This window comes from Neoarius graeffei, chromosome 20 (genome assembly GCF_027579695.1).
Source record: "Neoarius graeffei isolate fNeoGra1 chromosome 20, fNeoGra1.pri, whole genome shotgun sequence".
NCBI lineage: Eukaryota > Metazoa > Chordata > Actinopteri > Siluriformes > Ariidae > Neoarius > Neoarius graeffei.
In genome coordinates, this window is record NC_083588.1 from 28,951,904 (window position 1) to 29,023,992 (window position 72,089).

At 44.6% G+C, this 72,089-nt stretch overlaps 3 protein-coding genes across 3 annotated transcripts; 2 read left to right on the forward strand and 1 right to left on the reverse strand.

Annotated features, from left to right (window-relative positions):
• Nucleotides 1–11,941: 11,941 nt before the first annotated feature.
• LOC132869227 (uncharacterized) lies at nt 11,942–14,266 on the forward strand. Its single transcript, XM_060902568.1, has 4 exons — nt 11,942–12,091; nt 12,631–12,799; nt 12,961–13,011; nt 13,239–14,266. The coding sequence occupies exons 1-4, from the start codon at nt 11,962–11,964 to the stop codon at nt 14,170–14,172; spliced, it is 1,284 nt and encodes a 427-aa protein (XP_060758551.1). The 5' UTR covers nt 11,942–11,961; the 3' UTR covers nt 14,173–14,266.
• Nucleotides 14,267–38,055: 23,789 nt separating this feature from the next.
• Nucleotides 38,056–40,001, reverse strand: LOC132869032 (galectin-3-binding protein B-like). The gene is made up of 3 exons (XM_060902390.1): nt 39,995–40,001; nt 39,174–39,441; nt 38,056–39,097 (listed from the first exon to the last, which is right to left on the reverse strand). The coding sequence occupies exons 1-3, from the start codon at nt 39,999–40,001 to the stop codon at nt 38,056–38,058; spliced, it is 1,317 nt and encodes a 438-aa protein (XP_060758373.1).
• A 538-nt stretch (nt 40,002–40,539) lies between these two features.
• Nucleotides 40,540–52,861, forward strand: LOC132869033 (galectin-3-binding protein B-like). The gene is made up of 5 exons (XM_060902391.1): nt 40,540–40,588; nt 43,540–43,692; nt 45,996–46,257; nt 46,334–47,083; nt 52,528–52,861. The coding sequence occupies exons 1-5, from the start codon at nt 40,540–40,542 to the stop codon at nt 52,859–52,861; spliced, it is 1,548 nt and encodes a 515-aa protein (XP_060758374.1).
• Nucleotides 52,862–72,089: the final 19,228 nt, after the last annotated feature.

Sequence of the window (72,089 nt, forward strand, 5' to 3'; positions counted from 1 at the left end):
TGTATTTGTGTGTCTTCCCCAGTGACCGCGCCCTATTTAAGGAGAGAGAGCGAGAGCAGAGGGAGCTCTCTCCCCAACCAGACGACTGGAGTGTGTGCGTGCGTGTGTGGCTGAGAGAGTGAAAGTACGCTGAAAAGTGAAAATAAAAGAGTTTTGTGAACTCAGTTCTGGCCTGCCGTCCTTCTGTGCTCCACCCACCCATCCGAACTGCTACACTGTTCTTCCGTGTCGGGACTCTTTGGAAAAAAGAACGTATATTCCAACATGTAGCTACTGCTAACGCTAGGCCACAAATCTGCACCATCTGTTAGAGCCTGAATGTCTTGAACTCTGGCCACCCACTTGACAGTTGTAGTACTGCGGGTGTGTTGACTGTGTGTTTGTTTTGATGTCCCATGTGCCCTTTGTTTTGGTCTCCTGCCACGCCCCCCTCGTGCCTCACCTTTGTCACCTGACTCAATCACCATTGGAATCAGTGTCAGCTGTGTCCCGTTTAATTCTGAGTGCTGGACTGCTACTTAAGCTCTGCCATTTCTCTACTCTGTCTCTGATCGCCTGACATTGACTCTGATGTTTGTCAATCTGTTTTTGCCTGTGAAGATTACCCTGTTTGTCCTACTACTCCTAACCTCTGTGCTTTGCTGGATTTTTTGTTGGATTTTTGTGAACTGACTGAGTTACTTTGAACATGAAGCCCAGTGATCTTCTGTGCCTTTTTGTTTTTGGGTGTATTGAGGACTGCATTGAAACATAATCTTTTCACCTGCCCTGACCTTGGTGACTGTGTTTAAAGAATAAACCTGCCACACTGATCAGCATTTGGGTCTCTGTCTCTGCAACCTCACACCATCACTCCAGTTGTTTTGAGGAATTTTGTACAGCTCATAACCGCTAATAAACTCTAATTTCCATGTACATCTATCCTTCGCTTCTTTCTGACTAAGATTATCGAACACTACGTTCACACTGCAGGCTGAAGTGACTCAAATCCGATTTTTTCGCCCATATGTGACCTGTATCCAATCTTTTATTGACTATATGAACGACACAGATCCGATTTTTTCAAATCCGACACAGGCCGTTTGGCAGATCCGATCTTTTCATATGCGACTTCAGTCTGAACCGCCAGGTCGCATTCATCCGACTTACACGTCATCAACAAGCCACAAACGTCACTATTCTGTGCTGAAGTAGGCGGCGGGTCTCTCAAAAAAAGTTACAACAACATGGCTTTGATGTTCCTTTGAACGGAGGTTGCAGTCACTACCCCGCAGAACGCCTGAGCCAAAACCCTTGCCCTCTTCCTTCTCAACCTCCTCCTTAACATCAGGCTATTGTGCATGTTCTGGCTCCGTCGCAACAACAACTGCATCATCGCCAGGTACTCCATGCTAGCTACTGTCATACACAGGAAACTTTAGGTTACTTCCGTAAACACTGGCCATGCTCACTGCGTGTGACGTCGTCGTATCCTGCAATGCGCATGCGCACTTTTAGGTCGCTTTTCGTTCATACTGAGGATCACATACAAGTCGCATATATTTGTTAATGTGAACGACCTCACAAAAAAATCGGAATTGAGCATTAAGCCTTGCAGTGTGAACGTAGTGCAAGTAATCCGGTAGTAGAGCTTTTTTAGTTGTAGTTTTTTTCAGGCAACAGATGCCGGACATCTTCGCTTGGCTTCAGTATTTGAACCGTATGCAAACAACGTTCACTTGTCCCCCAGGCATAGGGTCGTGACAGCTGCTAAGGTAAAGGTGACGTCAGTGCAAGGGTGCTCACCTGTGCACTGAAGCATCATGGTCCCAGTGCAGCAGCAAAGTGATTGAAGGCGTTTGCTGTGATTGGGGATTTCCCAGGGGTATTTCTGGTCTGCCTGAGTGCATCATGGCAGCAAATTAGCCCAAAACACTGATTTTCCTTCAAAATATGCCCCAAACATCACAAGGTAGAAATCTGACGTGATTTTTCAGTGAGTGTCAGAGCAAAAAAAAAAAAGTGTGTCAACAAATTTAAAGCGTGTTGGCATGAAATTAAAAAGTACTCTAGGGAGAACACTGTTAATGTAAAATAAACGTACCATATCATTTAGCTATCAGTTTGAGTCTCAGTGCCTCCTCAGCGTAAAGAACGCAGAAGGAAGCAACTCAGCATTGCTCCAGTAGAGGGCCAACCAATCTCACAGATAAGATAATCTCACACTTTATTATGGCAACAAGCAGTAACAATAACACACAGACATGCAATTTTGTATTATAACAATTGCTGCAATATTGAAGAGGGCAACCTATAATTTTGACAAATGGAGAACTCAACCTCTTGATTCAATTCTCTCCAGATGTGTGAAACACCTCCAGGGAATGCCGACTGATGACACACAACCTCAGTGTCATTTCTCAACCATATTGCAACAGTCCCTTGTGGTCATTCATTGTATCCATAACCGTGACCCTAGTAAGGTCAAATATTAGTAATCAGAATAGAATGCAGTAGTACTCAAATCATAGTACACAGGGGAAGTCCATTTTGTTAACAAATCTAAATAAATAATTTCTATTGCTCATAGATGTCTTTGAATATGTAAAATAGACATCTGGAACCTGCATTTTACAGAGAACCATATGCGTGTTTCACAAACATTTCTTCTCCCAGGTATTACAAAAGTAAAAATCTGATTCAACTTGAAAAATAATCATAAAAAACAATGAAAATGCTTCTTTTAGAATATAGATTTAGATTAATTATTGTCAAAGAAAGTTTCAGCCTAGTGTGTGATTTCTAACAAATATTAAAAAAACAAACATAAAAGTTAATGCCGATACCTTTCATTAACCTTTTCAGCAGTTTGCACTACAGTAGCTCTTCTGCGGGATTAGACCATATTGAGCTAGCTTTTGTGTCCCATGCGAATCATTGAGCCTTCGACGCCCATGACCCTGTCGCCGGTTCACTGGCTATCCTTCCTTGGACCACTTTTGGTAGGCACTAACCACTGCATGCTTGGAACACACCACAAGTTGTGCTGTTTTGAAGATGCTCAGACACAACTTGGCCCTTGTCAAAGTGGCTTAGATCCTTACGCTTGCCCATTTTCCCTGCTTCCAACACATCAACTTCAAGAACTGACTGTTCTCTTGCTGCCTAATATATCCCACTCCTTGACAGGTGCCATTGTAGTGAGATATTTAACAGTTATTCCACGAAATCGAGGCATACATGAGCTGATAGCTAATGAGGTGCATAGCGTCAAGTTGGCTATAAGCCATGTACGATGAGATTGAGTGGAATAAGTGTTATGGGTGACGAGATGTGGTGAGTAGGATCCAAAAGCAGAAACACAAACCAGAAAATCCAATGAGTAAAAAAAAGATTTAATTAAAGTCCAACAGAATAAACTAGCAAAAATAGTTCAGATAAAAAAAACCCAAACCTGTAAACAAAAAATGTAGCACAAAAACATGAAAAAATGGCAAGACGAGAGTGCAAAAACTGTGGCAAAGAATAGGCAAAAACTGAGAGCAAAAACCCAGGAAGCAAAAGGGCACAGAGACAACGTGAGAAACAGACAAGATGTTCTGGCAAAGTCTCCATCTCTTCTTCTTCTTCTGTGATGTTTATTGGCAGCTTGCAAGCTTAGTGTATTACCGCCATCTACTGGACTGAGGTGTGATCACATTGGGACGTCAGTAAATAACTAAATTAGCAAAACAAAACAAACAAAAAAAAAGCTAAATTCTTCTTGCTAGTTGTGTTTCTTTCAGAAAATCTATTACTGCTTTGGCTGTAAACTGTGTTCCAGGTAGACTCAATAGGTTGCTCAATGTGGCAGAGTTCTTTGTTACCCTCTTAAGATGTTCTCTCTCTTCAGAGTACTGCCTACATGTCAGAAGTACATGCTTCACGGTTTCTGTTTCTCTGCAGTATGGGTACGTTCCCATCTCATGCTTCCCTATTGTGTATAGACCGCTGTTCAGTCCTGTGTGTCCTATTCTTAACCTGGTGAACCAGGTTTCCTCCTGTCGTGTGAATGAGCTGATCTTTTTAACTGTTACCGCTTGTTGAATACTATATAAATGCCTACCTTCCTCCCCCTTATCCCATTTATCTTGCCAAAGTTTCTGAATACCTTCTTTGATTATTGCTTTAAATTCTGATTTGCTAAGTGGAACCCAGAGCCGGTTCAGACCTCCATGGGGCCCTAGGCAAAATTTTGCTAAGGGGCCCTCTTAACTGAACCCCAAAATGTTCAACAGTCACACCTGACACCCAGTGCTTCCACTCATCCCCCCCTTTAAGCATATTGCACCAGTGTCGCCACCTGTTGGTCTAACTCCAAATAAACACAAATACATTTATAAATTATACAGAAATAAATAAATAAATTTCACCATTTGACAGCCGTCTCTGTAATAATCCTGGATGGAACCCTCTTCTGGACTTATCTTTGGGGTAAAAAAAATCTACTCCTGGCTTGAATGGACCTCTGCGCACTAACTCAGTCCGCATACAGTCCGTTAAGACTGGGGCCCAGTCTGCTGGATCATTTGGTGGAGCAGAGACTGTTGCTTTAGGGTCTGAGCTAGCTTCTGATGCTTGCTGTGCACACGTGGTTGTGTGAATAGTGGCCGAGGCTGCCTGTTCTTCCCCTGTGTCTGTACTTGACAACGCTGGCTGTACTGGACCTGTGCTGCTGCTTGTACTGACTGAGGCAGCTGCATATGACTCATCTGTGCTGGTTGAAGGTGGCTCATCTGTGCCTGTCCTATCTGGTTCTGTCCTTCCACTGGCTGACTGGCTGGACTCTGTGCTGCTTGTTAGAAACTTAAGCATAGCACCTATAAAATATAGATAAGGCTACTATTAATTCAGCTCCATCAAATTGGCTGCACTTGTTTTACCTTCAAATACTATACTTAAAATGTAGGTGATTTAGATTATTATTTAGCCTATTTAGCACCATTGTCATAATATTTCACAAGTTTTATTTATTCACTAATATATCTGCATCTATATTTGCCTGTGGGCTATCCAAGCAAACAAAATTCAATCTTAGTAAATATTTATCCATTACTTTCCATTTTGTACAAGTGCAGTTGTAACTACACTCAGAACGATTGATATGACACTTAAATTGTAGAAGCCAGAAAGACGCACACGGAGACCGTCTGGGGTTCACCCAGGGCTCACCGCCCTGTTATGTAGGTCAAACACCGACTAGCCCCGTCCCTCCCATTCTCCCACCCGGAGAGGAGACTTACCTGACTGCTGTTCCCGCTGTTCATTTTCATGCAGTTTCTTTTTCCTTTTTTCACTCCCCGAGGGATAACTCCACTTCATCTTGCTAGGTTGATGCACATGCACTGGGAATCTGACGTGCGCGAGCAGCGCGACGGACGGTCACGTCGTCACGTCCCCCCCACGGGGCCTCTATGAGTTTGCAGGGCCCTACGCAACGTGCGTAGTGTGCGTATTGGGTGAACCGGTACTGGTGGAACCTGTACTTCTACTTGCTCTGATTTAAGTGCTTCTTTTGCCAACTTGTCTACCTTCTCATTGCCCTCAGTACCTGTATGTGCTGGAACCCAAGTGAACTGTAAAATGAGTTTTAGCTGAGTTATTCTGAAAATCATCTGGTGAACTTCATCTAAAAGATCCTGTCTGCACACAGATTTCCCAGTCTGGATGCTTGTTAGGGAGGACATAGAGTCTGAACAGATAACTGTTTTATATGGCTTAACTTCTTCTACCCACTGTAGTGCCATTATGATGGCCATCATCTCTGCAGAGAAGATTGAGAAGTGGTCTGAGGTTCTTTTTTGAATTGTAACATTGTATTTAGGAATATATACAGCCACCCCTGTTTTACCTGCTGGTTCTTTGGATGCATCTGTGAATATTTGTACTGTATCATCATACATGATTTCTAAATACTGCTGTACACTTTGATAAAATGTTGTCTTGGCTATGTTTTTAGTTTCTAGATTAAGTACAGGAGAGCAGAAAAAACAAGGTGAAATTGTACTCAGGTTGACGGTTTTGCTGCAAGGTATATTACTGATTCCCATGTTATCTGCCTATTTATTGCTGTTCCATCCAAAACTACAGTTCACAGTGCACCCATATTCCCAGCATTCCTCTAACACCAGTTTTGTAGGATGTGTAGCTTCATGCCCTTGTAGATTTACCCAATATGCTAGAGAGAGTTTTAACCTCCTAAGACCTAAAGGCATCTCCCCTGCTTCTACTTGCAGTGCTGGGATTGGTGAAGTTCTAAAGGCTCCACAACACAGCCGGAGAGCTTTGGCTTGCACCTTGTCCAGTTCAGCTAATGTGGATTTTGCTGCTGATTTGTTTACTATTCATCCATAGTCAAGCACTGAAAGGATTATTACAATGTAAATCCTTTTCAATGAAAAGCCTGATGCCCCCTAGCTGTATCCTGAAAGACACCTCAATAGATTGATTGCCTTCTTACACTTGTCAATCATTTTCTGAACATGAATTTTAAAAGTGAGCTTACTATCAAACCACACACCAAGATATCTTATGTCATTAACCTGCTTAAGAGATTGTCCATATATCTCAAGCTCTATTATGGGTTTTACCCTTTTCTTAGAAAACCAAATGAATTGAGTTTTTTTCCACTGAAAGGTGGAACCCCCAGTCAAATGACCATTTTTCAACCTGGCTTATTGCTGTTTGCATCCTTTCAACATTCAACATTGTTAATGATAATATCTTGTACAACCCCGATTCCAAAAAAGTTGGGACAAAGTACAAATTGTAAATAAAAACGGAATGCAATGATGTTGAATTTTCAAAACTCCATATTTTATTCAGAATAGAACACAGATGACATATCAAATGTTTAAACTGAGAAAATGTATCATTTAAAGAGAAAAATGAGGTGATTTTAAATTTCATGACAACAACACATCTCAAAAAAGTTGGGACAAGGCCATGTTTACCATTGAGAGACATCCCCTTTTCTCTTTACAACAGTCTGTAAACGTCTGGGGACTGAGGAGACAAGTTGCTCAAGTTTAGGGATAGGAATGTTAACCCATTCTTGTCTAATGTAGGATTCTAGTTGCTCAACTGTTTTAGGTCTTTTTTGTCATATCTTCCGTTTTATGATGCACCAAATGTTTTCTATGGGTGAAAGATCTGGACTGCAGGCTGGCCAGTTCAGTACCCGGACCCTTCTTCTACGCAGCCATGATGCTGTAATTGATCCAGTATGTAGTTTGGCATTGTCATGTTGGAAAATGCAAGGCCTTCCCTGAAAGAGACGTCGTCTGGATGGGAGCATATGTTGCTCTAGAACTTGGATATACCTTTCAGCATTGATGGTGTCTTTCCAGATGTGTAAGTTGCCCATGCCACATGTACTAATGCAACCCCATACCATCAGAGATGCAGGCTTCTGAACTGAGCGCTGATAACAACTTGGGTCGTCCTTCTCCTCTTTAGTCCAAATGACATTGCGTCCCTGATTTCCATAAAGAACTTCAAATTTTGATTCGGCTGACCACAGAACAGTTTTCCACTTTGCCACAGTCCATTTTAAATGAGCCTTGGCCCAGAGAAGACGTCTGCGCTTCTGGATCATGTTTAGATACAGCTTCTTCTTTGAACTATAGAGTTTTAGCTGGCAACAGCGGATGGCACGGTGAATTGTGTTCACAGATAATGTTCTCTGGAAATATTCCTGAGCCCATTTTGTGATTTCCAATACAAAAGCATGCCTGTATGTGATGCAGTGCCGTCTAAGGGCTCAACGATCATGGGCACCCAGTATGGTTTTCCAGCCTTGACCCTTACACACAGAGATTCTTTCAGATTCTCTGAATCTTTTGATGATATTATGCACTGTAGATGATGATATGTTCAAACTCTTTGCAATTTTACACTGTCGAACTCCTTTCTGATATTGCTCCACTATTTGTCGGCGCAGAATTAGGGGGATTGGTGATCCTCTTCCCATCTTTACTTCTGAGAGCCGCTGCCACTCCAAGATGCTCTTTTTATACCCAGTCATGTTAATGACCTATTGCCAGTTGACCTAATGAGTTACAATTTGGTCCTCTAGCTGTTCCTTTTTTGTACCTTTAACTTTTCCAGCCTCTTATTGCCCCTGTCCCAACTTTTTTGAGATGTGTTGCTGTCATGAAATTTCAAATGAGCCAATATTTGGCATGAAATTTCAAAATGTCTCACTTTTGACATTTGATATGTTGTCTATGTTCTATTGTAAATACAATATCATTTTTTGAGATTTGTAAATTATTGCATTCCGTTTTTATTTACAATTTGTACTTTGTCCCAACTTTTTTGGAATCGGGGTTGTAAATTAAATAAAAGATTGCTAACTTAACAATAAATAACAGTTAATATGTATTTTTTTCAATAGCACAAGATGGAACATGCATGATCAGCGTTCTCTCATGCTCCCCCCCATGTGAAAAGCTCGTGGTCGAAACTCCTGTCGCTGATTGGTTCAGTGGCTGTACGAACGTTAATGGGTTTTTTATTTTCGAGCTTTCCCACGCGCCTGAGCTGTGAGCACAAAGGAAACAATGGATTGCCTGCACTTATGGCAGATGAAGTAAGTGAAGTAAAAACACCTTAGGAAGCAATAGAAAATAAGTGTGTCTTTTTTACATAGCTTGTAGAAGTTATTGTTGGTTGGTTGGCGTCGATTAACTAGTCGGATGTCGTGTTTTTTGCCGACTTTAACGTTAGTCTTCCCACCAGCACGTGGTCTTGTTGCAACGCAATGTAGCTGAAATGACATGGAGTGTTGGTAGCTTATCTTGGGTTATTTCTAAACTTAGCTAAAATGATTCTGTAGGGTTATTACAACAAATTGTGTGGATTTACAGTTTATGTGAGTTGGTAGTTAGGAAGTTGTCTTGGTAAGAAATGGTTTGTAACCTTGGTTAAAAAAAGATTTCATGTCGTTTTTGTCGCAAGAGGTTTGAAACATTAAGGGGTTATGTGCTTCACTGTAAAGTTTATCGGAATGAACCGCGCTGCGTGTTTAAATGTGAGAGCACCGGTTGCAGGCAGACATTTTGCACATACTCAGCTTTCAAGGCTCATTTCTATTGGAAGCACAATGTGCAATGTACAGCTGCCAGGTCCAGTAATTCTGCTGTTGTCACACATTTTAGTTGTGCCATCTCCTTGTGTAGGAGTCAATTTCAGACTGTGAAAGAACTGATAGGGCATTTAAATGAGCATATAGCAGAGGGAAGATCTGTGGCTTGTCCAGTGACTGGCTCTCATAGTGAATTCACTGTGAAATCATCATTTAAGGCACACATGTCCAGGAAACACAGAGAATGTTCAGTCAATAACATCAGTGACTCATTCACAGAAAATAGGCCTACACCTCCGTCTCCTCTCATAGCACATGAAGATTCTTCTAACATCTCTGACCTAGATGGTGCAGATGAAAATACTGACTTGCCAGCAAATTTCAGTGAAATCTTTCTTAGGAATGTTTGTTTGTTTTATCCAAGATTGCAAGGGCAGCTCCTCATTCCAGCTTCAACAATACAGGTTATTGTTGAAGAGATGTTAAATGTACATGAATTAGGCTTGGATTACACTTTGAGCAAACTACAGTTACTTTTGAAAAATGAATTGAATCTAACAGATGATGATGTTGGTAAAATCTGTGATTGTGTGAAGGAGTCTGATCTGTTTTCTTCTTCTCGCAAAGTCCCACTGAGAACAACCTACTCAAGAACTCAGACATTCCATTCCATGTTTAAATATGTTCAGCCTAAAAGAATTGCATTATGAAATGATGAAGATATGTTACAAAGGTTTGCTTATTACGTACTGGTGAAGCAAACATTGACCAATTTACTTGAATCAGAATTATGGAACAACTCTGTGTTTTGGAAACTTAAATGTGAGTTGCAGTATGAAGTGCTGATCTGATTAGTTGTATTTTTTTACCCATATGTCAAAACTGAAAATGGAGATCACTCATAATGTCCTTTAACTGTTGTTGTTGTATGTGTTTTGTTTTTAAAGACCAGGACCAGGATTGCCCTTCACCTGGACCCTCTCTATCTCCTCAATCTATCTCCAACACTCACTACGTTTACATGCACATAGAGAGAATCGAATTTCTGCCGTTGCTTGACTGAAATCGAAGTTCAAAATGCCATGTATACACCTTAATTCAGCTGAAATTGAACCGAACTTGATTTCTCGGAATCGAGCTACATGACCTAGTTTATGCGATTTCTGCCGAGCTACTTTGTGCATGTATACCCTATCGAGCTAGTTGTCGAGCTACTTACTGCCCCTTCCGGAAGTGACGAGTGACGAGACCACAAGCGGGAAACACAACAGCCTTGGTCGGCATGACAACAGTAGTAGCGAGCAGCAGAAGAGGTCAGGAGGAACAAACGAAGAAGAGAAAATGGTGATGTAGAGCTCTCTGAAGTGTGGGTGGAGCACAGAGGACGGCAGGACAAAGCTTCTGGTACTAATAGGCTTTTTATTGTCAGACTTTTCAGTTTAACAGCCTACTTTTATTCTTGACACACACACACACGTGCTGTGTTCTAGTCCTGGGATGAGCTCTCCCCTCTGCTCTCCCTCTGCCTCCTTAAATAGGGCGCGGTTACTGGGAAGACACACAAACACAGGTTAATTACCGTCAGGTGTAGTGATTCTGCCACTCACCTTCCCTGGCTCCGCCCTCCTGTCACAGACCGGCGCTTGACCACGCCCCCACTGCCACAGGCAAGCAGAAACGTGCACTTCTGGAGCAATGAGGAGACAGAGTTCATGCTCATTCAGCTTAAGGAGTTGAATATATTAAAATTCATGGACGGGAGAAAAACGCGCAATGGAGAACACGGAACTGATAACTTTGTTTACACTCTTGAATAGCTCTTCTTCATGACGACAACCGGAAGTGTACCAACACGATGGGGCGTGTAGCGCCACCTGTGGCTCGGGTGCACAATGCACCTCACACAATAGCCCGATTTCATTGTGTGCATGTAGGATTGGATTTCTCTGGCACCCTGCTGGGACCTTCAGCTCGATTACTGACAGCAGCTCGATTTGGATGTGCATGTAAACGTAGTCACTGTCAATCATGCGGCAGGACCAGACTGGGCCGACAAATTTGAAGTCCCATGGAGATCCTTTCCTGAGGAGTTGATGCAGTCTCTGGAGAGAGGCCACAGGCCGAGACCTGCTTTACGTAGAGAATTGGTGAGGATTGTGGTCAAGGAAATGCTGAGAAATTCGTCTTTGATCAGTAAAAGAAATTCTGTAGATGTAGCCCAAAAAATAGTCTCAAGATACCCCAAATCCTTACAAGACGTCATTGAGGGAGACGTCATTGGCACTGGCTATCACTCCCTAGCCAAACAAATCCAGAATCATGTGGAGAATTCAAGAAGGTCCACAACACCAAAAATAACTCAAAGAAGGTTCTCTGATACAGAGATCACATCAACCAAAAGAACTGCAATTCAAGATACGTATGGGTGTATAAAATGGGAAGTGAAGTTCTTGCCACTTGGGGAAACAACAGAGAGCCAACAAGATAAAAAAGAAAAATTGAAAAATCTATTTCTGCAACAAAATGACGACCTGGAAGAGGAAGAGGTGAGCTCAATGATGAAAGGGACTTATTTCACTCAACGAAAAGAGGTAAATGAAGGACGAGTGATACAAGACCTTAGGAAAGACTGGCCTTTTGGGTTTATGGAAGTGGGAATGGCTGTCCACTTTCAAGAACTAACAGGAATACGCCTCAAAGAATTCTTTTTGAGGAATGTTGACAAAAAAGGGAAAAGGCTCCTAAACTATATAAAGACAGTAGCTGCCAGCAAAAACAGGAATCTGTACCAAGCCACAGCCAAGCTTGAAGTCACTAGGGGATAACACACAGGATCTTCTGCAGATGTCGTGGAGATGGTGTTGCTTCTCCTCGCTTACTTTGGTGAAAAGGAGGAGGCCATGTTTTGCCATGTTGACGAGACCTGTCTGGCTGAAGAAGTGGACTTTTCCAATGTTGCCTTAACTCCCACGATAGTTGTATGTGGTAAGTGAACTTCTAACTCTCCACAACTGTCTCACTTTCTTTCCCTCCTTTCTCCCTATCCTGTGCCTTTCTACCTGCCCTCCCCAAACACATGCTCTTTCTCTTCCTCCTCTCTCTCTATGCTTCGGTTCCTCTCCTCACTCCTCCCGTCATGCACTATCTTGTTCCTTCCTTTCCTGCTCTCTCTCACTATCCCTCACTCTCCTCTCATTCTGTCCTCTCCCCTTCTGTCAGACACACTTGTACACTTTCTCCCCCTCTTTCCCTTGCTCTCTTTCTCCATTCTCTCTTTCTTTCATAACCCTCCACCACCACACATTTTCTCTCCCTCCTTTCCTCCCCTCTATCGTGCTTAGTGTATCCCTCACTCCTATCCTCTCCCTTTCTCTTTTTTCCTCACTCTCCCTTTCCCTCTCATTTACTTCACTCCCTCTCTCTCCTTACTTCTCTCACTCACACACACACCATGTCCCTCTTACCCCATATTTCATATTTAATGGTAACAATATTGTGTTTTTATTTTTTCTGTGTTCTTGTAGGACAGTCCTGTTTTTCCTCCCGACGGATGATGCTCAGCCTTGATCGGGTCATCGTGAATGACCAGATGACCTCTTTCATCCAATCGCTGTGCATGATGTTTGGCAGTTATTACTGTTTTAATATTCATTACCCATCACAGCTCGCATCCACCCTGGAGTTTCTTCAGAGGTATGTTTTGTTTTGTTTTTTTGAAGTAAATGCCCTACAGTTTTGCTTTATTGAATGACTGAACTCCCTCTGACTTTGGTCTGAGGGAAACATATTTTGTTTTCTTTTATGATGTGAATGATTTTATGATTATATTATTCTATTAAATCTGTTTGTGGCAGCGGGGGCATGGTCAAGCACCGGTCTGTGACAGGAGGGCGGAGTCAGGGAAGGTAAGTGGCAGAATCACTACACCTGAGAGCAATTAACCTGTGTTTGTGTGTCTTCCCAGTGACCATGCCCTATATAAGGAGGGGGAGCAGAGAGCAGAGGGAATCCATGAACGAGACACCCGTCGTGTGTGTGTCTGTTTGAGTAATGGTTAGACTGAAAAGTGTAACAATAAACGCTCATTTGAACCTGATCTCTGTCCTGCCGTCCTCTGTGCTCCACCCACCAGTATTGAACCGTTACAGTGGTGCCGAAACCCGGGATCCAGAGTGGAGCACCAACCGATCAGCCCCATGGAGTCCTCCCCGTTTGCCGACCTGGTCCACGCCCTCACCACGGCCCAGCAAAGCCAGCACCAGGCGCTCGTCACACTCCGGAAGGAACAAGAGCGGCGCTTCGAAGCCCTGGTGCTGGCCCAGCAGGAAGACCGCGAGGCGTTCCGGCACCTCCTCGCATCGGCGGGGTCCACCAGCGCTCCGGCCGCGGGCCTGTCTCCCCTCACTGTCACCAAGATGGGCCCGCAGGACGACCCCGAGGCGTTCATCACGATATTTGAACAGGTCGCAGAAGCCTCGGGGTGGCCGATGGAGCAGCGCGTGGCGCGCCTCCTCCCCCTGCTAACGGGAGAGGCACAGCTGGCTGCGCTACAGCTCCCCGCCGACAGCCGGCTGGCCTACGCGGACCTCCGCCGGGCCGTCCTCCAGCGCGTGGGGCGCACGCCAGAGCAGCAGCGCCAGCGTTTCCGCGCTCTGCGCTTGGAGGAGGTCGGCCGGCCGTTCGCGTTCGGCCAGCAGCTCCGGGACGCCTGCTGGCGGTGGCTGAGGGCCGACGATCGCGACGCCGAGGGGATCATCGACCAGGTGGTGCTGGAACAGTTCATCGCTCGCTTACCAGCAGGAACCGCAGAGTGGGTCCAGTGCCACCGCCCGGCGTCGCTGGATCAGGTAGTCGAGCAGGTGGAGGATCATCTAGCGGCTGTTCCGGCGGCAGGACAGCAGATGGTGGCTACTCTTCTCTCCTCTTCTTTCTCTCTCTCCCCCTCATTCTGTGTCCCGTCCTCGCCCCATTCCCCCACCGCGGAGACGGGGGCTGGCACCACCCCAGTCGGCCCGCTGCACCCGCGGTGCCCTCCTGTTTCTCCCTTCTGTGTCTTAATTAAGTAAACTGAAAGCTAAAAAAAATTAATTGTAATATTCAGGCCACATGTTGTACAAGTGTAAATAATTATTATTTTTCAGTGAGACTAAATGCAGTGTGAGGTACAATACACAAGAAATAGATGTAAATCTTACTGAAATATATTGTTTTTAGTATAATGTTAATGTGACTGAATTCCAATGATTATACTGGTTTAAAACGTAAAATTTACATTTTTCTTCGTAAAGGTTATTACAGTTTTGATGTGTATTTTACGGAATTGTTCTGGCAACCAAAGTTGCCAGCATTATCCCGTATAAGCGACAGGACTTTCTTATACAGTATACAGACAAAATCAGTTAACTTAACAGCTTTATAATGAGACTTTTTACAGTGAAATAATGTTTAAATAATAATTTTTTTCAGTGAGACTTAATGCAGTATGATGTACAATACACAAGAAATAGATGTAAATCTTACTGAAATATATTGTTTTATTAGTGTAATGTTAATGTGACTGAATTCCAATGATTATTATACTGGTTAAAAACGTAAAATTTACATTTTTCTTCGTAAAGATTATTACAGTTTTGATGTATATTTTACGGAATTGTTCTGGCAACCAAAGTTGCCAGTTTTATTCTGTAAAAACGACAGATTTTTTTTTTTTTTTTACAGTGGGCCTTCTGTGCCATTATCTCTTAAAATTGGTAGGGAAAAGTCCCTTCTTATGCCACAAATCTTTCTGATCATTCCCCATATGTCCTTAACTTTTATTCCTGTCCCAATGTTACTACAGAAACCTCTCCAATATTTTCTTTTAGCTTCTCTTATAATTCTTTTGGCCTTAGCCTGCACTCTTTTATACTCCATTAAGTTATCAAATGAATGATTATATTTAACAATTTTAAGGGCTTTGTTCCTATTTTTAACAGCCTCTCTGCACTCATCAGACCACCATGGTACCATTTTCTTTTTCTTTGCTCCAGATGTTTTACCTATTGTTTCTTCTGCTGATTCATGTATTATACTTATGATCATATTATTCAGTTCCTCAATGTCGTCACTTAAATTTGGCATGACTTCAATTAATTTGTTGCTTGCTTTAAAACTGTACAACCCCCAACTGGCCTCTCTCATTTCCATCTTGGAATCCAGTTTTCTTCAAAGCTTATACTTTGATTCCTTATCTTTGTCCAGACAGGATAGTGGTCACTGCCCATTGCATTATCACTGCTCACATCCCATGTGCAGGTACCTGCTAGTTGTTGTGAAACAAAAGTAAGGTCTATTGCTGATTCTGCACCATGAGCTGCATCATACCTAGTGCCTCTTCCATCATTTAGACACACTAACTGATTGTCATCCATAAACTCCTCAATAATATATCCATTTCCATCTGTTCTAGCACTTCCCCACAGGGTACTATGTGCATTAAAATCTCCACATCACATACGCTCTCCAACATTTCTCTAGTTATTTTTTGACAAGGATTATAAATGTTAATTATTCTAATTTTTGTTTTGTTGACCCCTGCCTCAATTATAACTACTTCAAGCTCTTCATTACTGTTAAGAGCTCTATAATTAACACCATGTTGGATGAAGGTGACAGCTCCACCACCTATAGCAAGGGTTCTATCCTTACGCACTGCTGTATAGCCATACATAGTAAAGTCAAGTGAGGGTTTTAGCCAAGATTCCTGAATGCAGATAATGTTAGGTTTGACTGGTTGCTCCTGAATGTGCTGTTTCAATTCTTGTCCGTTGGAAATTAGACTCCTGGCATTCCACTGTAAAATGGTTAGCATCAATAAATCCCACCTCCACATGTTGACTGTGAATCTGTTAGGCCTATCCCTGTTATAAGTGTTGCATTAATGAGCTCTACTGACAGCTCTTCCATTTCCAGGTACTTTTCTGCCGCTTTTGCAATTATCTTAGTTCTCTCTGTTCGGCTACATGCTTGGGCAGAACAGTTAATAATTTCCACCATAAATGCTACAAACTTTCTTTTCCACTATAAGCGTATCCTTGGTAACATTGCAGAATTTACGTACGCTTTGAACTGGGAGTTGAGTCACAAGTGCTGTTCTACTGTTGTTATCATTAGACTTTACCTTTCTAATTGCCTCAGCGTAAGTTATCTTTTCTTTCACCTTCACGTTCTGAGCTTGAACCGCTCTTTTGTGTGCATCACAGCCTTTGTAGGCAGCACTATGCTCTCCTCCACAGTTACAGCATTTAATTTTAGCTCCTCTCTCACATTTCCCGTATTCATGTTCCCTTCCACATTCCAGCAAAGGACTGGAAACCAGAGGTTTAAGCTGTGATACATGAAAGGTAGGGTGAGCATGTCACATGGTGAGTGGTAATGCCAGTCTAACAAAACATGGGTTGATTACCTTCTTGATGAGGAAGGGTCCAAGGAACATGGGTTCCAGCTTGTGAGAGATGGCCCGAAGTAGCAGGTGGTGCGTGGAGAGCATAACTCGTTGGCCCACTCGGTAGGTGGGTGCCTTGGAGCGATGTTTGTTGGCCTGCTTCTTGGATGCAAGTGCAGAGCGAATGAGTCTTCTCCAGGCCAATGCCCACGTCCTGGAAGCAAGATGGCGCCAGTGTGTCTTTCGGCCTGCCGTCAGCTCCGTGAGCTGCTACCTGTCCGATTTGCGCTATGTCTGTTTATGCTGTTTATGCTGTTCATGCTATGCTGCCACTGCTCTGCTGGCCCTCCCTGGATTTATGATCGTCAGACTCTGCTTCATCTTAGAAGCGTACTGGTGACCACCGATGGATCTCTTATTCCATTCATCGAATGTCATCCTCTGTTTGTCTACCCCACCCTGGATTGTGTCCTTCACCTACCTTGTTGTAGCTCTCTACGGAAGAAGCGCCGCAGGCGCCGAGGCAAGCATGGAGGCGTCCGAGTGGCAATGAGGAAAATTGCGAGTGTTTCTCTCGCCCAGCCTGGGCCTCGTCGGCTCTCTACAGTCCATCTAGGCCGGACAGATCTCTTCCTGGCCTGTCGTTCGTGGGACCGCTGGTACTCCTGCCATGTTCCCATCACTTTGGAGGACCAACCTCAAACACCTGTCTGCTCTGCTCACCCGAGACTGCGGATACGTCGCGGCGGGGTGAATTCCTTGAACATCCGCCCTCTGGAATATTCCCCTTGCCCTCAGGCTATGGTCCACTTCACTGCAAAAGTCGCCCTGGTCAACAGCAGGTCTGTGTCTAACAAAACTTTTGTTCTAAATGACTTTTTCTCCCGTTACAATCTGGATTTCCTCTTTTTAACCGAGACCTGGATTAGCGCTGGAATTGGCCAGTCTTCTGTCTTTAATGAACTCTGCCCGCCTCAATGCTCGTTCATTAGCACACCCAGGTGCGCTGGAAGAGGAGGCGGGGTAGCGCTCGTTTTTAAAAACAGTCTTAATTTACGGACACTCTCTGTGGGGAGTTTTGTTACATTTGAACTGCAATGCGTAATTGTAGAATGTGCTATGTCACCGCTGATATGTGTACTCATCTACAGGCCTCCTAAGCACAACAAAGACTTTGTAACAGAATTCTCTGACCTTCTCTCTCACCTCCTGTCATTGTATGATCGCCTTCTTATACTTGGCGACTTTAATATCCATGTCTGACCACCCATAACATACTTGAACCTTTTCAGTCAGGATTCAGATCCCTTCACAGCACTGAAACAGCCCTGCTTAAAGTAACTAATGATCTGCTCCTCACTTTAGATTCTGGTGATAATGCCATTTTGGTTTTACTCGACCTTAGTGCTGCATTTGATACTGCTGACCACAACATCCTCCTCAGCCATCTAGACCAGCAGGTGGGCATCAGGGACACTGCTCTTCTCTGGTTCAGGTCCTACCTTAAACATAGGACCTTCTCTGTTTCTATTGGCCATTTCTCCTCATCAACTGCCTCTGTCTCTTATGGGGTCCCCCAGGGGTCCATCTTGGGTCCCATGCTTTTCAGTCTCTACATGCTCCCACTTGGTGACATCATTAGAAAGCACAACATTTCTTTTCACCTTTATGCTGATGACTCACAATTGTATTTGCCCTTAAAATCTAGGGACTCCATCCAATCTCTCCTTGTCTGTCTTGAAGACATCAGAAATTGGATGGCTAACAACTTCCTCCAGCTAAATGGTGACAAGACCGAAGTCATTATTTTTGGTCCCTCCAAGGCAAGATGCACTACAGTGAATGATTTAGGTCACCTCACTCCTCATGTCACACCCTCTGCCAGAAACCTGGGTGTCTTCCTTGACTCCGACTTCTGTCTTGACAAACAGATTAGCACTGTGGTCAAAAATAGTTTTTACCAACTCAGAGTGATTTCCCGCCTCAAATCCTTCCTATCTCATAACGATCTTGAAATAGTCATCCATGCTTTTATCACATCACGACTGGATTATTGCAATTCCCTTTATCTTGGCCTCCCTCAAACCTCACTTAAACGTTTACAGCTGGTCCAAAACGCAGCTGCACGTCTTTTAACTGGCACCAGGAGACGTGAGCACATCACTCCCATTCTGGCCTCCTTGCACTGGTTCCCAGTCTTTTTCAGAATACAATTTAAAGTTTTATTATTTGTTTTTAAAGCACTCAGTGGGCTGGCCCCAGCCTACATCAATGACCTTTTACAGCCCCACTCAGTCCAAAGTTCTCTAAGATCCTCTAACGCAGGGCTTCTTCATGTACCTCGCTCGCGGCTGAAGCAGAGAGGTGACAGAGCTTTTTCTGTTGCTGCTCCACGCCTCTGGAATCAGCTCCCACCGGACATCAGATTTGCTCCCTCCATCTCTGCCTTTAAATCTAGGCTAAAAACCCATCTCTACTCCTTGGCCTTTCCTTAACCATCAGCTTATTGTTATTGTTGTTATTATTATAGTTTTATTTTATTTATTTCTTTTTATTTTTCTTTTGATCATTTGTCTTTTAAATATTGACTCTGTACAGCACTTTGGTCAGTGTATGCTGTGTTTAAATGTGCTATACAAATTAAACTTACTTACTTACTTACTTACTCCTGCAGCGGTGTATAAAGGCCTGGGCTGATGGTATGGCAACCTCCTCCTCCTGGCTGGGGAACAGTGGTGGTTGGTACCCTGGTGAGCACTGGAATGGAGAGAGACCTGTGGCAGAGGAAGGGAGAGTGTTATGTGCATATTCGATCCAAGGAAGGTACTTGCTCCAAGAACTGGCATCCCTGGACGCCATGCACCTGAGTGCAACCTCCAAAGCCTGGTTGGCCCGTTCTGCCTGGCCATTGGTCTGTGGGTGGAAGCCTGAGGAGAGACTACAGGTGGCCCCGATGAATTTGCAGAAGGCTCTCCAGAACTGTGCAGTGAACTGAGGACCCCAGTCAGAAACTATGTCGGTAGGCAGACCATGCCTGGCCTGGCGGGAAACACGGTGGATGAGTAGTTCTTCTGTCTCTTTGGCTGAGGGGAGCTTGGGCAGAGGAATGAAATGGACGGTCTTAGAAAAAGAGCCAATGGCAGTGAGGATGCATGTATTGCCACCTGAATTGGGGAGTCCTGTGATGAAGTCCAGGGCGATGTGAGACCAAGGTCGATGCGGAGTAGGAAGGGGCCTTAGTAGGCCGGCAGGGGGTCGATTGGGTGTCTTGTTCTGGGAGCATGTGTCGCAGGCTGCCACAAACTCCCGGACATCCTCCTTGATGGATGGCCACCAAAAGCTCTGCTGGATGAGAGCCAGGGTTCGGGCAGCTCCCGGATGACAGGCCAACTTGGAACCATGACCCCACTGCAGCACCTGAGTTCGCACAAGACAGGGGACAAACAGATGGTTACGAGGAATATTGTTGGAGATACCTTCACCGGGGTCCTGCTCCAGGGCCTTCTGCACAAGCGTCTCAACCTCTAGAATAGCAGCTCCCACCAGGCAGTGTGGAGGAAGGATAGTCTCGAGTGGCTTGGTGGGAGGAGAACATCCTGGACAGGGTGTTGGGTTTGTTGTTCTTGGAGCCTGGGTGGTAGGAGAGCGTGAAGTTGAGTCAGGAGAAGAGAGACCAACGGGCTTGACGGGAGTTGAGATGTTTGGCAGACTTGAGATAGTCCAGATTTTTATGGTCGGTCCAGACTAGGAACAGGAGGTCAGACCCCTCGAGCCAGTGCCTCCACTCTTCCAAGGCTAGTCCATGGTTGCCGATGTCGTAGTTTCGTTTGGCTGGGGATAGCTGGCGGGAGAAGGAGCATGGGTGGACCTTGTTGTCATTGGCCCTCTGGGATAGGATGGCTCTGACCCCTGACTTGGAGGCATCGACCTCGACGATAAACTGCTTGGTAGAATCGGGTATGGTGAGAATGGGTGCTGTGGGGATAGATTAGGGATAAAATTAGCTCATGTTTTAAGTCGTTCAAATTCTGTAAAGCTGCTTTGCGACAATGTTTATTGTTAAAAGCGCTGTACAAATAAACTTGATTTGATTTGATTTGTGGTAAACCTGTGCTTGAGACTGGAAAAGGCTTTCTCTGCTTCCTCCCCCCACTTGAACTTGGTCTTGGTCGAGGTCAGGGCTGAGAGAGGTCAGGCCACCGTGCCGAAGTTGCAGATGAAACGGCTGTAAAAGTTGGCGAACCCCAGGAAGCACTGGAGCTTTCGTCTCGAAGATGGGGTGGGCCAGTCAGCGACTGCCTCCAGCTTGAGGGGGTCCATCTGGATCTTGGCTGCTGAAATGATGAACCCCAGGAATGAGACAGAGCTTTGGTGGAACTGGTGCTTCTCTGCCTTAACGAACAGCTTATTCTCCAGCAGGCATTGAAGAACCTGCCAGACATGACGCTGATGTTCCTTCAGGGAGCGAGAGAAAATCAAGATATTGTCCAGGTAAACAAAGACAAAGGTGTTAAGAAAGTCCCTCAAGACATCGTTAACCAACACCTGGAATACTGCGGGCGTGTTAGTCAGGCCGAAAGGGACTACGAGGTACTCATAGTGGCCTGTGGTGGTGTTGAAGGCCGTCTTCCACTCGTCCCCTTCCCTGATCCTAACTAGGTGATAGGTGTTGCGTAAGTCCAGTTTACTGAACACCTTGGCTCCCTGGAGTAGTTCAAAGGCTGTAGTCATAAGCAGTAGTGGGTAGTGGTTCTTGACCGTGGTGGCGTTGAGACCTCGATAGTCAATGCAGGGGCAGAGCAACTTGTCTTTCTTCTCCACGAAGAAGAATCCTGCCCCTGCCGGGGAGGAGGAAGGGCGAATAATCCCAGCTGCCAGAGACTTAGTGATGTATTTCTCCATGGCCTGTCTCTCGGCGGGGGAAAGAGAGTAGAGACGTCCCTTGGGTGGCGCCATCCCTGACAGGAGGTCGATACCGCAGTCATAAGGCCTATGAGGGGGAAGGGACACTGCTCGGGTCTTACTGAAGACAGGCTTAAGGTCCAGATACTCTGGAGGCACATGAGAAAGGTCGGGAAACTCGCTGGCTGAGGTGGTTTGGTGGGAGGCAGAGCGGAGTTCAGGCAGGAGGCCAGGCAGGAAGGACTCCAACCTAAGATGGTGTGGTCAATCCAGTTTAAGTGGGGGTTATGCTGCATCAACCAGGGTAATCCAAGAATAACAGGAACGTGAGGGTTGTTCATGACATGAAGTTGTATAGTTTCAGAGTGATTGCCTGAAATCCTTAGGGTGAGCGGGGTGGTGAGGTGAGTGATGGTGGTCAAGCCAGTGCCACTGAGTGTCAGGACGGTGAGAGGGACCTCGAGGGTGAGTAACGGGATTCCGAGATCCTTGGTGGTGGCGGAGCAGATCAGGTTCCTGTCCACCCCTGAGTCGACGAATGCCTGAAGATGGTGATGCTGGTTGTTGAGAGTGATGATAACAGGGAGGAACGGTCAGTTGGCAAGGGACTGGTTCCGAGCATTGCCCACCAGGGCCCCTCAATTCAGTGGTGGGCTCATCCTTTTAGCGGGCAGGCTCGGCAGATGTATCCCTGCTGACCACAGTAGAAGCAAGCCCCCATGCTCCGTCGGCGCAGTCATTCCTCCACTGACACCCATACCCAATCTACCTGCATGGGTTTGACGGACGAGGCCGGTGGTGGAGAGGGGTTGAAGATGAGGCAGCTCCACTCTCTCCTCCGTTGTTGAACCCGTGCATCAATATGATTGGCAAGGTCCATCAGGCTGGAGAGGTCCGACGGCAGTTCCTGCGAGACAAGTTCATCCTTGATGGTGTCGGATAAGCCATGTAGGAATGCGTCGACCAGGGCACTCTCATTCCAACCGCAGGACACTGCCAACGTCCGGAACTCGATGGCATAATCCGAGCTAGATCGGGACCCCTGCCGCAGCTCCATGAGCTCTCTTGCCGCCTCCCAGCCGGACAGAGAGCAGTCGAATATTCGTCTCATTTCCTCAGAGAATTCCTTGAAGCTGGAACAACAGGGCGCATAAGCATCCCAGACCACCGTCCCCCATTCCCTGGCCTTGCTGGTGAGGAGCGTGATGGTATAGGCTACCCGGAAGAATTCTGTGGGGAAAGCCAGAGGTTGAAGCTCCAAGATCAGGGAGCACTGTGACAAAAGATCTGCAGGTACCTGGTTCTCCACTGTAGGGCTGAGGCGAAGGGAGTCTTGGTTTGTGGAGAGCAGCGGTGGCGGGAGGTGAAGAAAGAGACGGCTGGGCAGGGGTAGGCACGGCTTGAGAGCGCTGGAGTTGTGTGGCTAGGAGGTTGAGTGAGTCGGACAGGGTGGCCAGGTTCTGGGTGATCTGCCGGAGTTCCTGTTGGTGGGTCCCGAGGAGGGCTCCTTGCTGCTGCATAGCCGTTCTCAGATGGTTCAGTTCCACTGGACTGATGTTCGCCAGAACGTACTGTTATGGGTGATGAGATGTGGTGAGTAGGATCCAAAAGCAGAAACACAAACCAGAAAATCCAATGAATAAAAAAAGATTTAATTAAAGTCCAAGAGAATAAACAAACAAAAATAGCAAAAATAGTCCAGACAAAAAAAACCTGTAAACAAAAAACAGCACAAAAACATGAAAAAATGGCAAGACGAGAGTACAAAAACTGTGGCAAAGAATAGGCAAAAACAGAGAGCAAAAATCCAGGAAGCAAAATGGCAGAGACAACGTGAGAAACAGACAAGTTCTGGCAAAGTACCCTTCTTATACACAGCAGAGCAGACCAGGAAGTGAATGCTGGCTAGATGGAAGTCCCGTCCTGGATCCAGATTGCGCTGAGCTGGGAGATAATAAATCCCTGGAGTGGAAGTCTGGGGTGGATCATGACAATAACTGTTTTATTATATCCACATTCACTCACGGGCGCAGATAGAGGGTGGGACAGGTGGGATTCGTCCCACCCAGATTTAAATTCACCTCGTTCAGTCCCCCCCACTTATAGGGAGGAAAAAATGTCTATGCTGTCTTTCTTTGCATAAGGCAAACCTCACGGAAAAATCAAAAGACCATTCGGTACCATTTGGTTTATTGAGGTGCACAGCAGTACATACATAGTTGCAACAACTCACATAAAACAAAACAAAGACTGATATTCGGTTGGTTGAGCTGCGCAGACTGCACAGGTTGCGAGCTCGAGCTTGGTTGCTATGGTTACCCACAACAAGTTTGACAGGCATATCGGGGACAGCTCCTAGTTCAGGACCCCAAGACGGCATGATGAAGGGTGCCAAACCGAAAAGGCAGAAAACGATTGCATCATTTTTTCAAAAAACAACGACTGTAAGTAAACTGTGCCTTACTTTATCATATCACCTTGCAATTTTTTTGATAGTCTGTTCAAAGTAATGTCATAGTGAAAGTAAAATCATATGGAGTAGAGATGCCTTTCTGGTAGCCTCCTTCTTTCGATGGTAGCCTGTAGATACAGTGCTCAGAAGGCAGTTTTAATGTTTAATCTGGCATTCCTTGCCATAATTTCAGCAAGCATATTGTTTCATAAGGAATCTTTGTGAGGAGTTGTTGACTGACTGCCGCTCACGCAACACACAGGCATAGTTAGAAAGTCAGGATGCACTGGTTTACACTTCATACACACACACACACACACACACACACACACACACACACACACACACACACACACACACATACACACACACACACGTAGCCCAGCCTCTCGCTATGTTTAACAGTTGGAACTTAGCGGTTTTAAAACTAGTTTTCTTAAAGAATCAGTGTGCTGAAAGTCAGTTAATGTTTAAATAAAACAGTTTTTGCATACGGCATATGGCATGCTTGGGGAGTGATTGGAATCAGTATCAGAATAAATATTTTTATTTCTTTATTTTATTTTATTCTTTATTTCTTTCAATGATGGGTAATTAAGTTTGACAGTCCAAGTCTCAATACATAGGATACACAGACCTAGATGCTATAGATAAATACAAAGGGTAGACAAAACAGTCAGCAGTCATCCAGAACACACACACACACACACACACACACATTCAACCCACATGACATCCTGTCGTGTCAGTGGTAAATAGCACATGAGAGCACCAGACATCACAGGTACGGAAGCCGAGAGAGGCCCTTCATATAATCTTTTTTTTATTCACCTTGTTATCCCGAGATAACGACATAATTAATTCAGGATCTCGAGAAAACAACACAACTAATTTGAGATCTCGAGAAAACAAAACCGTTATTTCGAGATCTCGAGAAAACAAAACAATTATTTCGTGATCTCGAGAAAACAAAACAATTATTTCGTGATCTCGAGAAAACAAAAGAATTATTTCATGATCTCGAGTAAACAGCTGAGAAATGGTTCATTCAGGTGCGCCAAGAGACTTGTGATATGCTGACTTTGGGGCTATTTCTCATTCTGTATAGACGCAACTTCGGTCATTAGAATGTCTGGAATAATCGATCACCTAATGAGGCAATATTTTGATCAGGGGTTGACACAGGTAGAGATTGCATTAAGTCTTTTAATAAAGGATCATTTCAAAATTAGTCCGCGGCACCTCCGAAGAAGACTGGCCCCCCTCTCTCTCAAGGCATCGTAAAAAGTCATTTCTGCTCTGTTACATGTCCGCCAATTTCTAAGTCTTCGTTGTCTGACCCACAGGGGGCGCAGCTCTGCTAGAAATCTCAGCTGTTTTCTCGAGATCATGAAATAATTGTCTTGTTTTCTCGAGATCACGGAATAATTGTTTTGTTTTCTCGAGATCTCGATTTAGTTGTGTTGTTTTCTCGACATCCTGAATTAATTATGTCGTTATCTCGGGATAACAAAGTTAATAAAAAAAGATTATATGAAGGGCCTCTCGTGGCTTCCGTACACAGGTGTGCTCTATTCCTACTCTTTATTTATTAGTAGGCCTAAGCTAACGGTTGCAGGGATGAACGAGTGATGGTTTTTTTGTCTTAGCTGAGTAATGTCGCCGCCCTGAGGGCATCAGAGTATATTCCTCGCACAACACATGTTGGGGGTGGGGTTGGGGTTGGTTTGCTGGCAGCTTTGTCCCCCCAGTTCAAAAAACGTATCTGTGCCCCTGCATTCACTGGATTTTGAGACACAGAGGATTTTTACTTTTATTTTTTGCAAATTTTTAATAAATAAAAACTGTGTACAAAGCTTCCGTCATTTCCGCTTAGAATGTAAACAAACTGGTAAAAAGACAGTAGCAATTTGTGAAAAATGCTGTCATAATAATTCTTGAAAAATAAAAAAAGACATTACATCAAATACTTTTATTCCATATTTTGTTGCTTTTTTTGGATTTTTGGGGTTTGGTTTTCGAGTAGTTTTCATTTCATCCTCAGTTGGTTCAGCAACATGCTCTGCCCTTTTGTTTTTCTCTACTCACAATATATGAGCTGATAGCCTAGTAGTAGAGTAGCCAATCAGAGCATGCGATTGCTCATATCCAGTGAATGTGGATGGAATAATCAGTGTTATTCATGTCACCTATCAGTCGTGATAATGTTATGGCTGATCGGTGTACAGACTGAATAATTGTAGTGTATGACAGCAACAGTATGTACACATTTCACTTGTGTGTTCAAATGTGAAGCGCAAAGATAACATTGTGGCAGCGGGCGTGTGGTCGAATGCCAGTTTGTGTCTTATCTTGTCTTATTAATGATGTGTGTGTGTGTGTGTGTGTGTGTGTGTGTGTGTGTGTGTGTGTGTGTATCTTGCAGTAACAGCTGAGGGTTTAAATGGAGGGAGGAAGCAGAGAGGAAGAGAGCTTCCCTGCACTCCATGCTTGTGTGTTTGTGAGAGAGAGAGAGAGAGAGAGAGAGAGAGAGAGAGAGAGAGAGAGAGAGAGAGAGAGAGAAAGTGCCTCCACTATAAACTGAAAAACAAAAATAAAAAGTTACCAGAGTACTGTAACTAACTCACCTGTGCTTCAGTATTCCACCACTCCCAGCAAAGTTGTTACAAACACTAACATACTATATAACAATTAATGGCTGCTTGTTGTTTCTTTGTGATTTTAATGTATGTGATTTTTTTTCATAAGAGAAAGTAAAAAATCAATAACGATTCTAAACTATAAACACCACATAGGAATTATCTAAGCAATTTTAGTCTTTAGAGTCTTTAGCATTAAAAAATGATCTACTGGAGCCTATAGTATATTTTGTAGACACTGTGGATAGTATATCCTAAACTGTATGTTAAGACAGGAGATAATGTGCCTTTCATAGAATAATTGAGAACTATTTAACATCTAAGTTGCTGAATCATGCGATCACATCATATTGTACCACACCACACCAAAGTCAAACGGGAAATAATTCTAAAACTCAGCAATTTGTGAAAACAGGAACAAAAAACTGCTCACAAAAAGTCTAGACAAGAAGAAAAATGAAAGACTCATTATTAGATTCATTACCGGGGGGGGGGGGGGGGGGGGGGGGACCCATTATATTCTGTAATTGTTTTTTCACAAGTACAATGTTTTTATAGTCATACTTTATATCCTGTGTTTAATACTTGTGTAGTTACAAATAAACTAAACACAAACATAACACCTGATGATGTGTCCACTTTTGCATCTTCAGTTGTATCAAAAGGTCAGTCTTTAAACCAATTTGTAATTACATAGTACTTACATAAGACACACAAAACACTAAGTCCTATCCAGTTCCTGTGCCATTACATTGTAAGTATTGTAAAATCACGTTTTAATCTTTTGTTGGTAAGAAAATATTACAGTATTACAAAACTATTGAAGAGTAAATCAATTTTTTTGGAATTACAGTTTCGAAAGGTCCATATTCAGAGTTGTTACATGCACAGTCAGGATTTAATACTGAAATTGCACACATCAAAGACCTCAGATGTACAGTGTCTTGCAAAAGTATTCATCCCCCTTGGTGTTTGTCCTGTTTTGTTGCATTACAAGCTGGAATTGGGATGGACTTTTGGAGGTTTAGCACCATTTGATTTACACAACATGCCTACAACTTTAAAGGTGCAAATTGTTGTTTTACTGTGACACAAACAATAATTAAGATGAAAAAACAGAAATCTGGAGTGTGCATAGGTATTCACCCCCTTTCATATGAAACTCCTAAATAAGAGCTGGTCCAATCAATTCACTTCATAAGTCACATAATTAGTTGATTAAGATCCACCTTTGTGCAATCAAAGTGTCACATGATCTGTCACATGATGTCTGTATAAATCAACCTGTTCTGGAAGGACCCTGACTCTGCAACACTACTAAGCAAGCAACATGACAATCAATGAGCACTCCAAACAGGTCAGAGACAAAGTTGTGAAGAAGTATGCTTGGGTTATAAAAAATATCCCAAACTTTGAATTTCCCATGGAGCACTATTAAATCCATTATAGATAAATGGAAAGAATATGGTAGCACTACAAACCTACCATGTTATTTAATTTGCTAGGTCTTTCTGAAGAAGTTATTAATTGTAAAAAACTTGAGTAAACAAAGGGCATTTTTATACTTGTCTTGAATACTTGAATCTGCATCCAGGATTGATTCTGGGGTCTTTTGGGACAGGGCTCCATGGGGAAGCCATGGCCTAATGGTTAGAGAAGCAGCTTTGGGACCAAAAGGTTGCCAGTTGGATTCCCTGGACCAGCAGGAATGGCAGAAGCAATGCCGGGGTGGCCCTATATTTAGCCGGGACCATCCCCTGCCCAAACCATCAATGGTGGCCTGCTTGGAGCATGGGGAAAATAATTTTCACTAATTTTGGTCACTGATCTTATTCTTGCATTAATCATCAATTCAACTGCACTCTGCATTTTCACATGGCAGCCCAGACGCCGACAGCATCGCAGCAGATTAAATAGGCGCTACCAAATAAGGAAATTCTCCCCTCCCCTCTATTGCAGTTGGTTTGGTCCAAGACTCCTCCTCTGTATTGCGGGGAACTTAAACAACATTGGCGCGAAACAGCGCGCGTCAGTGATGGAGGGCAGAAAGAGGCCAGGTGGAACCGAAAGGGCGAAGCTTAAAAAACGGAAGGAGGTGGCAGCAAAATGTGCCAAATTGACAGATATGTTCTCAAGACCAGCTGGTAGGTTACGAAAGATATGGAGTATGATAACCCTGTTTGTCGATTTTATCAGTCTATGCTAGGCCTATAATGTGTCGATAGTTTGCGATGTCAATTCAGCTTTTTGATGTCATGTGAAATCTCGCAATTTACACGGTATAGATGTGGTGTATGTCTTAATTCTAAGAAGAACCGGACATTGCTTTACATCCCAGTTATTAACAATTTTAGATGAACAGGTCCCAAATGTGCTGTTGCGCGTTATTTCCTCATCCAGCCTATTTCATCTCGCTGTCACACCGTGCATTTCCACAGGCGTGCGCACATTGTGGTTATGAACACATAGGCCTAGAAGTCATATTTGATGTTAAATAATTGTTGTTAAATATATAACTTAGAAGAGGTGTATGCGTATGCCAATATTCTAAGCAGAATCGAACACTTGCTTTAGCCTACATTTCATTTAACCATTTTTGAGTTGCCTAATGTGCCCTCATGCTTTATCTGCCGGTTGCTGAGTACCCAGCATTGTTGATTTGCCATTATTTTCGAGGCGTATGCGGCATGTAATGCACAAGCATTGGTTCAAATGCACGCGAGAACCTATATTGTTAAAGTGAAGTGAAGTTTACCTGAATTTAAACCAAAAAAATTGTGAAAAGAACAGTTATTTGTTTTATCTTTTTTAATGTACTCAAATTCCTCCTCCATTTCAAAGTGGCCTGAATGTGAATTAAACTCCCGGACTGAAAACAGGGCCCACTCCGACCCTGGGCAGAAGTGTCCTTGACCAAGGCACCTGACCCTGGGCTGCTCTGGGTATGTTGTACGTATGTTGCTCTGGATATGAGTGTCTGCTTAATGCCATTAATGTAATGGATCATAATTTTAGGTTTCTTTTCACAATACAGTACTGCATTCCTTCTGGGCCACGAGATCGATTGCACAATTCCATCTGCATGTTTGTTTGCAAAATGGTAGGTATAATGCTCACTCTTTTACTTTTTAAAGCTAACATCAACACTCAAGTAGTCAAGAACAAACCAATCATGTTACTCAGTATGCAGTGCTGAGCATGGATAACTTCTCCAAATGATGCAGACTGCACCGCCATTTGATTGAAGTGAACGCCAGACCACCATTTTCAAGAAGATCAGGTTGGTTCTCTAAACCACTCCCAGGCTCAAAAACAGTATTCACACTTCAGCAACAGTACCAATCTCTGTGCTTAAACAACCCCAAGTGTGAATAAGAAGTGCTATTGTAACCAGATACTTAATTTTTAAAATTGAGAATATGATTTATTTTTCAGTGTGCATGTATGTATGATTGAAGATTAATGCATGCTGAATAAATATTTTTATTACAATTAACAAGACCTGAATTAATCACTTCATGTGTTACTCATAGAAATATATATTTGGCATGCTTGAACTGGTGCAGGCGGTCCTGATTGCTGCTTGTTTTGGTTAGTTAAATCCTTGAGCTTTATCTTCGCTCACACATTCTGCTCTCTGCTTAATGAAGGTTATGTTGACCAGTAATGCCTTTCTTCTTTTCATAAGACAATGATTCTGATGGGTGATGTAATGGTGCATAATGTCTCTCTTCTTTCATGCAGTAGTGTAGTCTAAACCAGTGATGTAATGATTCATCACTCATTTACATTATAAATAGATAACTTCATCAATTAAATAATCATCATTCAATCACATAACACACTCTTGAATGTTAACCGTGTCTGTGTCAGTGACTGTTTGCTCCCAGATCAATCTGTGAGGCAGAATCTCTTAGTCTACATTCCTAGATCATATTTTGTCAATTCAACCTCCTTCGCTACAGACAGATCAAAACCTAACAGTTACTCAGACAACTTATTTCCAAAAATTTCCCTCAACCTCCCTCTAGGTTGCAATATTAGGCTGCTGACTTTCACTCAAAAGAAGAACAATATTTGCCCTATTCTAACTGTCATTCTAATTGACATTCATAATGTCAAACATTCCATTAAAACCTCAAATTAGATTTTTGACAAAAATTGTTTTGTGACAGACACGTGTGAAACATTACATGATCCTAAGGTTTAAGTTTATTTCCTTTTGAGGATTTCCGGTTTGGCCATGTAGAGATAGGCAGCAAGCAGAGCGAGCTCCCGACTTAACCTTTCAAGTAAACTTTTAAAACGCCATATCTGGCATTTTAATTTTGCAAAAACAAGACTCGTGTTACTGCTTCTACACTGAGAGGAAAACGTCGATATTTTAATATGAGTAAGCAATCCAACAAGACGACATCTTCACATCCAGCTACCCGAACTAGCATTGCTAGCAAGCTGGCTACAATGGCGAATGCGGCTGAAGCGACTCCAGCTTCGGGAATTACCATGAGCCAGCTTGTGGCGGAGTTAGATAAGCAACGAGCCTCACTGAAGGAGGATATTTCTACACTGATACAGGAATCCGTGACCACATTACATTCTTCTGTAAATGAGCTTACAGAGACTGTGAATAGTGTTCAGGCACGACTAGAAGTAACCGAAAGCCTCGCTGGGGACAATTTTGCCGCACTGAATACAGCCGAAAAAAGGATTAAGGAATTGGAAAAGCAAAATAAGTTCCTGCTTGACCGAGTGGATGACTTGGAGAACCGCTCCCGTAGGAACAATCTTAGAATTTTAAATGTTCCCGAGGACAGCGAGAAAGGCCAGTCTCCTATTCAGTTTGTGTCGCAGATGCTCATGGAAGTGATGGGTGAAGGCGTGCTTGACAAGCCACCAGAACTTGAGAGGGCACACCGCTCTCTCGGCCAAAAGCCCGATGATGGAAGGCCGCCCCGTCCCTTCGTGGTCTGCTTTCACCGGTTTCAGGAGAAGGAAAAAATACTGCGTTGGGCGCGGATGCACGAGGCGGTGTTCCAAGGATCTACACTCAGGATATACCCCGACATGTCGGCAAATGTGGCTAAGAAGCGTGCAGCTTTCAAGGGTGTTAAGCAACTTCTCTACGACAAGAAAATTCGATTCCACCTGCGTTACCCCGCACTGCTTCGAGTTCAGCTCGGCGATAAGACATTTGAGTTCTCTACACCCGAGGAAGCCCAGGAGTTCTATGACAACCAAATTGCCACACGCGATTGGACTGAACCTGCAGTTGCTTCGCAGACATAGTCTTCCTCTTTAACAGTGCAGGTGAAGCGATCCTTTTGTCTCCATGGGTATACAGAGTTTGAGTTTGCCACACAGTGTTGCGAAAATGTTAAATTTAGAATTGCTGACGAAATAATCAGGTTATCTTTGAACTAGATTTTCATGGTGGTCTGAGTTTTCTAGAATAGTTCATATCAGACTGAAATGCTAAAGAAGACCAGGCCTGGTCTATTTATTTTTGGACATTATTTCTACCTCATGCAAAGTGGTTGTAACGATAATGCCCTCTTCATTTTTTTTTTTTGTTTTGTTTAATTACAACAAATTTTGTTATTGTTTTTTATTCATGGAGCATGATAATTTTGATTTGAACTACAGTTACAGCCTACATTCATCATCATTAGCCTATAGCTATGTCATAACCTACTTTATGTTAGATTGCAATTTATTGATTTATCTCCTCTCTTTTTTTTGGAGTGAATATGCTGAATATGTGCGTTTATTTGTCAAAGTGACACAAATGGGAGCAGCCTAATGTATGTTAGTAAGCTTAAAGCTTCATGGACAATTGGAAGTTTAACCACAATAGGGCTGCGGTTCATCGTCGTTCAAAAGATGAACCTAGTGTTTTCTTATATGTTCAGGGTATGGGTTGGCCGGGTTTTCTTTCTCAGGGATTTCGGTTTGTTTTCTCCTCTCCTTCCCTCCCCTCCCCCCTTGTTAAGGCTCTGCTATTATTAGGAAAAGGCGATCATAGGAAGTAATGGTATGGCTGGAGGGTCACGAGTTCGGTTTATTAGTTGGAATGTCAGAGGCCTGAATGGTCCAGTAAAAAGGGCCCGTATATTTTCACACTTGAAAAGACTGGGCACTGAAATTGCATTTTTACAGGAAACGCATTTGCGTATCCAAGACCAAATCTTACTCAGGAAAAACTGGGTAGGACAAGTCTTTCATTCATCTTTCAGTAGTAGGGATAGGGGAACGGCAATATTAATTCATAAAAAAATACTATTCACAGCTTCTGATATAATTTCAGATCCCCAAGGACGTTATATCATAGTGTCAGGTAGGCTTTTTCACAGCCCTGTGGTGTTAGTTTGCATTTATGCCCCCAATTGGGACGATGCTGATTTTTGTAAGAAAATAATGTCCTTATTACCAGATTTGAACAGTCAACGTCTAATATTTGGTGGGGACATGAATTGTGTCATGGATACCTCCCTGGACCGTTCAAACCCCAGGGTCATACCCACATCAAAGATGTCCAGGGCCCTTTCTAGCCTCATGACTCACATAGGTTGTGTAGATCCGTGGAGGTTTTTATACCCCAGCAAAAAAGAATTTTCTTGTTTCTCTCATGTACATCAGTCATATTCAAGAATAGATTATTTTTTCATAGACAAGTGTCTCCTACCTTCTATTAAATCTGTACAATATTCAGCAATGGTGGAATCTGACCATGCACCTGTAATTCTTGACGTTAACATTACACTTAATTACTCTTCACGACCAACCTGGAGGCTGAACACAGCTTTACTTTCAGATAAAAATTTTTGTAAGTTCATCTCCAAAGCAATAGATGATTTTCTGTTAACCAATCAGACTGACTCTATATCACCATCATTATTATGGGAAACATTAAAAGTTGTTTTGAGGGGCCAAATTATATCATTTTCAGCATCACGCAATAAAGATAGAAGACAAACACAGGAAAGGCTAATTAATTCTATTTCAAACATTGATAATCAATACTCCAAGACCCCAACACCAGAACTATATAAAGAAAAACTAAATCTTAAAACTCAATATGAGTTATTATCCACAGAGAAAACAGAGTATAACTTGTTACGGTCACGCACATTTTTTTATGAACATGGTGAAAAGGCAGGTCGCCTTCTTGCTCACCAGCTGAAGGGTAGGTCAGCATCTCGTCTTATACCCACTATTAGGAAAAATAATCAAGAATTGACAGTAGATCCCCTGGAAATTAACAATACTTTTAAGGAATTTTACTCAACATTATACACAACAGAATCCCCCCCTGACACTCTGTTCATGGAAGAATTTCTAGAAAATTTGAATATCCCAACAATTTCACAGGATCAATGTGAAGATCTAGAGAGACCCCTTGATAAGCAGGAAATAGAAAACTCAATCAGAGAAATGCAGAGCGGAAAAACGCCTGGACCCGATGGTTTTCCCGTTGAATTTTATAAGAAATTTTCCTTACAGCTAACACCTTTGCTACTCAGTCTGTTCAACCATTCATTTGAGAAGTCTGCCCTTCCACAAACTCTCACAGAAGCGCTTATCACAGTCCTGCTGAAACCTGGCAAGGAACCAACAGACTGTAGCTCTTATAGACCCATATCACTGTTAAATGTGGATGTGAAGATACTCTCCAAGGTTTTAGCTGCTAGAATAAATACAGTGATAACAGGCATAGTTTCAACTGACCAAACAGGTTTTGTTAAGGGCCGTCATTCATTCATTAACATCCGCAGGCTCTTAAATGTAGTATACTCTCCGTCGTCTGGGGACACACCAGAGGCGGTTGTTTCCCTGGACGCGGAGAAGGCCTTTGATAGACTAGAATTCAACTACCTGTTTTATGTATTGACTAAATTTGGGTTTGGACCCAAGTTTGTGTCCTGGGTGAGGCTGTTATATTCCTCTCCAAAAGCTGCAGTAGTCACTAATAAAGTTTGTTCTCAATATTTTCCTTTATCCAGAGGAACACGGCAAGGCTGTCCTCTCAGCCCATTGCTATTTGTTTTGGCAATAGAACCTTTATCGCTAAAACTCAGAACCACGCAGTCTATACAGGGTATAAGAAGAATGGATACAGATTATAAAATTTCTTTATATGCAGACGATCTTCTAATTTACGTAACAGACCCCTCATTGGGTACACCAGTGATTTTGAGTATTTTGGGGGATTTCAGTAGATTTTCAGGATACAAAATTAATTATTCAAAAAGCGTGTGTTTCCCCATCAATGATAAAACCCATACAATCAAAGAGGCTGACTTACCTTTTAGTGTTTCTGAATCTGGGTTTAAATACTTGGGAATTAATATTACCCCTACATTTTCTGGTCTGTATGAGGGCAATTTCACTCCTTTACTTGAAAAATTAAAATCTGATCTTCAACGATGGAGCACTATTTATTTGTCATTAGCTGGGAAAATTAACTGTATCAAGATGAATGTGCTGCCAAGGTTTTTATACTTATTTCAAAGTATTCCATTTTTTCTCCCGAAATCTTTCTTCCGCTCCCTAGATGGGTTAATTTTAAGTTTTGTATGGGGAGGTAAAATTTCAAGAATTCGTAAAATATTCCTTGAAAGGCCTAAGCAAAGTGGAGGACTGGCTCTTCCAAATTTTATGTTTTATTACTGGGCGGCAAATTTGCAAAAAATATTATATTGGTTTCAATCCCCTAATATAGACTGGTGCCGTGCTGAGGCACAATTTTGTAAAGGGTCATCTCTCACTGCTTTACTTACATCAAGACTCCCCTTTTCCCCCTCACGCTTCTGTTTTAGCCCAGTGATAACTTCAACGCTTAGAATTTGGATGCAATTTAGACAAACATTCCATTTGACTGAGCTTTCCATGCTTAGCCCTATTTGTGATAACCCTCTTTTCCCAGCTTCCAGATTGGATGGCACTTTCAAACAATGGGAACACATGGGCCTTAAGACTTGCAAAGATTTCTTCATAAAGGGGTTTTTCCTAAGCTTCACTGAGCTGGTAAACAAATTTCAATTTCCAAGAACTAGCTTTTTCAGGTATCTCCAGATACGTCATTTCATTCAAACCCATTTTCCATCATTTCCTCAATTGCCAGCGCCCTCACATGTAGAGGATATATTGGAAATTCCTCTAATTTTTGGAGGTCAAATTTCAAAAATTTATAATTTGATTATGGCAGCTAACAAGATCTCTATGGATGGCATTAAAATAAAATGGGAAGAAGAACTAGGTACAAAAATTCCAGAGGCAGCATGGGACAGAGCTTTGTGTTGGGTGAATGGGACAACTTCTTGCGCACGGTTAAATATAATTCAGTTTAAAGTCCTACACCGCTTGCACTATAGTAAAGTCAAGATGGCAAAAATATATCCCAATACAACTGACTTATGTGACCGTTGTAAACAAGGCCGAGCAGACCTCTCTCATATGTTTTGGTCGTGTCCAAGACTTCAGGACTTCTGGACGTCAGTATTTGATATCTTAAATGAAGCCTTTGATTTAGATTTACAACCTACTTTTATAACAGCCATATTTGGGGTCACAGGGAGTGGAGATTATTTAATGCCTAATCGCAAAGAAGACATTGTTGCTTTTGCTACTTTAATTGCAAAGAGACGTATATTGATGGAATGGAAGTCAGCAACTTCACCAAAAGCTTCAACATGGCTCTCTGACATGATGATGTTTCTGAAAATTGAAAAGATTAAGTTCACCCTCAGAGGATCAACAGGGAAGTTCTTTAAAACCTGGGACCCTTTACTGACATACTTTGACGAACTTACCACATTGCCTTCCTCATAGCTTGACCCAGTAGTGTAGTGCAAACTGTACACTTTCAACTGAGCCCTCCCCTCCCCTCCCCTCTTGTGTGATTTTTGTTTGTTGTTTGTGTGTTTTTTGTTTTTTTTTGTTTTTTTTTTCTTTCCCGGCAGGAATGTTGTGGGTGGGATATGGGTTATAAGGACTTTGAGTGTAATATAATACTGTACTGTGACATATATATCTTTTGAAATAATAAAAATACATGTAAAAAAAAAGTTTATTTCCTTTTTTTGAATAGTTTTTTTCTTTTGTATAGTTTTTTACAATGTCCTGTTTACTGTATAATGTGTTGCTCAGTAATTTATGTGTGTGTACTGTCTTTTCAAATCAAATCAAGTTTATTTGTATAGCGCTTTTAACAATAAACATTGTCGCAAAGCAGCTTTACAGAATTTGAACGACTTAAAACATGAGCTAATTTTATCCCTAATCTATCCCCAATGAGCAAGCCTGTGGCGACGGTGGCAAGGAAAAACTCCCTCAGACGACATGAGGAAGAAACCTTGAGAGGAACCAGACTCAAAAGGGAACCCATCCTCATTTGGGCAACAACAGACAGCCTGACTATAATATTAACAGTTTTAATAGGTATAACCCTCAACTGTCCTCATGGGGCCGTCCTTCACAGGAGCGGTGTGATAAAACTCTGACCAGACACAGGGCACCAGGATGGATCAAGCAGGTCCGAGGGGCAGAAGAGGCCAGCATCTCAATCCCAGGATCAACATGTAACTCAGAGGGACAGATTGGGGGGGGGGGGGGGGGGGGGGGAGATTTTGCCTCAGATCTGGTTATTTCCTTAGACAAAGCTTTAGTTGTCAGAGATTTTAATATTCACTTCGATAACCCAGAAGACCCTTTAAAAACAGCGTTTGTGTCCATCTTAGATTCAGTCGGGATTAAGCAGAATGTCATAGGACCGACCCATAATGGTGGTCACACCCTTGATCTAATACTAACATTCAGATTAAACGTAGACAATATAGTCATACTTCCAAATTTCAGTGACAGTAAGTTTCTAGTCATTTCTTTTGTTGTATATCATACTTTATTTTATTTTGGACTTAAAGGACAGCACTTTGCTCACAATTGGCCAAGTATTTTTCCAATGTCCTCAGTTACTTTTTCACCTGTTAGGCCTTGCAACCAACTGCTCTTGTTCATTGCATGATCCTAAGGTTTAAGTTTCATCGAGACTCCCCCATTTTCAGCTAAATCCCCCTCACCCCTTTTATCTTTCTTTCTTTTTCAACATGAGGCCTATGTCAATAATTACCTTATGTACAATAAGTTTATTTCCTCTTTTTGAATTGCTTTTTTCTTTTATATAGATTTTATATAATGTCCTATTTACTGTATAATGTGTTACTTAGTAATTTATGTGTGTGTACATCATACTTTATTTTGGACTTAAAGGACAGCACTTTGCTCACAACTGGCCAACTACTGGTCTGCAATAACACAAAGATTGAAAACATTAGTTGATAGACTCATAGTGTTTGTATGGTGAAGTTCAGCAACCTTTAATTTGATCATGTGGATTTTTTTTTCACATTTACAGTTGAGAAATCTTTGCTGAAATCACTAACAAAGAAATCACTAACAATGGCATGCCAATAATCTGTTAGAAAATTGAAAAAGAAATGCAAGCAAAGACCTATTAGTGTGCAGGAGAATGTAATCAAATGTACTCTGGACGCACAACAAAAGTAAAGCTATAGTCATCAGGGCAGGGATGAGGCAGATCCATACTGCTGTTGGTTGGAACTATAGCTTTACCACTTTTAAAATCTTGGACATGGAACACAAGGTTTTCAGCCCTGCATGAGAGAATCAGCTTGTTGTTGAAGCGAACAGTGCTCTCATAATTCCTCACACTGTATTGGCTTAAAAGTCTGGCTACAGGCAAAGAGTCACAGTAGAAACCTTGCTGAGAGCATTCCCATTTATTCTGAAGAACCTGCACCTGCCAGTTGATTGTTTGGTGCCTGTAAATCACACTGTTATGGACAGGAGTCATAAATGAGAGAGAATTATAGCCATAATGTGTGTTATAACGAGAGTCATAGTAATTGTTTGAGCCACTGTTGGAAGTGTAATTGATGATAGTGCTCCATGGCTCAGCAGTGTATATCCTAGGCAGATAGTCTTCAAAGTTATTGAAATGCTCTTTGATCTTTGAGAAAGGCAGTGTATTGAATTGGAAGCCTTTCAGCAAAGCACTGTGGTAAAACACTTCATTGCCTTGGTACATGCCTGAGCTGTACTGAAAATCATAAAGTTTTTCTACTGGAATCATGGGGAAGCGGATGTGACTCAGTAGGTTGACCTTGTCTTCTATACTAACTGTCTCTCCTTTCTCTTTCATTGAGTCTTCTAGGGCCTGAAGCACAAAAAACTCATCCTTCACCACTAAATCTGAACGAGACAGAAGTGCCTCTATCAGGTGTATGGAGACAATTTTCCACACTGGAGAGGCAACAAGGAATTCAAAGTTCCAGGAGAGGTACTGAAGAACATTTTCCTGAAGCAGCATGTCCTTTGTACGGACACCATACTCATATAGGGACACTTGGGTCTGGAAGGTACTGTCCTGATGAAGGAGCAAGGTAAAGACTTTGCCTATCTCCTCCAAAAGCTGATACAGCTGATAAATATAGGATAGCTGGTGTAGGCACTGGGCTGATGAGATGGTGATGTCAATCTTGCGTGTGTACAGATACCTGGAAAGAATTTCATGTCATGAGATCTTAAATCTAGAATCTCACTGGAGGGGTTATTTCAATCATTCAAACATACCTCAAGAAGCTGGAGATATGGGGATGGCAGGGTTGGCTAACTTCAATTGTGAGGTTGTTGGAGCTATTAGAGATATTAAATTGAGGGTAGAGAAAGAAAATTAGCCGATGGACACAAAATGTTTTCTGTCCCACTTTGTCTTCATTGAGGTCTCGGACCAGAATGCTGAAATCGCAGTTGTCACCACGATCAAAAAGCCTCCCGAGCCCTTCAGTGAGGCCCAGGCTGTGATCCATGTGGAACTCATGGCTGCTGTCCATGTCTTTTCCTGGAAATATTTGAAACAACAGAAAGCAGAAGAAGAATCCAAATCTAACATTAATTAACCAAACAGGTTTATTTAATTTTAAGCAAGAGCAATATTATGACTGAGAATGCTGAAGCTATATTATAGGATTTACGGTACAGTCATTTAGCACCAAAGTCTTTTTGCACAAGTCATTTAGCACAAATCTGAAGTCATTTAGCACAAATCTAAAGTCATTCAGCACAAATCTAAAGTCCTGTCTAAAACAATGGGATAGATGGTGAAAATTTTCACTTTTGCAGTCCTCTTGTTCCTTTTAATTGAACATGTGCAAGAAACAAGTTTAGCTGAGTCAGTTTTAAGTCGCAGTCTCCTGACTGGAGACTGTTATGGAAACAGCCACCCTATGAGTAACATAGCAGAGTGGCAAAATACAATCACAACTTTCATTAAAAAAATCCATCAAACATCTTAAAAACATGATCAATAGGTATTTATAATAAAGATTAAATGTACTTAGAACTTGTGTGAAAAGACATGTGCAAAAAGACTTTTGTGCTAAATGACCGGATACCTGCCATACAAGGGCGGGTGGTGCATAAGGGCGATTGGGCGACGCATTGCCAAAACGAAAAAAAAAAGTTTTTTTCTTTTTTTTAAACAAACTTTCACCAGCGCTGCTCTAGGCCGTTTTAATCTGTCTCTGGGTATCATTGTCCAATCAGGGTGGTCTTGCTTCTAGAGTACCGCCCCTTTTGGGGCGATTTCAGTCACGTTGAAAATCGCCCAAGAGTTCACTGATAGAGTCCCATGTTAATAGATATTTTTCTCCTAACTGACACTTCAATGCAATCTCTATGGGTTCCGGGGGGGGGGGCTTGCCCTAACGTGCTTACGTCACTGCGAAGCGCGGCAAAGTTGCGTTCGATCCTCTCAGTTTCTGAGGTGAGATGGATGTGGAAAGCAAGTCAGTGCGGTCCTTAAAAGAAGTTCCATTTAGTCAGCGATCAAATCGAGCTAAATTGGCAACAAAACAAGCTGGACCCCCTCGACCAAATCTAAACATAAAACAAATTTCGACAAGGGGGGGGAATCATATACTCGAGGTTTTACTTCAACATGGTACTAGTGCAAATCCTGGCAAGCTGGCTGCAAGGACACCTCAGCAGTTTTCTACTACCCCTGCTTACTTTTCCACCCTGGAGGTGGCTCCACGGACAACACTGCTTGGACTGTCACTGGAGTTTTGGACATGCATCATTTGTCAGAGAAAATAAAAAAACATGAGTCATCAAAGATTCACATGGGCAGCTGCCTGAAATTTTCGGCTTTTGGGAGAGTGAACATCGCTACACAACTGGATGAGGGCTACAGGCTAGCAGTTCGCCGCCACAACGATGAGGTGAGCAAGAACAGGCACATATTAAACCGGCTCATCCAACGCGTGAAATTTTGTGGAGTGTTCGAGTTAGCTCTACGAGGCAAAGACGAAACTGAGGGCTCCAGTCACCGTGGTGTTTTTCTGGGTTTGGTTGACTTCGTCTCTCACACACACACACACACACACACACACACACACACACACACACACACACACACAGTCACAGTTCACTTTTGATGTTTTCAATGTGCATTTTTATATTTGCCACACTTTGCTCTGAGAGTTAGCACTTTGGTAATATCCTTGGTAAATACCAGTAATTGCAAGATCTAAAGATCCACTCATCTATTTATTCAACTGCTATTGTTATGTTAGCCAACTATTTACAATGTTTTGTTACAGTAAGTGCACTTTCCTGTTGTCCTTAAGTTGCACAGTCTGTAAAATTCTTGCTGGTCATGGAGTTTGAAGTACAAAATCTATTTACAGAACATTCTGTAGAACAGTACTTTCAAGATTGGCGAATAAATATGCATTTTTTTTTAAAAATATGGTTTCCTTTCTTATTTAGTTGTTGGACATATCTTTTTATAAAGATATCATTCTTGGCTATTTCACATCATACAATATTGAAATAATGTGAATAGTGAATAGGGTGTAATTGGAATTGGTTATTGTGGATCCAAACTATTCGTCGATTGTGAATGTTGTTTGCAACTTTACACCACAGCCTATTGAGGTATTTCACTCACGTGACCAAGTCATGTGACGCTGCCATTTTGGACGGCACGGCTCGAATCAGTTTGAATGCGAGGAAGGCGACAAACGAAAAACATAAAAGAAAAAGGAGCGAGATGCAGAAAACACCTTCACTATCCAGCGACGTAGGGCATTTACAGGGTGAGCAGAGGGAGAGGTATTTGCAAAAATTGAGGTTAGCAGGCTTAGAGAACGACGTTTACCTGCTTCCACCAGGATTGTTCACTGACGTACGGAAGTACACGAAGCCCTCGTCTTTACCTGACTTCGGCCCACATGATCTGTATACCTATGTCGTTAAAAACCCATCGCCATACACAGGTATTGATCTGAAAGCGTATAAGAGTTTGGATGCCGACAAATATTTTGTGTCAGGCTGGGTAACATGCCTACATCAGCGGGTCGTCCCTGGAGCCGGTGGTCGCCATCTGATTACAGCTAAGGTTTGTTCACATTTTCATTTACTTTCGGTCCTCAGGATAAACAAAATGTTATTAAATGTCATTGAAATAACTTCTTAGTCTGTTGAGACATGGCCCGTTATAAATTTGCTGTTACCAGGCAATGACCAAGAACTGTATTATTAGGGTCGGTGTAGTTGTAGCAGTGTATTAGCAACTAGCTGTTAGCACTAGCTAATGTCAACAACATAGTAGCTGGTATGTTCCTGTAGCAATGTTTACGTTCAGTCATTTGGATGACTGTTAAAACCTTTCAGTCTCAAGTTTTTCCTTTACTGGATTTACTAGTTTACTGAGCCATCGCGCGCTCTCCGGCCGAGCTGGGAGCCATCGCGCGCTCTCCGGCCGAGCCCGGAGCCATCGCGCGCTCTCCGGCCGAGCCCGGAGCCATCGCGCGCTCTCCGGCCGAGCCGGGAGCCATCGCGCGCTCTCCGGCCGAGCCCGGAGCCATCGCGCGCTCTCCGGCCGAGCCCGGAGCCATCGCGCGCTCTCCGGCCGAGCCCGGAGCCATCGCGCGCTCTCCGGCCGAGCCCGGAGCCATCGCGCGCTCTCCGGCCGAGCCCGGAGCCATCGCGCGCTCTCCGGCCGAGCCCGGAGCCATCGCGCGCTCTCCGGCCGAGCCCGGAGCCATCGCGCGCTCTCCGGCCGAGCCCGGAGCCATCGCGCGCTCTCCGGCCGAGCCCGGAGCCATCGCGCGCTCTCCGGCCGAGCCCGGAGCCATCGCGCGCTAGCTCAGTAAACTAGTAAATCCAGTAAAGGAAAAACTTGAGACTGAAAGGTTTTAACAGTCATCCAAATGACTGAACGTAAATATTGCTACAGTAACATACTAGCTACTATGTTGTTGACATTAGCTAGCTTGCCGTCCAAAATGGTGGACACCGGGGCGTCACGTGACCCTGTGACGTCAGGTGAAATACCTCAATAATATATAACGTTTTCACTTTCTTAAATAACTGATAGAAAATATTGAACTTTTTCACAATATTCTAATTTTTTGAGATGCACTAGTATATACATATATAGTACATACACATATACATATAACTATACACATATCTATACATACACAGACACCCATAATATCATAATTATGCATATCACACACACACACACACACACACACACACACACACACACATAAAATTATGCATATATATATATATATATATATATATATATATATATATATATATATATATATATATAATTTTCCTCAATAAATAAATGACCAAGTATAATATTTTTGTCTCATTTGTTTAACTGGGTTATCTTTATCTACTTTTAGGACTTGTGTAAAAATCTGATGATGTTTTAGGTCATATTTATGCAGAAACATAGAAAATTCTAAAGGGTTCACAAACTTTCAAGCGCCACTGTAAATTCCGAAGACATGATTGTGGAAGTGATCAATAAATTACATTTACTCTAACCCTGGTGAGGTTAAAGTGGTTATTGCAGATGCATGAATTAATTATGAATTATTAATATAATTAATTAGCTTGGATTATGTTTTAGGTTCCGGTACTATTTGGCTTGATGATGTAAGCTGTGAGGGATCAGAGAGCTTTTTGTCCAGCTGTCATTTTAAAGGCTGGAGTGTTACTGATTGTTCTCACAAAGAGGATGCAGGGGTGGTCTGTGAAAATGGTAAGCATCTCATACTTAAATGTATGGCAGCAGTGGCGGGTCCTGAAAATTTTCTCAGGAGGGGCAAATTATCCAATAATGTCATAAGGTGACTCATTCAACAGGTACATTATCGGTAGCCAGACATTATTGACTCTCTTTGTTTTCTCTCTGCATATCACAGTTCCATGCCACTTCTGTCCACTAGATGGCAGCACATTACAGAAATCTTTTCCCTGTAGCTACCTAAGCTATAGGCTGTGGTGTAAAGTTGCAAACAACATTCACAATCGAAGAATAGTTTGGATCCACAATGACCAATTCCAATTACGCCCTATTCACTATTCACATTATTTCAATATTGTATGATGTGAAATAGCCAAGAATGATATCTTTATAAAAAGATATGTCCAACAACTAAATAAGAAAGGAAACCATATTTAAAAAAAAGACATTTATTTGCCAATCTTGAAAGTACTGTTGTACAGAATCTTCTGTAAATAGATTTTGTACTTCAAACTCCATGACCAGCAAGAATTTTACAGACTGTGCAACTTAAGGACAACAGGAAAGTGCACTTACTGTAACAAAACATTGTAAATAGTTGGCTAACATAACAATAGCAGTTGAATAAATAGATGAGTGGATCTTTAGATCTTGCAATTACTGGTATTTACCAAGGATATTACCAAAGTGCTAACTCTCAGAGCAAAGTGTGGCAAATATAAAAATGCACATTGAAAACATCAAAAGTGAACTGATTCTGTGACTGTGTGTGTGTGTGTGTGTGTGTGTGTGTGTGTGTGTGTGTGTGAGAGAGACGAAGTCAACCAAACCCAGAAAAACACCACAGTGACTGGAGCCCTCAGTTTCGTCTTTGCCTCGTAGAGCTAACTCGAACACTCCACAAAATTTCACGCGTTGGATGAGCCGGTTTAATATGTGCCTGTTCTTGCTCACCTCATCATTGTGGCGGCGAACTGCTAGCCTGTAGCCCTCATCCAGTTGTGTAGCGATGTTCACTCTCCCAAAAGCCGAAAATTTCAGGCAGTTGCCCATGTGAATCTTTGATGACTCATGTTTTTTTATTTTCTCCGACAAATGATGCATGTCCGAAACTCCAGTGACAGTCCAAGCAGTGTTGTCCGTGGAGCCACCTCCAGGCTGGAAAAGTAAGCAGGGGTAGCAGAAAACCGCTGAGGCGTCCTTGCAGCCAGCTTGCCAGGATTTGCTCTAGTACCATGTTGAAGTAAAACCTCGAGTATATGATTCCCCCCCCTTGTCGAAATTTGTTTTATGTTTAGATTTGGTCGAGGGGGTCCAGCTTGTTTTGTTGCCAATTTAGCTCGATTTGATCGCTGACTAAATGGAACTTCTTTTAAGGACCGCACTGAATTGCTTTTCACATCCATCTCACCTCAGAAACTGAGAGGATCGAACGCAACTTTGCCGCGCTTCGCAGTGACGTAAGCACGTTAGGGCAAGCCCCCCCCCGGAACCCATAGAGATTGCATTGAAGTGTCAGTTAGGAGAAAAATATATATTAACATGGGACTCTATCAGTGAACTCTTGGGCGATTTTCAACGTGACTGAAATCGCCCCAAAAGGGGCGGTACTCTAGAAGCAAGACCACCCTGATTGGACAATGATACCCAGAGACAGATTAAAACGGCCTAGAGCAGCGCTGGTGAAAGTTTGTTTAAAAAAAAGAAAAAAACTTTTTTTTTTCGTTTTGGCAGTGCGTCGCCCAATCGCCCTTATGCACCACCCGCCCTTGTATGGCAGGTATCCGGTCATTTAGCACAAAAGTCTTTTTGCACATGTCTTTTCACACAAGTTCTAAGTACATTTAATCTTTATTATAAATACCTATTGATCATGTTTTTAAGATGTTTGATGGATTTTTTTAATGAAAGTTGTGATTGTATTTTGCCACTCCGCTATGTTACTCATAGGGTGGCTATTTCAATAACAGTCTCCAGTCAGGAGACTGCGACTTAAAACTGACTCAGCTGAACTTGTTTCTTGCACATGTTCAATTAAAAGGAACAAGAAGACTGCAAAAGTGAAAATTTTCACCATCTATCCCATTGTTTTAGACAGGACTTTAGATTTGTGCTGAATGACTTTAGATTTGTGCTAAATGACTTCAGATTTGTGCTAAATGACTTGTGCAAAAAGACTTTGGTGCTAAATGACTGTACCGTAAATCCTATGGTATAGCTTCAGCATTCTCAGTCATAATATTGCTCTTGCTTAAAATTAAATAAACCTGTTTGGTTAATTAATGTTAGATTTGGATTCTTCTTCTGCTTTCTGTTGTTTCAGATATTTCCAGGAAAAGACATGGACAGCAGCCATGAGTTCCACATGGATCACAGCCTGGGCCTCACTGAAGAGCTCGGGAGGCTTTTTGATCGTGGTGACAACTGCAATTTCAGCATTCTGGTCCGAGACCTCAATGAAGACAAAGTGGGACAGAAAACATTTTGTGTCCATCAGCTAATTTTCTTTCTCTACCCTCAATTTAATATCTCTAATAGCTCCAACAACCTCACAATTGAAGTTAGCCAACCCTGCCATCCCCATATCTCCAGCTTCTTGAGGTACGTTTGAATGATTGAAATAACCCCTCCAGTGAGATTCTAGATTTAAGATCTCATGACATGAAATTCTTTCCAGGTATCTGTACACACGCAAGATTGACATCACCATCTCATCAGCCCAGTGCCTACACCAGCTATCCTATATTTATCAGCTGTATCAGCTTTTGGAGGAGATAGGCAAAGTCTTTACCTTGCTCCTTCATCAGGACAGTACCTTCCAGACCCAAGTGTCCCTATACGAGTATGGTGTCCGTACAAAGGACATGCTGCTTCAGGAAAATGTTCTTCAGTACCTCTCCTGGAACTTTGAATTCCTTGTTGCCTCTCTAGTGTGGAAAATTGTCTCCATACACCTGATAGAGGCACTTCTGTCTCGTTCAGATTTAGTGGTGAAAGATGAGTTTTTTGTGCTTCAGGCCCTAGAAGACTCAATGAAAGAGAAAGGAGAGACAGTTAGTATAGAAGACAAGGTCAACCTACTGAGTCACATCCGCTTCCCCATGATTCCAGTAGAAAAACTTTATGATTTTCAGTACAGCTCAGGCATGTACCAAGGCAATGAAGCGTTTTACCACAGTGCTTTGCTGAAAGGCTTCCAATTCAATACACTGCCTTTCTCAAAGATCAAAGAGCATTTCAATAACTTTGAAGACTATCTGCCTAGGATATACACTGCTGAGCCATGGAGGACTATCATCAATTACACTTCCAACAGTGGCTCAAACAATTACTATGACTCTCGTTATAACACACATTATGGCTATAATTCTCTCTCATTTATGACTCCTGTGTTAGGGTTGTGCTGTGATTTGAACCTGGTTCACTGGTGTGATAATCCAGCAAACCCCCACTAGGCCACCAGGGGGATAACTCAAGTGCAGAGGCGTGAGGCGGAAGTAGAAAAGTATCAAAAAGGTTTATTTACAATATTTACAGTCCAACAAGTATAATCCAAAAACCACTCAGAAGATTAAGGGAAAAAATAAGAAATAACCAAAGTACAAAAGTCAAAACAAAAGCCAAAAAACCAGAAAAGAAAAGGCAAAAATACCAATGCTCAGAAGATCCAAAAAACAGTAAATACTAGGTCCAAAAAAGTCCAAAAAGAAAAGCAAAGTGCAAGGAACACGGTACAGAGGAAACTGGAGCTAAACATAACAGCACAAAGACTCCGTGACAAGAGGACTGAACTCAGGGGTATAAATACACAAACTAATTAAGGACAGGGCGGGGCAAGAAACAGGCAATAAGACAAAAATGAAACACAGAACACAGTGGTGACCTCTAGAGGCCAAAACAAACATGACTAGAAAAGGAAATAACAGCAGCCTCTAGAGGCCAAAACAGTTCCAGTCCTAACAGGACCCCCCCAGGAGCGTCTCCTGACGTTCCCAGGACGATTAGGATGGGCCGAATGGAAGTCCTGACAAAGTTCTTTGTCTAGTATGTCCCGAGCTGGGACCCAGCAGCACTCCTCAGGGCCATAGCCCTCCCAGTCCACAAGATATTGGAGACCCCCGCGAACCCAGCAGGAGTCCAGCAGGCGGCGCACGGTGAAAACAGTCTGACCCTGGAAGATGCAGGGGGGCGGGGGGTTCCTAGGGGCAGGGGCATACGTGGACATCAGTACGGGCCGCAACAGGGAAACATGGAATGTGGGGTTAATCCTTAGCGTACGTGGTAACTGGAGCCGGTAGGAGACAGGGTTAACTCTGTGTACAACTTTGAAGGGGCCAATGTAGCGAGGAGCAAGCTTTTGGTTCTCCACCCGCAGCGGAAGGTCCTTGGTGGACAGCCAAACCCGTTGCCCAGGGCGGAAAGTGTGGGCAGGTATCCTATGGCGGTTGGCCTGAGTCTGGTTGGTACTGGAGGTCTGGATGAGTGTCCTCCTGACTTTGCTCCAGGTCTTGCGACACCGTCTCACATATTGGTTGACCGAGGGCACCCCAGCGTCCTCCTCCTGGTCCGGGAACAGAGGTGGCTGGAACCCGAATTGGCACTGGAACAGCGACAGCTTGGTGGCCGATGACTGCAGGGTGTTGTGGGCGTACTCAGCCCATGGCAGCCAGGTGCTCCACGATGTCGGGTTATCCATAGCCAGGCCTTGCAGGGTGGTTTCCAGGTCTTGGTTGAGCCTCTCCATCTGGCCATTGGACTGGGGGTGGAACCCAGAAGAGAGGCTGGCAGTGGCCCTGATGAGCTTGCAGAAGCCATGCCACACTCGGGAGGAGAACTGGGGCCCCCGGTCAGAGACGATGTCCTGTGGAAGACCAAAGACTCGGAAGACGTGATTAAATAGCAATTTAGCAGTGTCAAGGGCAGAAGGGAGTTTGTACAGTGGTATAAAGTGGCAGGCCTTGGAGAATCTGTCCACAATGACCAAACTGACAGTGTTACCTTGAGACTCAGGGAGACCTGTGATGAAGTCGACCGCCACGTGGGACCAGGGACACCGGGGAATAGGCAGAGGATGCAGGAGACCCTGGGGACGCTGTCGCGGGTTCTTGGTTCTGGTGCAAACCTCACAGGACAACACGAATGACCTTACTTCCTTCTCCATGTTAGGCCACCAGAAGCGTCTTTTCAGGAAGTCCAGGGTCCTCCAAGCTCCCGGGTGGGCGGTGAGAGGGGAAGAGTGACCCCACTGGAGAACCTTGGCCCGGGCTTGACGAGGGACGTACAGGAGGCCCGGTGGCCCCGTCCCAGGATCAGGGTCCCGGCGTTGAGCTTGTCGAACGGTCTCCTCAATACCCCAGCGGACAGGAGCCACAATCCGGGATACAGGGATGATAGGCCCAACTTCACTCTCCCTGTTGTTGGGTGAGAACAGCCTGGACAGCGCGTCCGGTTTGGTGTTCTTAGAGCCCGGGCGGTATAATAGGGTGAAATAGAAACGGCTGAAAAACAAAGCCCACCTAGCCTGTCGTGGGTTCAGCCTCTTGGCTTGCTGGAGGTACTCCAGGTTCTTATGGTCAGTCCACACCAGGAATGGATGTTGCGCTCCCTCCAGCCAGTGCCTCCACTGCTCAAGGGCTCATTTAACCGCTAGCAGTTCCCGATCCCCCACATCATAGCGGGACTCCGCAGGGCTCAGGCAGTGGGAAAAGCAAACGCAGGGGTGCAGCTTCCCTTCCGAGCATTGAGAGAGCACCGCGCCGACACCACTGTCCGAGGCGTCCACCTCCACGATGAATGGTTGGGAGGTGTCCGGGAGAACCAGAATAGGTGCCATGCAAAAGTAGTGTTTGAGGTCATTAAACGCCTTTTCCGCCTGAGGGGACCAGACATAGGAACCACCAGTCCTTTTGGTGAGGTCCGACATAGGTGCTGCTACGGAGCTGAAGTTCCTGATGAACTTGCGGTAGAAGTTAGAGAATCCTAAGAACCGCTGAACCTCCTTAACGGACTTGGGAGTAGGCCAGTCCCGGACGGCCAGGGTCTTGGCTGGGTCCATTTGGAGTTGCCCCGTTCGTTCGATAAATCCCAGGAAGGAGACCTTGGGGACATGAAACTCGCATTTCTGGGCTTTAGCAAACAGATTATTCTGTAAAAGTGGAGGACTTGGCGGACATGGTGGCGGTGCTCCTGTAAGGTCTTGGAGAATATCAGGATGTCATCGAAGTAGACAAAAATGTATTGATTAATCATATCCCTCAAGACGTCGTTGATAAGGGCCTGAAAAACAGCTGGTGCACTGGTGAGTCTGAAGGGCATGACCTGGTACTCGTAGTGCCCTGACGGGGTGTTAAAGGCGGTCTTCCACTCATCTCCCTGTCGGATACAGACGAGATGGTATGCGTTCCGTAAGTCCAACTTGGTGAAGATGGTGGCGCCTTGGAGCAGGTCGAATGCTGTGGACATCAGCAGAAGGGGATAGCAGTTGTGCACGGTGATCTTGTTCAGGCCCCTATAATCAATACATGGCCGGAGACCCCTATCCTTCTTGCTGACAAAGAAGAAGCCGGCACCAGCGGGTGAGGTGGAGGGTCGAATGAACCCAGAGGCCAAGGCCTCCTTGATGTACTCCTCCATGGCCTTGCGTTCTGGCTGAGAGAGGGAAAACAGTCTGCCACGAGGAGGGGTAGTCCCAGGGAGCAAGTCGATGGCACAGTCGTAGGCACGGTGCGGAGGGAGAACGGCGGCCCTGCTCTTACTGAAAACTTCCTTGAAATCCCAGTACTCTATGGGAACTTGAGATAACTCGGTGAGATCGGGAGGCTCGGCAGGAGACACAGGAGAGCTAGAGAGCAGACAAGAGGCATAGCAAGCAGGACCCCACTCCACAACCTGGCTAGTGACCCAGTCTATACGAGGGTTGTGGCGGGTAAGCCAAGGAAGACCTAGAATAACTGGGAACTCAGGTGAAGGAATCAGGTGCAGGGATATTTCTTCCTTGTGACCTTGAGACTGGAGGAAGACTGGAGAAGTAACTTGGGTGACTCTTCCATCACCTAACGCTTGGCCATCGAGGGCAGACACAGACAGTGGGACTTCAAGAGGCGCAGTCGGGACACTGATGCTTTGGGCGAAGTGGATATCCATAAAGTTTCCAGCCACCCCTGAGTCTAACAAGGCTTGACGAGTGGACGGACTCACCCCAGGAGATGGAGACCGGGATGTAGATTCCTTGGCCAGGGAGTCCGGGAGAGAGGGTAGGCCCCATCACAATCCTCCCTTGGCTGGACGGGGCGGTCCTTTTCCCAAGAGCTCGGGACATGATGCTCAGAAGTGACCAGGCTTGCCACCGTAGATGCAGCACTTGTCCCTCCTTCTGCGCTCCCTCTCGGCTACGGAGAGACGAGTACGGCCAACTTGCATGGGCTCTGGACAGTCACTGGAGGAAGTAGACGGGCTCCAGGTAGAGGCAGGGAGGCCGGGGAGGCTCAGGACTTGGCGGCGTTCTCTCATCCTGTTGTCAAGGCGAGTAGAATGTGAGATCAGAGTTTTGAGGTCACTTGGGCATCCGATAGAAGCCAGACCGTCTTTGATGGGGTCAGACAGACCATGGTGGAAGGCTGACACCAGGGCAGTCTCGTTCCATCCACTTACTGCTGCGAGGGTCCGGAACGAGATGGCGTAGTCTGCAACGCTTCCCTCGTGTCGGACAGACATGAGCTTCCTGGCTGCATCTTTACTGATGTCTGCCTGATCGAAGACCCGAAACATCTCCTCCATAAATAGCTTGAAGTCAGAACACTCAGGTCCTTGTCTTTGCCAGATGGCCATTGCCCAAGCTCATGCCTTACCAGTTAACAAGGTTATCACAAAGGCAATCTTGCGGCGATCCATAGTGTAGGTGGTAGGCTGGAGCTCAAAGGTGAGTTGGCACTGGGTAAGGAACTCCCGGCACTCACCGTGCTTGCCGTCACACCTCTGTGGTGCAGGAAGGCGGGGTTCGCGAGGTGAAGGAGACAGCGTGGCGGGAGGCACTGGAGCGGGAGCAGGAGCCGGATCAGGATGAGGAGATGCAGGCAGAGGTGTCAGCTGTGCCAGGGTTTTCCCAATTTGCTGAAGCAGTACCTCGTGGCGAGCAAGGGCCTCATGTTGGCTGGTGAGCGTTCGTCCATGAGCATCCATGGTTGCTCCGAAGCATGTCAAAGCTGCCATAATTCCCTGAAGGTTAGCCGGGTAGACAGTTGAAGAAGTCTCTGCTGAGTCGGTCATGATGGAGTCTTTCTGTTAGGGTTTTGCTGGGATTCAAACCTGGTTCGCTGGTGTGATAATCCAGCAAACCCCCACTAGGCCACCAGGGGGATGACTCAAGTGCAGAGGCGTGAGGCGGAAGTAGAAAAGTATCAAAAAGGTTTATTTACAATATTTACAGTCCAACAAGTATAATCCAAAAAAACGCTCAGAAGATTAAGGGAAAAAATAAGAAATAACCAAAGTACAAAAGTCAAAACAAAAGCCAAAAAAACAGAAAAGAAAAGGCAAAAATACCAATGCTCAGAAGATCCAAAAAACAGTAAATACTAGGTCCAAAAAAGTCCAAAAAGAAAAGCAAAGTGCAAAACCAAAAAGACAAAGGCAAGATACATGGTACAGAGGAAACTGGAGCTAAACATAACAGCACAAAGACTCCATGACAAGAGGACTGAACTCAGAGGTATAAATACACAAACTAATTAAGGACAGGGCGGGGCAGGAAACAAGCAATAAGACAAAAATGAAACACAGAACACAGTGGTGACCTCTAGAGGCCAAAACAAACATGACCAGAAAAGGAAATAACAGCGGCCTCTAGAGGCCAAAACAGTCCCAGTCCTAACATCCTGTCCATAACAGTGTGATTTACAGGCACCAAACAATCAACTGGCAGGTGCAGGTTCTTCAGAATAAATGGGAATGCTCTCAGCAAGGTTTCTACTGTGACTCTTTGCCTGTAGCCAGACTTTTAAGCCAATACAGTGTGAGGAATTATGAGAGCACTGTTCGCTTCAACAACAAGCTGATTCTCTCATGCAGGGCTGAAAACCTTGTGTTCCATGTCCAAGATTTTAAAAGTGGTAAAGCTATAGTTCCAACCAACAGCAGTATGGATCTGCCTCATCCCTGCCCTGATGACTATAGCTTTACTTTTGTTGTGCGTCCAGAGTACATTTGATTACATTCTCCTGCACACTAATAGGTCTTTGCTTGCATTTCTTTTTCAATTTTCTAACAGATTATTGGCATGCCATCGTTAGTGATTTCTTTGTTAGTGATTTCAGCAAACATTTCTCAACTGTAAATGTGAAAAAAATCCACATGATCAAATTAAAGGTTGCTGAACTTCACCATACAAACACTATGAGTCTATCAACTAATGTTTTCAATCTTTGTGTTATTGCAGACCAGTAGTTGGCCAGTTGTGAGCAAAGTGCTGTCCTTTAAGTCCAAAATAAAGTATGATGTACAACAAAAGACAATACACACACATAAATTACTAAGTAACACATTATACAGTAAATAGGACATTATATAAAATCTATATAAAAGAAAAAAGCAATTCAAAAAGAGGAAATAAACTTATTGTACATAAGGTAATTATTGACATAGGCCTCATGTTGAAAAAGAAAGAAAGATAAAAGGGGTGAGGGGGATTTAGCTGAAAATGGGGGAGTCTCAATGAAACTTAAACCTTAGGATCATGCAATGAACAAGAGCAGTTGGTTGCAAGGCCTAACAGGTGAAAAAGTAACTGAGGACGTTGGAAAAATACTTGGCCAATTGTGAGCAAAGTGCTGTCCTTTAAGTCCAAAATAAAATAAAGTATGATATACAACAAAAGAAATGACTAGAAACTTACTGTCATTGAAATTTGGAAGTATGACTATATTGTCTACGTTTAATCTGAATGTTAGTATTAGATCAAGGGTGTGACCACCATTATGGGTCGGTCCTATGACATTCTGCTTAATCCCGACTGAATCTAAGATGGACACAAACGCTGTTTTTAAAGGGTCTTCTGGGTTATCGAAGTGAATATTAAAATCTCTGACAACTAAAGCTTTGTCTAAGGAAATAACCAGATCTGAGATAAAATCTGCAAAATCCCCCCCCCCCCCCCCCCCCAATCTGTCCCTCTGAGTTACATGTTGATCCTGGGATTGAGATGCTGGCCTCTTCTGCCCCTCGGACCTGCTTGATCCATCCTGGTGCCCTGTGTCTGGTCAGAGTTTTATCACACCGCTCCTGTGAAGGACGGCCCCATGAGGACAGTTGAGGGTTATACCTATTAAAACTGTTAATATTATAGTCAGGCTGTCTGTTGTTGCCCAAATGAGGATGGGTTCCCTTTTGAGTCTGGTTCCTCTCAAGGTTTCTTCCTCATGTCGTCTGAGGGAGTTTTTCCTTGCCACCGTTGCCACAGGCTTGCTCATTGGGGATAGATTAGGGATAAAATTAGCTCATGTTTTAAGTCGTTCAAATTCTGTAAAGCTGCTTTGCGACAATGTTTATTGTTAAAAGCGCTATACAAATAAACTTGATTTGATTTGAAAAGACAGTACACACACATAAATTACTGAGCAACACATTATACAGTAAACAGGACATTGTAAAAAACTATACAAAAGAAAAAAACTATTCAAAAAAAGGAAATAAACTTAAACCTTAGGATCATGTAATGTTTCACACGTGTCTGTCACAAAACAATTTTTGTCAAAAATCTAATTTGAGGTTTTAATGGAATGTTTGACATTATGAATGTCAATTAGAATGACAGTTAGAATAGGGCAAATATTGTTCTTCTTTTGAGTGAAAGTCAGCAGCCTAATATTGCAACCTAGAGGGAGGTTGAGGGAAATTTTTGGAAATAAGTTGTCTGAGTAACTGTTAGGTTTTGATCTGTCTGTAGCGAAGGAGGTTGAATTGACAAAATATGATCTAGGAATGTAGACTAAGAGATTCTGCCTCACAGATTGATCTGGGAGCAAACAGTCACTGACACAGACACGGTTAACATTCAAGAGTGTGTTATGTGATTGAATGATGATTATTTAATTGATGAAGTTATCTATTTATAATGTAAATGAGTGATGCATCATTACATCACTGGTTTAGACTACACTACTGCATGAAAGAAGAGAGATATTATGCACCATTACATCACCCATCAGAATCATTGTCTTATGAAAAGAAGAAAGGCATTACTGGTCAACATAACCTTCATTAAGCAGAGGGGCAGAATGTGTGAGCGAACATAAAGCTCAAGGATTTAACTAACCAAAACAAGCAGCAATCAGGACCACCTGCACCAGTTCAAGCATGCCAAATATATATTTCTATGAGTAACACTGTGGCAGCGGGGGCGTGGTCTGTGACAGGAGGGCGGAGTCAGGGAAGGTAAGTGGCAGAATCACTTCACCTGAGAGCAATTAACCTGTGTTTGTGTGTCTTCCCAGGGACCGCGCCCTATTTAGGGAGGGAGAGCGAGAGCAGAGGAGATCTCTCCCGAACCAGACACCTGATGTGTGTGTGTGCGTGTGTCTGTGTTAAGCAGAGTGTGTTCCCTGAAAAGTGGAAGCAATAAAACTATTTGTTGAACCTGATCTCTGTCCTGCCGTCCTCTGTGCTCCACCCACACCTAGGGAAAGCTACAGTGGTGCCGAAACCCGGGAAATGGAGCACCAACCCAGCAGCCCCATGGAATCCTCCCCGTTCACCGACCTGGTCCACGCCCTCGCCACGGCTCAGCAAAGCCAGCACCAGGCGCTCGTCACACTCCGAAAGGAACAAGAGCGGCGCTTCGATGCCCTGGTGCTGGCCCAGCAAGAAGATCGCAAGGCGTTCCGGCGTCTCCTCGCGTCGGCGGGGCCCACCAGCGCTCCGGCCGCGGGCCCGTCTCCCCTCACCTTAACTAAGATGGGCCCGCAGGATGACCCCGAGGCTTTCTTCAGGTTATTCGAGCAGGTCGCTGAAGCCTCGGGGTGGCCGATGGAGCAGCGCGCGGCGCGCCTCCTCCCCCTCCTGACGGGAGAGGCGCAGCTGGCTGCACTACAGCTCCCCGCCGATCGCTGGCTGGCCTACGCCGACCTTCGCCGGGCTGTCCTTCAGCGCGTGGGGCGCACGCCGGAGCAGCAGCGCCAGCGCTTCCGCGCGCTGCGGATGGAGGAAGTCGGCAGCCCGTTCGCGTTCGGCCAGCAGCTCCGGGACGCCTGCTGGCGGTGGCTGAGGGCTGAAGATCGCGACGCCGAGGGAATCGTTGATCAGGTGGTACTGGAACAGTTCATCGCCCGCTTACCAGCAGGAGCCGCGGAGTGGGTCCAGTGCCACCGCCCGGCGTCGCTGGATCAGGCAGTCGAGCTGGCGGAGGATCATCTGGCGGCTGTCTCGGCGGCAGGACAGCAGATGTCGACATCTCTTCTCTCCTCTTCTCTTTCTCTCTCTCTCTCTCTCTCTCTCCCCTCCTTCTGTGTCCCGTCCTCGCCCCATTCCCCCACCGCGGAGGCGGGGGCCGGCACCACCCCTGCCGGCCCGCCGCACCCGCAGTGCCCTCCCGTTTCTCCCTTCTGTGTCTGTCTCTCCCCCACCTCAGGTGAGTGAGCCCCAGAGCACCGGTGCAGAGGGGAAGCCCGGGCCGGTTTGCTGGCACTGCGGGGAACCGGACCACCTTCAACAGCAGTGCACAGCAATGGAAGTGGGCGCGGTGGTTCGGATCCCCGACGCGCCAGAGGCCGCCCTCGATCGGGCCGGAGCGTATCTCATACCGGTGAGTATCCAAGGGGCTACATATCAGGCATTGGTGGATTCTGGTTGTAATCAGACCTCAATTCGCCAAAGCCTGGTTCAAAACGAGGCATTGGGGGGAGCACAAGGGGTGATGGTTTTGTGTGTGCACGGGGATGTTCACAGCTACCCTTTGGTGTCGGTCCATATTATTTTCAGAGGGGAAAAATTTATAGTGAAGGCGGCGGTTAATCCTCGCCTTACCCACTCGTTAATTTTGGGGACTGATTGGCCGGGATTTCGGGGTTTAATGATGCGCCTAGTAGAGAGTGGGTCCTGCCAGTTGACACGGGGAGGTCCCGGTGTCGTTTTGGCGGGAGCAGCTGTCGCAGAGCCATCTACGGCATCTCCGCGTCAGGGTGAGGAGCCACCGGCTCCTCCTCTCTCTATTGGGGAATCCCTCGCGGATTTCCCATTGGAGCAGTCGCGAGACGAGACTCTGCGGCATGCGTTTGACCAAGTGAGAGTAATCGATGGTCAAACGCTCCCGCCGAACGCCACCCCGTCCTTCCCCTACTTCGCGATTATGAAGGATAGGTTATACCGAGTGACGCAGGACACTCAAACTAAAGAGCGAGTCACGCAGCTTTTGATTCCAAAGAGCCGCCGGGAATTGGTATTCCAGGCGGCTCACTTTAATCCCATGGCTGGACACTTAGGGCAGGATAAAACACTAGCCCGAATAATGGCCCAATTCTATTGGCCGGGGATTCGCGGCGATGTCCGTAGGTGGTGTACGGCATGCCGCGAATGCCAGTTAGTAAATCCAGCGGCCATTCCAAAAGCGCCATTGCGCCCTCTACCGTTAATTGAGACCCCGTTTGAAAGAATTGGGATGGATCTCGTCGGGCCATTAGATCGGTCAGCACGAGGGTACCGCTTTATATTAGTTCTAGTGGACTATGCAACGCGATACCCGGAAGCAGTGCCTCTGCGCAATATCTCAGCATGCAGTATTGCAGAGGCACTCTTCCGTGTCATCTCCCGAGTTGGAATCCCGAAAGAGATTCTGACTGATCAAGGCACTACGTTTATGTCACGAACACTACACGAACTGTATGGGTTATTGGGGATTAAGCCGATCCGCACCAGTGTGTATCACCCACAAACAGACGGTTTAGTAGAACGGTTCAACCGCACCCTCAAAAATATCATTAAGAAATTCGTAAGTGAGGACGCACGTAATTGGGATCAGTGGCTCGAACCCTTGCTGTTCTCAGTGCGAGAGGTCCCTCAAGCCTCCATGGGGTTCTCCCCGTTTGAATTATTATATGGGCGTAAGCCGCGCGGCATCCTGGACGTGCTGCGGGAAAATTGGGAGGAGGGACCTTCACAAAGTAAGAATGAAATTCAGTACGTTATGGACCTGCGCGCAAAACTCCACACGCTCACCCACCTAACTCAGGAGAATTTGCGGCAGGCCCAGGAACGGCAAGCCCGCCTGTACAACAAGGGTACGCGCCTTAGAGAGTTCACACCGGGAGATAAAGTACTCGTACTCTTGCCCACGTCGAGCTCCAAATTAATCGCCAAGTGGCAAGGACCCTTTGAGGTCACACGGCGAGTCGGGGACGTCGACTATGAGGTGAGGCGAACAGACAGGGGTGGGGCGCTACAGATTTACCACCTCAATCTGCTCAAACTCTGGAACGAGGAGGTCCCCGTGGCGTTGGTGTCGGTAGTTCCGGAGAAGGCGGAGCTGGGGCCGGAGGTTCAAAAAGGGAATTTGGCATCACGTACCTCTCCGGTCCCCTGTGGAGACCACCTCTCCCCGACCCAACTCACGGAGGTCGCCCAGTTGCAGGCCGAGTTTTTGGATGTGTTCTCGCCCCTGCCCGGTCGCACTAACCTCATAGAACACCACATAGAGACACCCCCGGGGGTGGTAGTGCGTAGCCGCCCTTATAGACTACCCGAACACAAAAAAAAGGTGGTTCAGGAAGAACTTCAGGCCATGCTCGAAATGGGCATCGTCGAGGAGTCCCACAGCGACTGGAGCAGCCCGGTGGTCTTGGTTCCCAAGGCCGACGGCTCGGTCCGGTTCTGTGTGGACTATAGAAAAGTCAACGCGGTGTCTAAATTCGACGCGTACCCAATGCCTCGTATTGATGAGCTGCTCGATCGACTAGGCACGGCTCGCTTTTACTCGACACTGGATTTAACGAAGGGATATTGGCAGATCCCCTTGACTCCATTATCCCGGGAGAAAACGGCCTTTTCCACACCGTTCGGCTTACACCAGTTCGTCACACTTCCGTTTGGGCTGTTTGGGGCGCCCGCTACGTTTCAGCGGCTGATGGACCGGGTCCTCCGGCCCCACGCCACCTATGCGGCCGCCTACCTGGACGACATTATCGTTTATAGTAACGACTGGCAGCGGCACCTGCAACACCTGAGGGCCGTCCTTAGGTCGCTGAGACGGGCGGGACTCACGGCCAACCCAAAGAAGTGTGCGATTGGGCGGGTGGAAGTACGGTATCTGGGCTTCCACTTGGGCAACGGGCAGGTGCGTCCCCAAATTAATAAGACAGCAGCGATTGCGGCCTGCCCGAGGCCCAAGACCAAAAAGGGGGTGAGACAGTTCCTGGGGCTGGCTGGCTACTATCGTAGGTTTATACCTAATTATTCGGACGTCACCAGCCCGCTGACTGACCTCACTAAAAAGGGGGCGCCAGATCCGGTCCAGTGGACGGAGCAGTGCCAGCGGGCTTTCTCGGAGGTAAAGGCTGCACTGTGTGGGGCGCCACTGTTACACTCCCCTGACTTCTCTCTCCCTTTTATGTTACAGACGGATGCGTCGGACAGAGGGCTGGGGGCCGTTTTGTCCCAGCAGGTGGAGGGGGAGGATTGCCCGGTCCTATACATCAGCCGGAAGCTGTCAGTGCGTGAGGGGCGCTACAGCACGATTGAAAAGGAGTGCCTGGCGATCAAATGGGCGGTCCTCGCCCTCCGGTACTACCTGCTGGGGCTCTCTTTCACCCTCTGTTCGGACCACGCGCCCCTCCAGTGGCTCCACCGCATGAAAGATGCCAACGCGCGGATCACCCGTTGGTATCTGGCGCTCCAACCCTTTAATTTCAAGGTGGTCCACAGGCCGGGGGCACAGATGGTCGTGGCGGACTTCCTCTCCCGTCAAGGGGGGGGGAGTCGGCTGTGGGCCGGACGGCTGCCCGGCCTGAGTCGGGCGGTGGGGGTATGTGGCAGCGGGGGCGTGGTCTGTGACAGGAGGGCAGAGTCAGGGAAGGTAAGTGGCAGAATCACTTCACCTGAGAGCAATTAACCTGTGTTTGTGTGTCTTCCCAGGGACCGCGCCCTATTTAGGGAGGGAGAGCGAGAGCAGAGGAGATCTCTCCTGAACCAGACACCTGATGTGTGTGTGTGCGTGTGTCTGTGTTAAGCAGAGTGTGTTCCCTGAAAAGTGGAAGCAATAAAACTATTTGTTGAACCTGATCTCTGTCCTGCCATCCTCTGTGCTCCACCCACACCTAGGGAAAGCTACAAACACATAAAGTGATTAATTCAGGTCTTGTTAATTGTAATAAAAATATTTATTCAGCATGCATTAATCTTCAATCATACATGCACACTGAAAAATAAATCATATTCTCAATTTTAAAAATCAAGTATCTGGTTACAATAGCACTTCTTATTCACACTTGGGGTTGTTTAAGCACAGAGATTGGTACTGTTGCTGAAGTGTGAATACTGTTTTTGAGCCTGGGAGTGGTTTAGAGAACCAACCTGATCTTCTTGAAAATGGTGGTCTGGCGTTCACTTCAATCAAATGGCGGTGCAGTCTGCATCATTTGGAGAAGTTATCCATGCTCAGCACTGCATACTGAGTAACATGATTGGTTTGTTCTTGACTACTTGAGTGTTGATGTTAGTTTTAAAAAGTAAAAGAGTGAGCATTATACCTACCATTTTGCAAACAAACATGCAGATGGAATTGTGCAATCGATCTCATGGCCCAGAAGGAATGCAGTACTGTATTGTGAAAAGAAACCTAAAATTATGATCCATTACATTAATGGCATTAAGCAGACACTCGTATCCAGAGCAACATACGTACAACATACCCAGAACAGCCCAGGGTCAGGTGTCTTGGTCAAGGACACTTCTGCCATTCCTGCTGGTCCAGGGAATCCAACTGGCAACCTTTTGGTCCCAAAGCTGCTTCTCTAACCATTAGGCCATGGCTTCCCCATGGAGCCCTGTCCCAAAAGACCCCAGAATCAATCCTGGATGCAGATTCAAGTATTCAAGACAAGTATAAAAATGCCCTTTGTTTACTCAAGTTTTTCACAATTAATAACTTCTTCAGAAAGACCTAGCAAATTAAATAACATGGTAGGTTTGTAGTGCTACCATATTCTTTCCATTTATCTATAATGGATTTAATGGTGCTCCATGGGAAATTCAAAGTTTGGGATATTTTTTATAACCCAACCATACTTCTTCACAACTTTGTCTCTGACCTGTTTGGAGTGCTCATTGATTGTCATGTTGCTTGCTTAGTAGTGTTGCAGAGTCAGGGTCCTTCCAGAACAGGTTGATTTATACAGACATCATGTGACAGATCATGTGACACTTTGATTGCACAAAGGTGGATCTTAATCAACTAATTATGTGACTTATGAAGTGAATTGATTGGACCAGCTCTTATTTAGGGGTTTCATATGAAAGGGGGTGAATACCTATGCACACTCCAGATTTCTGTTTTTTCATCTTAATTATTGTTTGTGTCACAGTAAAACAACAATTTGCACCTTTAAAGTTGTAGGCATGTTGTGTAAATCAAATGGTGCTAAACCTCCAAAAGTCCATCCCAATTCCAGCTTGTAATGCAACAAAACAGGACAAACACCAAGGGGGATGAATACTTTTGCAAGACACTGTACATCTGAGGTCTTTGATGTGTGCAATTTCAGTATTAAATCCTGACTGTGCATGTAACAACTCTGAATATGGACCTTTTGAAACTGTAATTACAAAAAAATTGATTTACTCTTTTGTACTTTTGTAATACTGTAATATTTTCTTACCAACAAAAGATTAAAATGTGATTTTACAATACTTACAATGTAATGGCACAGGAACTGGATAGGACTTAGTGTTTTGTGTGTCTTATGTAAGTACTATGTAATTACAAATTGGTTTAAAGACTGACCTTTTGATACAACTGAAGATGCAAAAGTGGACACATCATCAGGTGTTATGTTTGTGTTTAGTTTATTTGTAACTACACAAGTATTAAACACAGGATATAAAGTATGACTATAAAAACATTGTACTTGTGAAAAAACAATTACAGAATATAATGGGTCCCCCCCGGTAATGAATCTAATAATGAGTCTTTCGTTTTTCTTCTTGTCTAGACTTTTTGTGAGCAGTTTTTTGTTCCTGTTTTCACAAATTGCTGAGTTTTAGAATTATTTCCCGTTTGACTTTGGTGTGGTGTGGTACAATATGATGTGATCGCATGATTCAGCAACTTAGATGTTAAATAGTTCTCAATTATTCTATGAAAGGCACATTATCTCCTGTCTTAACATACAGTTTAGGATATACTATCCACAGTGTCTACAAAATATACTATAGGCTCCAGTAGATCATTTTTTAATGCTAAAGACTCTAAAGACTAAAATTGCTTAGATAATTCCTATGTGGTGTTTATAGTTTAGAATCGCTATTGATTTTTTACTTTCTCTTATGAAAAAAAAATCACATACATTAAAATCACAAAGAAACAACAAGCAGCCATTAATTGTTATATAGTATGTTAGTGTTTGTAACAACTTTGCTGGGAGTGGTGGAATACTGAAGCACAGGTGAGTTAGTTACAGTACTCTGGTAACTTTTTATTTTAGTTTTTCAGTTTATAGTGGAGGCACTTCTCTCTCTCTCTCTCTCTCTCTCTCTCTCTCTCTCTCTCTCTCTCTCTCTCACAAACACACAAGCATGGAGTGCAGGGAAGCTCTCTTCCTCTCTGCTTCCTCCCTCCATTTAAACCCTCAGCTGTTACTGCAAGATACACACACACACACACACACACACACACACACACACACACACACACACACACACACACACATCATTAATAAGACAAGATAAGACACAAACTGGCATTCGACCACACGCCCGCTGCCACAATGTTATCTTTGCGCTTCACATTTGAACACACAAGTGAAATGTGTACATACTGTTGCTGTCATACACTACAATTATTCAGTCTGTACACCGATCAGCCATAACATTATCACGACTGATAGGTGACATGAATAACACTGATTATTCCATCCACATTCACTGGATATGAGCAATCGCATGCTCTGATTGGCTACTCTACTACTAGGCTATCAGCTCATATATTGTGAGTAGAGAAAAACAAAAGGGCAGAGCATGTTGCTGAACCAACTGAGGATGAAATGAAAACTCTACTCGAAAACCAAACCCCAAAAATCCAAAAAAAGCAACAAAATATGGAATAAAAGTATTTGATGTGATGTCTTTTTTTATTTTTCAAGAATTATTATGACAGCATTTTTCACAAATTGCTACTGTCTTTTTACCAGTTTGTTTACATTCTAAGCGGAAATGACGGAAGCTTTGTACACAGTTTTTATTTATTAAAAATTTGCAAAAAATAAAAGTAAAAATCCTCTGTGTCTCAAAATCCAGTGAATGCAGGGGCACAGATACGTTTTTTGAACTGGGGGGACAAAGCTGCCAGCAAACCAACCCCAACCCCACCCCCAACATGTGTTGTGCGAGGAATATACTCTGATGCCCTCAGGGCGGCGACATTACTCAGCTAAGACAAAAAAAACCATCACTCCTTCATCCCTGCAACCGTTAGCTTAGGCCTACTAATAAATAAAGAGTAGGAATAGAGCACACCTGTGTACGGAAGCCACGAGAGGCCCTTCATATAATCTTTTTTTATTAACTTTGTTATCCCGAGATAACGACATAATTAATTCAGGATGTCGAGAAAACAACACAACTAAATCGAGATCTCGAGAAAACAAAACAATTATTCCGTGATCTCGAGAAAACAAGACAATTATTTAATGATCTCGAGAAAACAGCTGAGATTTCTAGCAGAGCTGCGCCCCCTGTGGGTCAGACAACGAAGACTTAGAAATTGGCGGACATGTAACAGAGCAGAAATGACTTTTTACGATGCCTTGAGAGAGAGGGGGGCCAGTCTTCTTCGGAGGTGCCGCGGACTAATTTTGAAATGATCCTTTATTAAAAGACTTAATGCAATCTCTACCTGTGTCAACCCCTGATCAAAATATTGCCTCATTAGGTGATCGATTATTCCAGACATTCTAATGACCGAAGTTGCGTCTATACAGAATGAGAAATAGCCCCAAAGTCAGCATATCACAAGTCTCTTGGCGCACCTGAATGAACCATTTCTCAGCTGTTTACTCAAGATCATGAAATAATTCTTTTGTTTTCTCGAGATCACGAAATAATTGTTTTGTTTTCTCGAGATCACGAAATAATTGTTTTGTTTTCTCGAGATCTCGAAATAACGGTTTTGTTTTCTCGAGATCTCAAATTAGTTGTGTTGTTTTCTCGAGATCCTGAATTAATTATGTCGTTATCTCGGGATAACAAGGTGAATAAAAAAAAGATTATATGAAGGGCCTCTCTCGGCTTCCGTACCTGTGATGTCTGGTGCTCTCATGTGCTATTTACCACTGACACGACAGGATGTCATGTGGGTTGAATGTGTGTGTGTGTGTGTTCTGGATGACTGCTGACTGTTTTGTCTACCCTTTGTATTTATCTATAGCATCTAGGTCTGTGTATCCTATGTATTGAGACTTGGACTGTCAAACTTAATTACCCATCATTGAAAGAAATAAAGCTTATTTATTCTGATACTGATTCCAATCACTCCCCAAGCATGCCATATGCCGTATGCAAAAACTGTTTTATTTAAACATTAACTGACTTTCAGCACACTGATTCTTTAAGAAAACTAGTTTTAAAACCGCTAAGTTCCAACTGTTAAACATAGCGAGAGGCTGGGCTACGTGTGTGTGTGTGTGTGTGTGTGTGTGTGTGTGTGTGTGTGTGTGTGTGTGTGTAAAGTGTAAACCAGTGCATCCTGACTTTCTAACTATGCCTGTGTGTTGCGTGAGCGGCAGTCAGTCAACAACTCTTCGCAAAGTTTCCTTATGAAACAATATGCTCGCTGAAATTATGGTAAGGAACGCCAGATTAAACATTAAAACTGCCTTCTGAGCACTGTATCTACAGGCTACCACCGAAAGAAGGAGGCTACCAGAAAGGCATCTCTACTCCATATGATTTTACTTTCACTACGACATTACTTTGAACAGACTATCAAAAAATTGCAAGGTGATATGATAAAGTAAGGCACAGTTTACTTACAGTCGTTGTTTTTTGAAAAAATGATGCAATCGTTTTCTGCCTTTTCGGTTTGGCACCCTTCATCATGCCGTGTTGGGGTCTTGAACTAGGAGCTGTCCCCGATATGCCTGTCAAACTTGTTGTGGGTAACCATAGCAACCAAGCTCGAGCTTGCAACCTGTGCAGTCTGTGCAGCTCAACCAACCGAATATCAGTCTTTGTTTTGTTTTATGTGAGTTGTTGCAACTATGTATGTACTGCTGTGCACCTCAATAAACCGAATGGTACCGAATGGTCTTTTGATTTTTCCGTGAGGTTTGCCTTATGCAAAGAAAGACAGCATAGACATTTTTTCCTCCCTATAAGTGGGGGGGACTGAACGAGGTGAATTTAAATCTGGGTGGGACGAATCCCACCCGTCCCACCCTCTATCTGCGCCCGTGAGTGAATGTGGATATAATAAAACAGTTATTGTCATGATCCGCCCCAGACTTCCACTCCAGGGATTTATTATCTCCCAGCTCAGCGCAATCCGGATCCAGGACGGGACTTCCATCTAGCCAGCATTCACTTCCTGGTCTGCTCTGCTGTGTATAAGAAGGGTACTTTGCCAGAACTTGTCTGTTTCTCACGTTGTCTCTGCCATTTTGCTTCCTGGATTTTTGCTCTCTGTTTTTGCCTATTCTTTGCCACAGTTTTTGTACTCTCGTCTTGCCATTTTTTCATGTTTTTGTGCTATGTTTTTTGTTTACAGTTTTTTTTTGTCTGGACTATTTTTGCTATTTTTGTTCGTTTATTCTCTTGGACTTTAATTAAATCTTTTTTTATTCATTGGATTTTCTGGTTTGTGTTTCTGCTTTTGGATCCTACTCACCACATCTCATCACCCATAACAGTACGTTCTGGCGAACATCAGTCCAGTGGAACTGAACCATCTGAGAACGGCTATGCAGCAGCAAGGAGCCCTCCTCGGGACCCACCAACAGGAACTCCGGCAGATCACCCAGAACCTGGCCACCCTGTCTGACTCACTCAACCTCCTAGACACACAACTCCAGCGCTCTCAAGCCGTGCCTACCCCTGCCCAGCCGTCTCTTTCTTCACCTCCCGCCACCGCTGCTCTCCACAAACCAAGACTCCCTTCGCCTCAGCCCTACAGTGGAGAACCAGGTACCTGCAGATCTTTTGTCACAGTGCTCCCTGATCTTGGAGCTTCAACCTCTGGCTTTCCCCACAGAATTCTTCCGGGTAGCCTATACCATCACGCTCCTCACCAGCAAGGCCAGGGAATGGGGGACGGTGGTCTGGGATGCTGATGCACCCTGTTGTTCCAGCTTCAAGGAATTCTCTGAGGAAATGAGACGAATATTCGACTGCTCTCTGTCTGGCTGGGAGGCGGCAAGAGAGCTCATGGAGCTGCGGCAGGGGTCCCGATCTAGCTCGGATTATGCCATCGAGTTCCGGACGTTGGCAGTGTCCTGCGGTTGGAATGAGAGTGCCCTGGTCGACGCATTCCTACATGGCTTATCCGACACCATCAAGGATGAACTTGTCTCACAGGAACTGCCGTCGGACCTCTCCAGCCTGATGGACCTTGCCAATCATATTGATGTACGGGTTCAACAATGGAGGAGAGAGTGGAGCTGCCTCATCTTCAACCCCTCTCCACCACCGGCCTCGTCCGTCAAACCCATGCAGGTAGATTGGGTATGGGTGTCAGTGGAGGAATGACTGCACCGACGGGGCATGGGGGCTTGCTTCTACTGTGGTCAGCAGGGATACATCTGCCGAGCCTGCCCGCTAAAAGGATGAGCCCACCACTGAATTGAGGGGCCCTGGTGGGCAATGCTCGGAACCAGTCCCTTGCCAACTGACCGTTCCACCCTGTTATCATCACTCTCAACAACCAGCATCACCATCTTCAGGCATTCATCGACTCAGGGGTGGACAGGAACCTGATCTGCTCCGCCACCACCAAGGATCTCGGAATCCCGTTACTCACCCTCGAGGTCCCTCTCACCGTCCTGACACTCAGTGGCACTGGCTTGACCACCATCACTCACCTCACCACCCCGCTCACCCTAAGGATTTCAGGCAATCACTCTGAAACTATACAACTTCATGTCATGAACAACCCTCACGTTCCTGTTATTCTTGGATTACCCTGGTTGATGCAGCACAACCCCCACTTAAACTGGACTGACCACACCATCTTAGGTTGGAGTCCTTCCTGCCTGGCCTCCTGCCTGAACTCCGCTCTGCCTTCCACCAAACCACCTCAGCCAGCGAGTTTCCCGACCTTTCTCATGTGCCTCCAGAGTATCTGGACCTTAAGCCTGTCTTCAGTAAGACCCGAGCAGTGTCCCTTCCCCCTCATAGGCCTTATGACTGTGGTATCGACCTCCTGTCAGGGATGGCGCCACCCAAGGGACGTCTCTACTCTCTTTCCCCCGCCGAGAGACAGGCCATGGAGAAATACATCACTAAGTCTCTGGCAGCTGGGATTATTCGCCCTTCCTCCTCCCCGGCAGGGGCAGGATTCTTCTTCGTGGAGAAGAAAGACAAGTTGCTCTGCCCCTGCATTGACTATCGAGGTCTCAACGCCACCACGGTCAAGAACCACTACCCACTACTGCTTATGACTACAGCCTTTGAACTACTCCAGGGAGCCAAGGTGTTCAGTAAACTGGACTTACGCAACACCTATCACCTAGTTAGGATCAGGGAAGGGGACGAGTGGAAGACGGCCTTCAACACCACCACAGGCCACTATGAGTACCTCGTAGTCCCTTTCGGCCTGACTAACACGCCCGCAGTATTCCAGGTGTTGGTTAACGATGTCTTGAGGGACTTTCTTAACACCTTTGTCTTTGTTTACCTGGACAATATCTTGATTTTCTCTCGCTCCCTGAAGGAACATCAGCGTCATGTCTGGCAGGTTCTTCAATGCCTGCTGGAGAATAAGCTGTTCATTAAGGCAGAGAAGCACCAGTTCCACCAAAGCTCTGTCTCATTCCTGGGGTTCATCATTTCAGCAGCCAAGATCCAGATGGACCCCCTCAAGCTGGAGGCAGTCGCTGACTGGCCCACCCCATCTTCGAGACGAAAGCTCCAGTGCTTCCTGGGGTTCGCCAACTTTTACAGCCGTTTCATCTGCAACTTCGGCACGGTGGCCTGACCTCTCTCAGCCCTGACCTCGACCAAGACCAAGTTCAAGTGGGGGGAGGAAGCAGAGAAAGCCTTTTCCAGTCTCAAGCACAGGTTTACCACAGCACCCATTCTCACCATACCCGATTCTACCAAGCAGTTTATCATCGAGGTCGATGCCTCCAAGTCAGGGGTCAGAGCCATCCTATCCCAGAGGGCCAATGACAACAAGGTCCACCCATGCTCCTTCTCCCGCGGCTATCCCCAGCTGAACGAAACTACGACATCGGCAACCGTGGACTAGCCTTGGAAGAGTGGAGGCACTGGCTCGAGGGGTCTGACCTCCTGTTCCTAGTCTGGACCGACCATAAAAATCTGGACTATCTCAAGTCTGCCAAACATCTCAACTCCCGTCAAGCCTGTTGGTCTCTCTTCTCCTGACTCAACTTCACGCTCTCCTACCACCCAGGCTCCAAGAACAACAAACCCAACACCCTGTCCAGGATGTTCTCCTCCCACCAAGCCACTCGAGACTATCCTTCCTCCACACTGCCTGGTGGGAGCTGCTATTCTAGAGGTTGAGACGCTTGTGCAGAAGGCCCTGGAGCAGGACCCCGGTGAAGGTATCTCCAACAATATTCCTCGTAACCATCTGTTTGTCCCCTGTCTTGTGCGAACTCAGGTGCTGCAGTGGGGTCACGGTTCCAAGTTGGCCTGTCATCCGGGAGCTGCCCGAACCCTGGCTCTCATCCAGCAGAGCTTTTGGTGGCCATCCATCAAGGAGGATGTCCGGGAGTTTGTGGCAGCCTGCGACACATGCTCCCAGAACAAGACACCCAATCGACCCCCTGCCAGCCTACTAAGGCCCCTTCCTACTCCGCATCGACCTTGGTCTCACATCGCCCTGGACTTCATCACAGGACTCCCCAATTCAGGTGGCAATACATGCATCCTCACTGCCATTGGCTGTTTTTCTAAGACCGTCCATTTCATTCCTCTGCCCAAGCTCCCCTCAGCCAAAGAGACAGAAGAACTACTCATCCACTGTGTTTCCCGCCAGGCCAGGCATGGTCTGCCTACCGACATAGTTTCTGACTGGGGTCCTCAGTTCACTGCACAGTTCTGGAGAGCCTTCTGCAAATTCATCGGGGCCACCTGTAGTCTCTCCTCAGGCTTCCACCCACAGACCAATGGCCAGGCAGAACGGGCCAACCAGGCTTTGGAGGTTGCACTCAGGTGCATGGCGTCCAGGGATGCCAGTTCTTGGAGCAAGTACCTTCCTTGGATCGAATATGCACATAACACTCTCCCTTCCTCTGCCATAGGTCTCTCTCCATTCCAGTGCTCACCAGGGTACCAACCACCACTGTTCCCCAGCCAGGAGGAGGAGGTTGCCATACCATCAGCCCAGGCCTTTATACACCGCTGCAGGAGTAAGTAAGTTTAATTTGTATAGCACATTTAAACACAGCATACACTGACCAAAGTGCTGTACAGAGTCAATATTTAAAAGACAAATGATCAAAATAAAAAGAAATAAATAAAATAAAACTATAATAATAACAACAATAACAATAAGCTGATGGTTAAGGAAAGGCCAAGGAGTAGAGATGGGTTTTTAGCCTAGATTTAAAGGCAGAGATGGAGGGAGCAAATCTGATGTCCGGTGGGAGCTGATTCCAGAGGCGTGGAGCAGCAACAGAAAAAGCTCTGTCACCTCTCTGCTTCAGCCGCGAGCGAGGTACATGAAGAAGCCCTGCGTTAGAGGATCTTAGAGACCTTTGGACTGAGTGGGGCTGTAAAAGGTCATTGATGTAGGCTGGGGCCAGCCCACTGAGTGCTTTAAAAACAAATAATAAAACTTTAAATTGTATTCTGAAAAAGACTGGGAGCCAGTGCAAGGAGGCCAGAATGGGAGTGATGTGCTCACGTCTCCTGGTGCCAGTTAAAAGATGTGCAGCTGCGTTTTGGACCAGCTGTAAACATCTAAGTGAGGTTTGAGGGAGGCCAAGATAAAGGGAATTGCAATAATCCAGTCGTGATGTGATAAAAGCATGGATGACTATTTCAAGATCGTTATGAGATAGGAAGGATTTGAGGCGGGAAATCACTCTGAGTTGGTAAGAACTATTTTTGACCACAGTGCTAATCTGTTTGTCAAGACAGAAGTCGGAGTCAAGGAAGACACCCAGGTTTCTGGCAGAGGGTGTGACATGAGGAGTGAGGTGACCTAAATCATTCACTGTAGTGCATCTTACCTTGGAGGGACCAAAAATAATGACTTTGGTCTTGTCACCATTTAGCTGGAGGAAGTTGTTAGCCATCCAATTTCTGATGTCTTCAAGACAGACAAGGAGAGATTGGATGGAGTCCCTAGATTTTAAGGGCAAATACAATTGTGAGTCATCAGCATAAAGGTGAAAAGAAATGTTGTGCTTTCTATTGATGTCACCAAGTGGGAGCATGTAGAGACTGAAAAGCATGGGACCCAAGATGGACCCCTGGGGGACCCCATAAGAGACAGAGGCAGTTGATGAGGAGAAATGGCCAATAGAAACAGAGAAGGTCCTATGTTTAAGGTAGGACCTGAACCAGAGAAGAGCAGTGTCCCTGATGCCCACCTGCTGGTCTAGACGGCTGAGGAGGATGTTGTGGTCAGCAGTATCAAATGCAGTGCTAAGGTTGAGTAAAACCAAAATGGCATTATCACCAGAATCTAAAGTGAGGAGCAGATCATTAGTTACTTTAAGCAGGGCTGTTTCAGTGCTGTGAAGGGATCTGAATCCTGACTGAAAAGGTTCAAGTATGTTATGGGTGGTCAGAAAAGGAATCAGCTGTGACAGTATAGTTTTTTCTAGAACTTTTGAAAAAAAAGGGAGCTTGGAGATGGGGCAATAATTTTGCAAACATTGGGCATCGAGGTTGGGTTTTTTAAGCAGGGGTTGGACGACTGCATGCTTAAAAAAGGTAGGGACAGTACCAGACGTGAGACATGAATTTAGAATTATTTGAATCAATGGCCCAACAGCATCAAAACATCCTTTATGATACAGGAGGGAATGGCATCATAGGGGGATCCAGTGGGTTTCATATGTAAAACTAGTTCCCGCAATTCACTGAGAGAGATGGGCTGAAATTGGTTAAAAGTAGAAATAGCTAGTGCATGAGAGTGAACAGGTAGAGCAGTTGATAAGGAGGGCGTAAACACTGATCTGATGTTCTCTATTTTATCAGTGAAAAACTTAAGGAATTTTTCACAGGTCTCAGTGGATACGTCAGCAACTGGAGAGTTAGGAGGGTTAAGAAAAGAGTTAATTGTGCTAAACAGAATGTTGGGTCTGTTGGAGTGTGTACTAATTAAGTCAGAGAGGTGCTTAGTTCTGGCTTTTTTAGCTGCAGTCTGGAAGGAAGCTAAAGTCGACTGGAAAATTTCAAAGGAAACAGTGAGATGGTCTTTTTTCCATTTCCTTTCAGCTTTACGGCAGGCTTGCCTGAGTGAGCGGGTGGCCTCATCCAACCAATATTGAGACTTTAGCTTGGGGCGGGTGAATGTGAGAGGAGCTACAGAGTTAAGTATGGAAGAGCAAGAAGATTGAAAAAGACTGACTAATTCATCTGGCCCAGAAGAGGATGATGCCGCTGTTGCAATGGTAGCTGCAACAGAGTTACTGATGAAACTATCTGAGAACTGGGATGCAGTTTGAGTGTTAATGTGACGAGAGTGACGACCTTGAATTTTGGCAGTTTGCAGAGCATTTGATAAACTAACATTAAACATAATAGGTTTATGATCAGAAAAAATGGCATCCTCAATCACAATGTTATCCACAGAAAAACCATAGGATAGAACAAGGTCGAGTGTATGTCCCAAGACATGAGTAGCTTTGTTTATATGTTGAGTAAGACCAAAGGCATCTGTTACACCACAGAATTCGTTAACCATGGGTCTGTCAGGACAACAGACATGGATATTAAAGTCGCCAAGTATAAGAAGGTGATCATACAATGACAGGAGGTGACAGAGAAGGTCAGAGAATTCTGTTACAAAGTCTTTGTTGTGCTTAGGAGGCCTGTAGATGAGT

Bases quoted from the DNA above. Each gene is read 5' to 3' on its own strand.
- LOC132869227 (XM_060902568.1), top strand. From the start codon at position 11,962: ATGGTGTTGCTTCTCCTCGCTTACTTTGGTGAAAAGGAGGAGGCCATG. The intron at 12,092-12,630 runs GTAAGTGAACTT...GTGTTCTTGTAG, and splicing joins TCCCACGATAGTTGTATGTG to GACAGTCCTGTTTTTCCTCC. The intron at 13,012-13,238 runs GTAAGTGGCAGA...TCCACCCACCAG, and splicing joins GGAGGGCGGAGTCAGGGAAG to TATTGAACCGTTACAGTGGT.
- LOC132869033 (XM_060902391.1), top strand. From the start codon at position 40,540: ATGGTACTAGTGCAAATCCTGGCAAGCTGGCTGCAAGGACACCTCAGC. The intron at 40,589-43,539 runs GTTTTCTACTAC...ATTATGTTTTAG, and splicing joins GCTGCAAGGACACCTCAGCA to GTTCCGGTACTATTTGGCTT. The intron at 47,084-52,527 runs GTGTGATAATCC...CCAGTCCTAACA, and splicing joins GATTTGAACCTGGTTCACTG to TCCTGTCCATAACAGTGTGA.
- LOC132869032 (XM_060902390.1), bottom strand. The intron at 39,098-39,173 runs GTATGTTTGAAT...AATTCTTTCCAG, and splicing joins CATATCTCCAGCTTCTTGAG to GTATCTGTACACACGCAAGA.